The following is a 62290-nucleotide window of genomic DNA, read 5'->3' as shown; positions in this document are numbered from 1 at the left end:
CGGGGCACGGGGAGCCCTCAGACCACCCTGCCCGGGGTACAGCGAGCCCTGCCTGGGGCACGGGGAGCCCTCAGACCACCCTACCCGAGGCACAGACCGCCCTGCCCGGGGCACGGGGAGCCCTCAGACCGCTCTGCCCGGGGCAGAGGGAGCCCTCAGACCGTCCTGCTCAGGGCACAGCGAGTCCTCAGACCGCCCTGCTCGGGGCACAGACCCCACAGACCCCCTTGCCCGGGGCAGGGACTTCTCTGAAGCCTTGAGCCTCCCTGTGCAGCCCCGGCCCCCTTCCCCCACACACAGACCCCACATCAGGGGCACAGACACCACCAGGGGCACAGACCCCAACAGGGGCACAGATCCCCCTGCCCAGGTCTCAGGGTTTCACCCCTTGGAGTCCTCCAGGCCTCGCTCCCAGGGCAGACAGTACCCCAGACCCACCCAGTCCCCCAAATTCTCCCAGTATCCCCAGTGCCCCAGCCCCCATAGCCTCCTCCAGTCCTTCCCAACCTCCCTAACCCTCCCAAAACTTCAGTCTTTGTCCCCCAGGTCCCCCGTCCTCCCTGCCAATGCCCACAAGTGCCCCTAAATCCTCTCCAAATCCCCTCCAACTCCCGGTGCCCCAAAGACCACTTCAACCTCTGCAACCCTTCCCAAAACTTCCAACCTCCCTCTCCAAGCCTGTCCCACCCCCTCCAAGCTCCCCTAAATCCCTTCCAATGCCAACGCCCCTCCAAACCCCCTCCTACTCCCGAAACCCCTCTTCCAACCCACCCCAAACATTCCCAAACTCCCATTTCCCCTCCTACACCAACTCCCTCATTCTCCCCCAACTCCCCAAAATCACTCCCTGACCTCCCCAGTCCCAGGAAATTCACACTAAACCTCTTCCAATCACTCCAACACCCCCTAAACTCCCTTTAAAACCCCTTCAACTTCTTCAACTCTCTTCAAACCCTCCCTAAACCCCAAAACCTCCCCTTCCAACACCCCAAATCCTCTGCAAACCCTCAAACCACCTCTGATCTTCCCAACCCTTCCAAATCCCTTTCAGCCCATGCCAACCTCCTTCCACACTCCTTTCCCAGCCCCTCCAGCCTCTCCCTAGACCCCCAACTCCTCCAAATCCTGCTCCAACACCCTGAAATCCTCTCCATAACCCTCACCCCCTCCAAACTCCCTCCCAAGCCCCCAAAACCCTCCCTAGACCCCCAACCCCAACAAATATGCCTTCAACCCTCCAAACCACCTCTATCCTTCCCAACCCCTCCAAACCCCAGCCACACTCCAAGTCCCCCAAACCCTCCCCAGAGCCCCCAAATCCCTTCTAACTCCCCCAAACCATCTCCAACCTTCCAAACCACTCAAAATCCTTTAAAGCCCCCTTCCAACCTTCCTCCACACTCCCTTCCAAGTCCCTCAACCCCTCCCTAGACTCCCCAGCTCCTCCAAATCCCCCTCAAGCCCCCCAAAATCCCCTCTAACTCCCCCCAACCACCTCCAACCTTCCAAACCTTTCAAAATCATTGAAAGCCTCCTTCCAACCTTTCTCCACACTCCCAAGTCCCTCAACCCCTACCTAGACCCCACAGCTCCTCCAAATTCCCCTCCAACACCCTGAAATTCCCTCTAAACCCCTCAACCCCCCTCCACACTCACTCCCAAGCCCCCCAACCTCTTCCAAACCCACCTCCAACCCCACAAAATCCCCTCCAAACCCCTCAAACCCCCTCCATACTCCCTCCCAAGCCCCCCAACCCTTCCAAATCCTCCTCCAACACCCTGAAATCCCCTCTAAACCCATCAAACCCCCTCTACACTCCCTCCAAAGCCCCCCAACCCCTCCAAATCCATCTCCAACCCCACAAAATCCCCTCTAAACCCCTCAAACCCCCTCCAAACTCCCTCCCAAATCCCCCAACCCCTCCCTAAACCCCCAACCTCCCCTTCAACACCCCCATTTTGCCCCCAGACCCCTCTCCATGCAGACACCACATCACCAGCCCATCCCAGAGCCGCCGTGCGGGGCTGGGGGCACATGGGGCCTTTATTGGGGTCCGATGGCCTGTATTGGGGACAGATGGCCTTTATTGGGCTCAGATGGCCGATTGCTCCTGGCGGGGGGGCTCGCCGGGGGCCGGTGGCCGCTCGGGCTCGGTGGCCATGGCGGCCTGGCGCAGCACGGCCATGTGCTCCTCGGCGGCCGCCAGCGAGCGCTCGACCCAGTGGCGAGCGGCCGGCTGGCGACAGGCGCTGCGGGTCACCAGCACCAGGTGACTGACTGACAGCAGCAGCGCCGCGGCCCTGCGGGGACACGGGGCTGTCACCGCCCTGTCACCTCCCTGTCACCGCCCTGCCCCATGGTGGCTTCCTCAGCAGCAGCAGCGTGGCCCCCAGTTTGCCTGTGGTGACCAGGGACAGGACCCAGGGAATGGCCTGAGGTTGTGTCACAGGGGATTTGGGATGGAGCTCAGGGAAAGGTTCTCTCCCCCAGAGGGTGCTGGCACTGCCCAGGCTCCCCAGGGAATGGTGCCAGAGCTCCAGGAGCGTTTGGACAGCGCTGCCAGGGATGCCCAGGGTGGGATTGTTGGGGGGTCTGGGCAGGGCTTGGGGTGGGACTGGATGAGCCTTGGGGTCCCTCCCAAACAGGGGTATTCTGGGATCTGCTCACTCCCTGTCCTGCTGGGTCACCTGGGCTTGTCCCCGGAGCGGGGCTGTCCCCAGAGGTGTGGTATGGGATGGGAGGTGTCCCCACCCACAGGTATCCCCCACCCCGGAGTGTCCCTGTTCTTCCCACCGCTGTCACCTTGCGTCCAGCAGTTTGGGGTCCAGCGGGGGGTACATGGATCTCACCACATCGTCCACCCTGCGGTGGGGACAGCGTTAACCCCAGGGGACACTGTGGTGACACCTCCAGCACACCCATCCCAGGCCTCAAGAGCTCTCTTAAGAGTTCTCGGACCCCCCTAGAGCCCCAGGTACCCCCTGAGCCCCAGGACTCCTCCCAGAGTCCTAAAATTATCCCAGGGCCCTGGAACACCTCCCAGAGCCCCCAAACCCCTAAAATCCCCACCTTTCCCTCCAGAGTCCCCAGTGTCCCACTCAGTGCCTCAGGACCCCTCACCAGAGCCTCAGGACATCCCCAGAGCCCCCATGACCCCTCCAGACCCACCCTGTCCCAAATCTCTGGGGACCCTCCAGAGCCCTGGAATTCCCCCCCCCCCCTCCCCCAGTCCTGGGGACACCCCAGAGCCACAGGGCCCCACCCAAGAGCCCTGGGACCCCCCAGGCATCCCCTGTCACCTGGGGCTGATGCGCTTGGCCACCACGATGATGTCACCCAGGCTGGCTGGGGACTTCACACGTGCACCCGAGCCCATGGTCATGGCCACCAACTTCTCTGTCAGCGTGTGACAGATCTGGGGGACAGCAGCAGGCACTCAGTGCCACCATCAGCACCAGTGCCACCATCAACACCAGTGCCACAAGTGCCACCTACCATCAGCACCAATGCCACCAGTTCCAACAATGTCACCATTGCCACCCTTACCACAAGTGCTGCCCATCATTGACATCAATGTCACTAGTGCCTCTGGTACCACCACTGCCACCATTGCCACCACTGTGACCCTTACCACCAGTGCCACTGGTGCCACCACTGCCTACCAGTACCACCAGAGCTGCCATTGCCACCAGTGTCACCACTGCCACCAGTGCCACGCCCTCACTCACCTTCAAGATGGCGATGCAGTGGGACACCAGACCCCTGTGGAGAGGGAGGAGGGTATGAATCCACCTGTGTCCCCCTGGCTCTGTCCTTGTCCCCTGTGTGTCCACCCTCTCCTGCCAGCCCATGTCCCCCAGACCTGTGAGAATATTCCCACCCCAAGACCATCTTTCTTGATGACCATCCCCATGGCTTGGTGACCTCCAAATCTGTCCCCTGCATCCCATGATGGGGGGCTGGCACTGCACAGGGGTCCCCAGCATTGGGAGGACACAGGGGACACTCACGAGGCGTCCTCGACCCAGTCCTCGTTCTCCAGGATGGCCTCTATGTGGGGGTTGGTGATGACCACGTCGTCCAGCTCCAGCTCCGAGGGCTCTGACGGCGTCTCTGTGGTCCCCATCAGGTCCACGATGGGTCTGTCAGAGACATGGGGGACATCCCACCAAGGGCCATCTCCTCGGGTGGCCCCACAGCCCCTATAGCCCTGGTGCTGGTGGACGTGTCCCCATCTTTGTCCCCTGGTGCTGTGGATGTGTCCCCAACTGGGACAAGATGGGGGTATTTTCCCTATGATGATGCTGGACATTGCCTACATCATCCCCCTGATCACAATGGATGTGTCCCCATCTTTGTTCCCTGGATGATGTTGGACATGTCCCCAGCTTCATCCCTTTGATGATGGCCAATGTGTCCCCATCTCTGTCCCCCTGCTGATGGTGGGTGTGTCCCCATCTTTGTCCCCCTGATGACCAGGGACATGTCCCCCACATTGTCTCCTTGATGATGCCGAACATGTCCCCAGCACTGTCCCGAGCCCATGGGGGTTGGGGTCCCTCCCTGATGGGCACAGGGACGCTGCCACCCCCGTAGGTCACTCACTTGGTGTCATAGTGGTGGCGCAGGTCCTTGGGGTGACAGTAGCGCTGCCTGCACACCACCACCAGTGCCACGAAGGATGCCAGGAAGATGGTGGCCAGCACCCCGATGGCCACGATGACAACGGTCTCCATGGCTTGTCCCTGCCACAGGGGCTCAGGCGTCTGGGGCCATCACAGCACGCTGGGGGCTGCAGTGACAGGGACACCAGGGACTGGAACCCCACAGATGTTCTCCTCTCCACCCCGCACCCCAAAATGCCCAGCCAGGGCCTGGTGTCACCCCCAGATTGCCACCCCTCTGTCCCCAAGCTCTTTCTAGAGGCAGTGTCACCTAGGGGATGTGGTGACTCTGGGTGTGGGGTGCAGCATGATTTGGGGGGCTGCCCTCATCCTGTCACCATGGCCATGGGGACAGGGGGACTGGGTCTGGGGTGAGGAGAGCAAGGCCTGGGCCATAGGGGGGTGTGGGGACCCCCAGAGTGTGTCCTTCTGGAGACACCCACCCACAGCCCTGTCCCTGTGGGGACATGAAGACCCCCCCCAGAGCCTGATCCTGATGGGGACCCCCAGAGCCCTTCCCTATGGGGCCACAGGGACCCCAGAGGCTGATCCCTATAGGGAGCCCAGAGCTCCTGTCCCTATGGGGCCACAGGGACCCCCAGAGCCCCCAGTTCTGATTCCTGTGGGGTCATGTGGACCTCCAGAGCCCCCTTTCCATTGGGATCTCCCAAATCTGACCCCAGCTGGGCCGCAGGGACCCCAGAGCCAGCCCTGCTGCAGTAGCAGGGCCTGTGTGTCCCTGTCCCCATGTTCAGCAGGACACCAGCCATACCAGGCCCAGGGGACCTTGTGTTCCCACCCGGACAGACCTGGAGTCCCTGTGGGGCTCCCACCGTGCAGGGACCCCCGCCCCGTGCCCATCCCGCGGGCCGGGGGCTCCATCCCTGCCCTCCCTACCTGCTCCAGCCGGGAGGCACCGCCGGGCGGGACACGGGGACACGCGGGGACGGTGCCACTTCCGTGCCGGGTGTGCAAACACGGCCACACCGACCTTCGCCCCCTGACTCACACCGGGCCCCCCACGGAGGGGGGGGGGTGCGGGATGGGCCCCCAAAACCCTCCGGCCCCACTGCTTCCCCCCCTCACCCTTTTTTTCTTTCACCCCTAAATCCCATTGAATTTTAAGCCAGGTTTAGGGATTTGGCTTACATTTCCAACCCGGCTGCAGTTGTCGCTGCAACCCCACAGGGTCGGGGACAGTGAGGGGGGGACAGGTTGCTCCCCCCGCCCCCCCTCCGCCACTTTCTCACTGCGATTAAAGCCTTAAGAGGGATTTTGGCTGCCAAAGCTGCTTTTGCTGTAACCCCCTGGTGCCTGGTCCGGGGGGGGGGGGGGCACAGTCCCGGGGGTGTCCCCAAGACCCCCCAAAGTGTCCCCAGCGCCGCCCGCAGCCCCAGCCCCTGTCCCGGCTGGATTGGGGTCAGACCCTGACCGTGCAGCACGAGGGAAGGTGGGACCGGGAAAGGGGGAGTCTGGGGGGGCACTGGGAGAGGAGTCTGGGGGGTTCTGGGATGGGGGGACTCTGCTGGGGGGTTTGGGGGGTTCTGGGACTGGGGGGACGCTGCTGGGGGGGTCCTGGGAGTGGGGGGGGCTGCTGCTGGGGGGTGTCCGGAGAGTCCCCGTGAGTGTCTGGGGGGTGTGCGGGGGTCGCTGCTGGAGGGGGACCCGGGGTGTTTGTCTGGGGGGAGGGATCTGGGAGGGGGGGAGGGGGTCGCTGCTGGCGGTTCCCGGTCCCGCACAGTCCCGGTTACCGGGGGGTCACGGGGCTGAGGGGTTCCTCCTGGCCCTGGGGGTCCCTCCGGGGGCCCAGAAGTGGGGATGGGGGTCTCTGGAGGGTCCTGACACGACTCTATGGAAGGGATCGCTCCCAGGGGTCCCCTACAGCGCCTGGGGTCCCGCGGGTGGTTGGGGGATGGCTGGGGGGGTCCTGAGCGGGAGATCCCCTCCCAGCTCTCTCGGCGGGTCCCTGCGACCCTCCCGGGTCCCCCCAGTCCCTCCCGGACCCCCGCACCTGGAGCGGCTCCGCGGCGGCCGCGAACAAGATGGAGCCGGGCGGGGGGCGCGGAGCGGGGCCGGGAGCGGGGAGGGAGCGGGGTGGGATCGGGATTGGAGCCTGGGAGCAGAGAGGGAGCGGGGATCGGCCGGGCTCTGCCCCCAGCACCGCCCCCCCTCCCGCCCGAGGAGGCCCGAGGGTCCCCTGCGCCTCCTAAAGTTCTCAAGTGTGTCCCACGCATTCAAAAGTGTCCCAAAATGTCCCAAAGCACTCCCACAGCGCCCCTGAAGAATCCCCTCCTGTCACAAAGTACCTCCTTGTGCTCCAGTATGGCTCCGTTCTGTCCCAAAGTGCCTCTGCTGCACCCTCAAAGCATTGTCTTGTCCCCCAAAGTATCCCCTTGCACCCCCAAATTCCCCCCCTGCATTCCACACAGTCCCTTTCCTGTTCCCAGTTGTGTCCCCTTGTGTCCCAGTTGCATCCCTAATTGTCCCCATTGTGTCCCAAATCACCATCCCTGCACTCCTGAGCAGGTTTTCCTTTGTGTCCTGAAAATCCTTGTGCCCCAAAATGACCCCACTGCACCTCAAAGTGTCTCTGTCCCAAAGTGTCTCCACTGCAGTTCAGCCTTGGCCCCTTTACCTCCCCACCACACCCCAAAGTGCCCTTGTTGTGTCCCCAAGTGTCCCCTCTGTACCCCAGCCATCCCTGTGTCCCCAAGTGCTGCCATGTGCTGTCCTTGCTGTGTGTCAAAGCACAGGACATGTGTCCCATGTCTCCACACCTCCTCCTTGTGTCCGTGCCATGCCCTATATTGTCCCCATGATGTCCCATAGCACTTTCAGTCATGTCCCTTGCCATCCTTTTTGTGTCCCATCCAGTCCTGGTTGTGTCCCAGCTCGTCACCATCATGACCCAAAGTGCCCCCACCCCAGGAGGTGACTCTGGGTGATGGGAACTCATGTCCCATGACCGTGTGGCTCTCATCACGTCTCGCTGTCTGTGGTGACATTGGTGGTGACACATTGCTTGGTGACACCAGCCAGGAGTGGTGTCCCAGGTCCCCTCATCCTCATGGGGTATGAAGGCCATGTAGTGTCCCCAAGAGTCACCAGGAACCAAGGAGCATTGAGCCCCTGTTGTGCCACCCACATCCCTGGGATGTCCCCTTGTCCTGCCAGCAACACCTGACCCCTGTGTCTGCATGGGCTCTTTATTTGGGATGGGGCAGGGGCTGCAGCCATGGCACTGCCCGGCCCCTCCCTGCCCACCCGCCGGTGCCACCACCCAGCAGGCCCTGCCCGCCGGACCCTCCCTGCTCCACCCGGGAACGCCGGCTCCAGGGGGGCACTGCAGGGCTCCACTGACCACGGGGACCCTCCCACACACCCCCTGGGGCTCAGCCCCCCCACATCCGGCCCCGGTGGGACGGGGTGGCCAAGGAGGACCCCCCAGGTGCCCCTCCCTTGAGCCGGGTCACCACGCTGCCCTCCATGGAGCCACCACCGAGGTGACACATGGCCAAGTCCTTCCTGGAGACGCTGCTCCATCAAGTCCCCACTGCCAGGCTCATCCCCACACGTGTCCCCAGGCTTTATCCATCAGGGAAGATGTATCCATAGTGGTTGAGGATGTGCTCCACCACCTGGTTCTGGAAGACCATGTGCATGGCCATGTTGCCCTCCTCGCTGGCCGGCCGCAGCAGCGTGGGGCCGAAGACGATGGCGACGCTCTGCACCGACATGCGGTTCTCCTCCTTGTGCTCCACCACCCTGTGGGACAGGGGAGTGTCACCAGCATGGCCCTGACCCTGAGGCTGTCCCCAGAGTCGTGTTCTGCCTTCCTGCACTGGGTTGGGTTTGGGGGAACAAGGGGGTGTCACCTGCAGAGGTGGCGGAAAAGGACCTTCATGGTGTCATGGTGGGCGGGTGGCAGGGACAGCACCAGCTCCCGGATGCAGTGGCCCCGCAGGGACAGGTCCTGGATCTCTGCCAGGGAGGGAGGGCACAGTGGGGTGCTGGCTCCAGCAGTCACAGCATCCCTGTCCCCACCTCCATTCCCATCCTTGTCCCCATCCTTGTCTCCATCCTAATCCCCATCTCCATCATCCTCCCCACCCCAGTTCCTGTCTCCGTTCCCATCTCTTTTCCATCTCATTCCTGTCCCCAACCCCATCCTTATACCATTCCCCATCCCATCTCCATTCGATCCCAGTTCCCATCCCATCCCATCCCATCCCACCCCCTGTCCCTGTCCCCTCACTGATGGCAGCGATGAACTTGTCGAAGTGGCTGAAGGGGACGAGTGGCTCTGGCAGCTCCCGCAGGAAGAGCTTCAGTGCCCCGGTGACAACGTGGATGTCCTCCCAGCGGCCGTCATCCAGGTCCAGCTGCTCGTCTGGGGGTGAGGCAGCATCTCAGCTGTGTCCAGAGCCCCAGGGATGGGTGGGTGGTCCCTGGCTGCCCCCTCCCCTGTCCCTCTGCTCCTGAAGGGGGATGATACCCCATTGTCCCCCACTGTCACTGCGGGTGACCGTACCGTGCTCCACCTTGTAGCGCAGTTTCTGGATGGTGGCCAGGTTGCCACTGACCCGGTACAGCCCATCAATGTCCAGACCTGGGCAGATGGAGATGGGGGAAAGCTCCCAGTTAAACAATCCATGCTGGGATGGGACATTAGGCACTCTTGAGGGAACTCTGGGTCCCCATGTGTCCCTGCTGTCCCCTGGAGGATGCCCACAGCCAGGTGGCACATAGTGACAGTGACCAGTACAGCTGCATTGGTGCTCACAGCAGCCAAGGCTTCCAAGAAAAACCCAAACATCCCACATAGGCTGTCCCTGGATCTGTCCCCATGTCCCCATGCCGTTGTCCCAGGCTGTCCCTGTCCCCTGTACCTCTCCTCTCCACGGTCCAGATGCACTGCAGGACAAAGCGTGGCACCGTCCCTCGCTCCCGCTCGCACAGCGCCAGCAGTGAACAGCCAAAAACCTGGTCTAGGAACACAGCAGGGACATGAGCACGGCCAGGAGACACCAGGAGGCTAGTGGGAGACAGGGCTGGGGACAGAGGGTCTTGTTCCCATAGGAGTGTCCCACCAGGGTGGCTGGAGATGATGGGACATGTCGAAGCCCATCACCAAGATGCTGGGTCAGGCTTGGGCTCGGTCACTCAACCCGGTGTCCCAGCTCCCCCCTTGGCTGTCCCAGCTCCATCCCTGGCTGTCCCAACTCCATCCCTGGCTGTCCCCTCCCACCCTCCAGCCTGCAGACACCCCGAGGGACTCAGTCCCATTCCAGCACCCATCCTTGACAGGCCCTATCCCGACACCCCATCACACTCTGGATTTGCCTTCATCCCAGCACGTATCCTCGATCCAGCCGCGTGCCAGCACCCCCAGATCCCGCCCGCCACACCCACCCTTGATGTAGCCCCTCTCCCGCAGGGACTGCAGCGTCGGCCGCCTCTGCAGGAACTTGCGGAGTTTGTTCCGGACTCTGTTGGTGTCACTCTCGGCAGTGCTCGTCGCCTGTCCGGCCGCTGCCGGGGACATGGGACACGTCAGCCCCGTCCCCAGGGTCCCCCCACCCCGGGGCCCGCAGGGTGCGTGGCACTGCCGGGCCCCCCGTGCCCATCCCGGGTGCCGGTGCTCACCTGCCCTCCGCTCCTCGCCGCCCCCCAGCTTCTCCCGGGAGCCGAATTCAGCCCGAATTTCGGCCTCTTCCTCTCCGGAGATGTCGGAGCCCTACGGAAGCGGCACCGTGAGACGCCGGGCCCGGCCCCAGGGCGGCCGCGGGGGATCGGGGGCCCCGCTCACCCTCCGGCCGATGCTGTCGGCGATGGCCTTGTGCCAGGCGGTGATGATCTGCTCCGAGTCATGCTGGATGAGGAATTCCGAGCCCTCCCGCGTCCTCAGCTGCCGAGCGACAGGCAGAGGTCAGGGAAAGGGCACGGGGCTGCCGCAACCAGCCGGATTTGGGAACCAGGATGTGGCTGAGCCCGGCGCCAGCTGCGATGACACCAAACGGTGCCGTCTGCGGGGAGCTGGAGTGGCTGGAGCGGCTGCTCCCCGTGCAATGCCCCTCTGGGAGCCAGGATGTCCCTTGGTGGCCTCTCTGTGCCCATCAGAACGGGGACAGTGACCGGCAGTGCCAGTCCCTGTACACCCACCCTGCCACGTCCCCAGTGTCCCCACTTCCATCCCCTGCTAGGATGAACTGGGCAGGTGTGGCATTGCCCTGTGGGCAACGTGTGGACCCTGGGGTGTGACCAGTGTCCCTCCTGCTGTCACCTGCTCACCTCCAGGACATTCTTCTTGCTGGACTTGTCCCTGCCAGCCCAGGTGAGGGTGGCCCCACGCAGCTTCACCGTGTGCTCAGGGGTGGTCAGGGTGCTGGGGTGCCTCTGTGGGGACAAGGGGATGAGGGTGGCACCTGCCCAGAGGGGACAGGGACACTGGAATGCTGCTGGGGGGTGTGGGCTGCCCTCCTCAGATGTCCTTTGTGGGACCCCTCTGTCCCCTCCTATGGTCTCTGCAGGACTAGGACATGGGTTGGGCAAGGGTCATGGTCACCAGCTTGGGGACAGGCAGGTCCTAGAGCTGCCATCACCTCGAGGGACATTCCTAGCTCTCCCCAGGGACCCCGGGGGGGCTCCAGCTTTGGGGTCCCTCTCAGTGACACTGCAGGAATGGAGAGGGTGGCTGCCCCCAAGGAGGAGGATTTTGCATGGGGAGAGCATCACACCCACTGCTTCTCCCCATGCCCTGGGTTTTGGGGTGCTTTGGCCACGGTCCCCCTGCCCCAGGAGCCTCTGCACCCCCAGACAGAGCCCTGAACCCCCAAGGTGAGGCCAGCACTGTCTCCCCAGCTGTGGGTCCCCTGTCTTCCCTGCTCGGTTGCTGTCACCACAGGGTGTTGTTGCAAGACCCACGGCAACTTCTGCATCCGGTGGCAGCTGCCGGGCACTGCCGGGGGGGGGGGGAGCTGGACCCGGGGAGGGGGCAGGGGCCGGCTCTGCTTCCTCCTGCTGGCTCCCACCAGCTCCGGGTGCTGGACACTGTCAGCCCTGCAGGGAGTGTGGGTGTGCTGGGGGGTGAGCTGGGGTCCCTGTGCTGGGGTCCCTGTGCAGGGCACCTGCCCTGGCCTGTGGGTCCTGGTCCCATCCTTCAAGTGCTGATTTCCCCCCACAGTGCTGGGGGTCTTATTTTTTAGATGCTGGCCCTGTCCCCTGGATATTGGCCTCAGCCTATGGGTGCTGGTCCCATCCTGCAGCTTTGACCCCATCCTGTGGATCCTTGCCCTGTCCTAAGGATGCTGGTCCTATACTGCTGGCTCCATTCTGTGGGTGCTGGCCATGGTCCCCCTGCCCCAAGAGCCTCTGCACCCCCTAGACAGAGCCTGAACTCCCACCCCAGAGGTGAGGCCAGTGCCATGTTCCCTGTGGGTGCTGCCCCTATCCTACACACATTGGCCAAGTCCTGTGAGTCCTTGTCCAGTCCCACGGGTGCTGGCCCTGTCCCATGGGTGCTGGCTTTGTTCCACGGGTGCTGGCTTTGTTCCATGGGTGCTGGCCCTGTCCCATGGGTGCTGGCCCTGTCCCATGGGTGCTGGCCTGCTGCTGGCCCTGTCCCATGGGTGCTGGCCTGTCCCATGGGTGCTGGCCCCGTGCCATGGGTGCTGGCCCTGTCCCATGAGTGCTAGCCCTGTCCCATGAGTGCTGGTCCTGTCCCATGGGTGCTGGCCCTCTCCTATGGACACTGGTCCCACCCCACGGGAGCTGCCCTGCCCCAAGGCCACTGGGGCTCTTACCAAGGCACTGGCAGCTGAGTGCTTGGAGTCCTTGAAGAAGGTGAGGATTCCCCCTTCCAGCACTGTCCAGGAGCAGCTCCAGTTCTTCCTGGGGAGGGGAGCAGGGGTCACACAGGGGTAGCACAGCCCCTTTCCCTGCTGGACTCGTGTCTCCAGTGGCAGGGGACACCAGGATGTTCTTACCGGAGCCGCTTCCCTCTGTCCACTGTCTTGGTCCGGTTGAGCACCCCGGCTTTTTCGAGGCTTTTAAACTGGAAAGTGAAGGTGGGGGTGTCAAATTTGGCCCTTGTCATCCCTGGTGCTGGGGTGAGGGCAGGCTGGGTGTCCCTCCCTGGGTGCTCACCTTCTCCTCCCTGCTGCCTGGTGCTGGTGACACGGCGCCGTGCCAGGCGGAGAGCCCGCTGTCCTGGCTGGAGCTGCTGCTGGCCCGCTTGTGGCAGCCGCCTGAGGGCACCTGGGCAGGGCAGGGAGGGGTCAGGTGAAGCCTGAGGTGCCCCTGCCACGAGGGGGCTGGGCTGTGCACCCATGGCATCCCCAGAGCCCCTGCAGCCCCAGCTCTGTGGGCTTGTGAAGATGGTTATCCCTGGCAGTCACCCCTGTCTGCATCTGTCCCTCATCCTGTCCCCATCCCCATTGCCGTCCCTGCCATTGTCCATAACCCATCCCTGTCTCCATCACAGTTCCTATCCCCGTGTTCATCCCTCTTCCATTTCCTGTCCCTTTCCCTGTCCCCATCCCCATCCCTGTCCCAGTCCCTATTCCCATCCCTATCCAGTACCGTGTCAGGGGCGAAGTGCTCAGGGTAGAACACGAGTCCCTCGGGGTGGCCGTGCCCATACCAGCCTGGGGATGACCCCAGCTCCTCGGGGCGCCTCGGGGACAGGCACAGAGAGGCCCCCTGGTCATAGGAGCCCACGGGTGAATAGTCTTCCTCAGGATAACACTCCAGCTCATCTGGAGACAGGTCGGGATAATCCGTTTCTGGAGTGGGTGGCTGGAGAGAAGAGAAAGTTCAAGAACTTGTGCTCAACCAAGAGATCTCCATCTCTGCGTGTCACCCAGGTGGGTGCTGCCCCATCTCCATCATCTCCATTCCCATCTCTGTCTCCATTCCCATCTCCATCTCAATCTCTGTCTCCATCTCCATTCCCATTTCTGTTTCTATCTCCAACTCAATCCCAGTATCCATTCTGTTCTCCATCTTCATCTGCACCTTCATCTTCATTCCCATCTGTCTCCCATCTCCAACTTCATCCCTGTCTTCATCTCCATCCCATCCTTGTTTCCATCTCCATTCCCCTCCCTTTCTACATCCCTGTATCTGTTCCCATCTCCATCTTCATTCCCCATCTCCATCTTTGTTTCCAGATTTATCTCCATTTCATCTCCCATCCTTTCTCAATCTTCAGCTCTGCCTCCATTTTCATCCCATTGCTGTTTCCATCTGCATTCTCATCCTTTCCTACACCCCTGTATCCATACCCATGTCCACCTTCACCTGTCTCCATTCCCATTTGTCTCCATCTGTTTTCATCTCCATCTCCATTCCTATCCATGTCTCAAATCCCATCCCTGTCTCCAAACCCATCCCATTTCCATCTCCAATCCCATCCCTGTCTCCACTCCCATCCCTGTCTCTAATCCTATCCCTTTTCCGTCTCCATTCCCATCCGTTTTCCATCTCCAATCCCATCCCATCCCATTCCCATCCCATTTCCATCTCCTATCCCATCCCTTTTCCATGTCTCCATTCCCGTCCCTGTCTCCAATCCCATCCCATTTCCATCTCCAATCCCATCCCTTTTCCATCTCCAATCCCATCCCCATCCCCACTCCCATCCCTGTTTCCGCCCCCACCCCAAGCCCTCCCCGCGCCTTGCCGGGTGCTCACCCTCTGCTCCATGGGACTGTACCGCGTCCCCCCAGGGAGCCTCTCCCAGGGGCTGCCCGTGTCTCCTGCACTGGGGGGGTCCCACGACGTCTCACCTGTCACCGAATTATAGAAAAAAGTCTGTCCGCTTCCTTGGTCCACGTGCTGTTCCCACTCGGGAAGCTCCGGGCTGTGTGCGAGCGAGGAGGCGGGAGAGGCGGCGGGACTCACTCCATCGGCCGCCTGCCCGAAGGGACAATCCCACGTGGTCTCGCCCGTCACGGGGTTGTAATAAAACAAATGTCCACTGTCCGTGTCCGTGTGGGTTTCCCAGTCCGACACGGAGCCGCTGGGCTCCTCTGGGCCTGAGCTGGCGGCGGCCTCTGCCCGCAGCTCCTGGATGTTGAGGTAGATGGGATCAGGTGTCTCCTCTGACTCCTTGCGTGCCTGGAGGAACACGGATGTGTCACTACTGAGCTGGGATGGCATTCCTGGGATGGCATTCCTGGGGTATCCCCACTGTGGTGTCCGGCTGGTCGATGGGTGAGGCACTGAGGGGCTGGATCCTGCCCTGGCTGCTGGGTCACCAAAAGTGACCTGGGCCCCTAAAAGTGTGGACCAGGAGGTGCCAGTGATGGGAAGCCAGGAGGTGGAAAGGGGCATCCACAGCACCCAGAGTGGGGCAGGGAGCACCCACTGGTACAGGGATGAGCACATGGAGGGACATCAAGGTCCCCAGTGCCAGCACCTGTGTCACCTGCTGCTGGCAGCACCCTCACAACCAGCACCATGCCACTGGCACCTGCATGACCCACTGCGTGCAGCACTGCAGCAGCACTGCAGCACTGGTATCTGTGTCACTGCATCATCAGTACTTGCATCATCAGCATCCACATCATCAGCACCTCCATCACTAGCACCCATGTCACCCACATCATCAACACCTGTGTCCCTGGTACCCACTCATGCAGCACCCACATCACTGGTACCTGCATCACCTGCTCTCCACAGCACCCACATCACTGGTACCTGCATCACCTGCTCTCCACAGCACCCACATCACTGGTACCTGCATCACCTGCTCTCCACAGCACCCACATCACTGGTACCTGCATCACCTGCTGTCCGCAGCAGCCAAAGCACTGACACCCAAACCATGAACACCCACAATCTCTGCACTGACATCTGCGGTCCCAACACCTCCAACCTGCTCATCCCCTGCACCCCCAGCCTCTGTGCCCACCTCCCCAGCACCCCAACACTCACACCCATCTCACCCACACTTGCACCCCAGCACTCATCACCTGCACCCTGGGACATTTCCAGCACCCACAGCCCCGGCCTCCTGCCCAGAGCCGGATGCTGAACCAGACAGTCCCATCACCACATCCCAAAATAGCACCCCCAGCACCAGCCATGTCTGACCCCACCCATGGGGACACCGGGGTAGGGGGATGTGTCCCCTGGGACCAGGAGGGTGCTGCCAGCGGGGAACCCCCTCCTGTCACCCTTTGATCTCCCCAGCTTTACAGTCTAAGTCTCTGACTAATGGCTGTGGGGACAAAGGTCCCAACTGCAGCCAGCCCTGCCCATCACCCCGAGGGAGGTGACTGTCAGTGCACTGTCCTTGGGGACACCCTGGATCAAAGTGAGACAGCAGCTTGATGACACCCCTTGTCCTCCCCCTATCACCCCACGACCCCCCCACCTTGGTGAGCAGGGCCAGAAACTACCAGGGGGTCTGCCCCCCTTTCCCTGGGGACAAGGGACATGGGGGTGGCAATGGGGCATCCCTGGCACCGAGCCCCCCCAACACCTCTCTGTCCCCTATGGATGCATCCCTGGGGGTTTCTCACCCCTGGGGGGGACTGGGTGCCCCCTCCCCACTTTGGGATGGGCATTGTGGCACCCTCCAGCACCCATAAACCCCCAGGGAAAGCCGAGGGGGCGCCTGGCAAGGGGTGACCCCAAAACACCCCCCTGTCCCCTGCTGGGAGCACCCTTGGGTGCTGCCTACCTTCCCCATGTGCAGCAGCTGCCGTGCCCTGCTCCAGGCCTGCCGCGACCCCCCTGGCGCCCGGTCACCCATGGCAGTGACACCAGGGTGGGGACAGCCGTGGGGACACCAGGGTGGGGACAGCTGTGGGACAGCACAAGGCTCCGGTGCTGCTGCTGGCGCCCTGAGCCAGGCCCTGCACCCACCGCGCTTCCTGCCGGGGCTCGAGGAGCGGAAGAGACGCCCAGGGCGGAACTGGCTCCCCTTGGGGTTGTTGTCACCCGTCACCCACAACCTGCCACTCATCACCCACTCTGGCAAAGCCAAGGCCACCGGAGCAGGAGCTGCTCCCGGGTGATGCTGAGCAGGAATTGCACTGGGATGATTTTGGGTGGCCCATCTGGTGCCACACTGCTCAAATGGAAGCTGATCTGGAGCTGCTGCGTTCCCTCAACACTGGGTCATCCCATCCTGTCCCATCCTATTCCATCGGGTGCAGATGGTGGCAGGACCAAGGCCACCGTGGTCCTGCCATGCCCGATGCCAGACAGTTTTGGCACTGGTTGGATTTGGGCAGGGAAGGGGAATGTTCCCATGCTGGCACTGGGGTGGGGGACTATGCTGGGTCACCCCCAGAGGGGGCTCAGTGGCTTTGGGTGTGCAAAGGGCACAGTTAGGGGCACAAGGTATAAAATGGGGTGAAAATGAGGTGAAATGGGGTGGACAATGGGGTGTAAACCACAGCCCCCCACCACCCCATTTCCTCCAGCAACTCCCCCAGGTGCACAATCCCTCCAGCCCCCCTTGAAGTGGGGGACACCCAGGCTCGGGGTGCTCCAGGTGCCCGGGGTCACTCCGAAGTGAGGTGCTGGAGACAAGTGAGGAGTGGACAAGGTCGTGGGCCCCACCGCTCTGCCGGCACTGCCTCACCCTGTGTACCCCGGTCCGCCTTGGTGGCCGGCGGGGACCCCCACCCTTGGGTGCCCCCTTCGGGGAGGTGCAGCCCAGGGGGTGCTGGGCAGAACCCTTTGCTACTTACTGGTGTGGGGTGAGCGGGGGTTTGGGATGTCGGGCGCTGGCCTGTGCCGGGGAGCACCCAGCACACACCTCGGTCAATGGGTGCTGCGCCCAGGTGAGGCTCCCGCCCCGGCAGGGAGGAGCTGCCGCGCTTCCCTGTTAACCCTTTCTGCCTCCTCTCACCCCGGAACGCTCCGGGAACCTGAGGGATCACTGCAAAACCCCCCAGAGACCACGGGGTTCTGCAGAGTAGGGGGCTGAGAGAGCCCGGGGGTGCCCATGAGGGTGGGAGAACTGAGGCACGGGCCAAGGGCTGAGGGTGGAGGGTGTGCGGGGGTGACCCTGTGTGGGGAGTCCCTCACACCTCCGAAATGGTTAATTCTGGCAAGCCCCTATGGTAGGGTCACCTGCAGGTTTGTCCCATGGGGTCAGCTCGGTGGGGAGACATGGGGGGTCCCAGCAGTGGCTGTGGGGCTGGGGTGTCACCCCACTCTGTGCTGCGAGTCACAGGGTCATGGTGGGGGGACAAGGCCACTGAATCAGCCGAGGGGGCGACTCTCAACACCCCTACCCGCTAACCCCCCTCCCAGCGCAGCTTCTGGGGACAGCAGCGGGGGTGTCACCGTACCTGAGCCGTGGGGCCGGCCCCCGGCCACCTCCTGGCCACGTCCCTGTCCTTGCCGGAGGCGCAGAGGGTCTCGGAGCGGCTCTTCCCGAGCGGCCGAGCGTGTCCTGGGGGGTCCCCGCGTGCCCCCATGGCAGCAGTGGCACTGCGAGGTGCCGGTGTCACCCGCGCCAGGTCATCCAGGGAGTGCGAAGGTCTCACAGGCTCGGCCGGGTGCGGGGTCAGCCCCGGGAGGACCCGAAAAGAGCTGAGTGATGGTGGTGACTCCCTCCTGGGCACCGAGTCCTTCCTGGGCACCGAGTCCTTCCTGGGCACCGAATCCCTCTGGAGCATCGAGTCCCTCCTGGGCACCGGGCACCCTCCTGCCGGCTCCCCCGGCTCGGCGGCGCCGATGAACCGATACTCGTAGGCTGGCGGGGGCTGAGGGACGAGCACGGCCGGCTCTGTCGCAGCATGTCCCGATGGCGGGGGGTCAAGCGGGGCCGGGGCAGCGATGGGTGGCAGCTCCTTCACGTACTGGGCCGGGATGTAGAAGGGCCGGGCGTCCCCGCTCCTGCGGACGTGCCACCAGTGCGGGTTGGTGCGTTTGAGCAGCACATAGCGCTCGTTGGGTTTGATGGAGACCAAGGTGCCGTCCTTGGCGCGGTACTCGAAGCCGTACTCCACCAGCACCAGCGCCTCCTCCGCCGGCTCCGCCGCCTCCATGGCCTCCCCGCGCCTCCGCCTGCGGGACACGGGGCAGGGGAAGGTGACGGCAGCGTCCAACCCCTCCTGGGCCGAGCACCCCCCAACTCAGCTCCCTCGGGGTCCCCGCTGAGCTGCCGCCCTACTCAGCGGGTTCGCAACCTGCCCGAACCTGCTGGAACACCCTGGGGTCACCGCCACCATCCCTGCCACCATGCCCGAGACCCCAAAGCCACCGTGCCCCAAAGCCACCGAGCTCCCGGTCCCCGAGCCCCGCTCTCACCTGCGGCCGGCGCTGGGGCGGGGGCGCGCCCTCGGTGCCGCTCGTGCCCGCGCCGGGCCGGTCCCGACTCGCCCGGTTTCCGCCGCCTCCTCGATGAGAGACGGGGCCGGGCTCCGCGGCGGGTGGGTGCCCGGCCCCCGCTGCTGCTCGGGGTGCTGGGCGCGTCCTGTCCCCTCGGCGGGCGGGACGGGACGGTGGCGGAGGGGACCCGCTGCCGCCCGACGAGGAAACGGCTCCTCGGGAGGTTCCTGCTGCAGGAAGGGCCCAGCCCCGCTGCTGCCGGGATCTGCGCTGCTGCCGGATCTGGCACGGCCTCCCTGGGCAGTGGGATGGGGACCCCATTAGGGGGGCCCCATGGGAGCTGCCCTGCCCTGGTTTTTGTCCCCGTGCACCCCTGGGAGTTCTGCTGTGTTGGTGGGCACATCCCAAGTCCTCCAAGCACATGAGTGGTGGGGAAAACAACAATGGCAGAAGCTGAAACCAGTGGGGAGCAGCTGGGAAGGAAAATGGGGCAGGGAAATGGGGAAGGGACCCCCAACCACTTGTCCAAGCGAAACCCAGGAGGATGGGCAAGAAGGACGGGGGATGGGCAGGGAGGATGGAGGACCGGCAGCATCCCCATTCCCGATCCTCTTCCACAGACACCCTGTCAGGTTCAAACTGTGATGACGTCCCACTGCAGAGAAGCAAACTCAGAAATCGTTTCACTTGTTGTTAAATAGACTTTAATTATCTTTGCGTGGGGAGGGGTTAAAGGAAAATAAAATTTCTCCCGAGGATGAGCAGCAGCAGGCTGGGAGGAGCAGCCCTGCTCTCCCCAGCTCTTCCTGGAGGCCACGGCCCTGGCTGGGCTGTCTGAGCGGGAGATGCTCGGGGCACCCACGGTCCCCCTGGGGCATGCAGGTCCCTAAAGGCACAAGTGTCACTTTGTCCCCTCCCTGCGTGGGTCCACCACCCAGAGCAGCCCAGATGTGCAAAACCCCCATGTAAAAAAATACCGGTTTTCAGTATCCTAAAAAACTAGAGCTTTGATCAATGTCAGTTCTCCACACCCTTGACTGAAATTCTGGGTTGACACCCTGAAGAGCAGCTGGGTTCCACTGGAAGGGGACATTGGCACCAGGAGGGTGGCAGGGAACAGCACCCGGTTAGTCTGAAGGGGGATGGATTCTTCCAGCCCTTCTTTAGCCCTGGGTGGGCAGAAGGTCCCTCCGCAGGGCAGGAGCACCCACCCCACACTGTCCCTGTCCCCAGGGCAGGGCCAGGCGCAGGACGGGCTCTCAGGCAGGGGGGCTCTGCTCTGTCCCTCCCGCCATCCCCGCTCCCAGGGCAGTGTCGAGGTAAGTGCCGGGCTCCAGGCCGGGCTCTGTGCTGGCCTCCAGCTGCCGCTGGTAGCGCTGCCGCCGCTCGCAGCGCGGGCACGCCGGGGCCCGGGCGTGGCAGTCCCGGTGGAAGACGGTTTTGCATTCACTGCACCTGGGAAAAGAAGGAAAAAACGAAACCCACTGTGTTGGGAACGTCAGAACAAAGAGTAAACTTCCCCCACTGAACCAGGGGACACTTCCCTGTCCTGGTGTGTTCTGAGCACTCGCTGAGCAGAGCCCCAGCTGCGGCTCAGGAGGAGCCGCTTGAGTGGAACATCCGCCCCAGCAGCTCCTCTCCATCCCAGCAGCTGCTCCTCCTCCCCAGCAGCTCCCCATCCACCCCAGCAGCCCCTCATCCTCCCCAGCAGCTCCCCATCCTCCCCAGCAGCCCCTCATCCTCCCCAGCAGGCCCTCATCCTCCCCAGCAGCCCCTCATCCTCCCCAGAAGCCCCTCATCCTCCCCAGCAGCTCCCCATCCTCCCCAGCAGCTCCCCATCCACCCCAGCAGCCCCTCATCCTCCCCAGCAGGCCCTCATCCTCCCCAGCAGCTCCCCATCCACCCCAGCAGCTCCTCATCCTCCCCAGCAGCTGCGAGCTGGGCCGGAAGGAGCGTGGTGGGCGCTGCCAATGTGTCAGAGAGACGGGAGTGAGGTTTGAGCTGAGGTTTGTGCCCTGCTCTGAGTGCAGCTCGAGGGTGTGACAACACCCCCTACACAACAAACCCTGTGACACCAAACCCCAGACATCCACCCTTGTTTCACTGATCCCTTGACACCAATCTCGTGACACCAACCCCTGACACAGATCCCTCATCACCAACTCCTGTGACAGCATCGCTGTTGGGGACCCTCTGCTTGCCATGGCTGGGGTGGGAGACCCCGCCCTGACAGCAAGACCTGCATGTGGGGACAGCAGAGCTGCAGGGACAGGACAGGCAGCCAGGAGGGAGCTGCCCTTGAGCAGGTGGCTCCATGGAGGTGTCAGAGCTCCCTGATCTGGCTCAGCAGCAGCAGGAATGTGACACCCTGTGAAGGACCCCAGTTTGGGCAGGGGTTTCACTGCTCATTCACCAGCAGAAACATCCCTGCTATGAGAGCTGAGGTCAATTTTTGGGTTGTGATCTCCAGCTCATCAGCGGCAGTAAAATGTGGCTCAGCCACATGCCAGCGGGGCAGCCAGATTTACCTTCACTGTGCAAATACCTGATGTACAATCCATGTGTGAACAGCATGAAACAAAAGATGCGTGGGACAGAGGCAGAGAAACACCCGGCAGTGCCAGGAAAGGGACCAGAGCATCTCAGCTGGGGCGAAATCCTGCTCTGGAAAGGAGCTGCAAACCCTGAGCAGGAAAAGGCTGGTGCATGGGCAGGCAGGATTTGGGATGGAAAATACCCATTGCCCTGGTGGAACACACTTCCACGTGGCCTCTCTGGATCAGCAGCAGTGGCAGCTGCTCCCCAGGCACTGCGTGATTTGGGAAGCCGCCTTTTACCCAGTGTGGTTCTGAGCTAGAATCGGCATCTCCTGCCTCCAGCTCCCCCCGAGCTGCCGGAGCAGGAGAGGGTCCCTCGCTGGCAGGGTCATTGTTTGAGGCGCTGCAGGCACATCCTGCAGCAGTGCCGGTGTGACCCGGCGGGCCGGGGCGGGCACAGGGGCAGGAAGCCGCGTTCATGTCGGCTGAGCCGCTTTCCTGCTGCACAACCTCCTCCGTCGGGGTGAGAAAGAAAGACGTCAACAAACTTCAGAGCTCGGCTCCACGGGACACGAGACCTCCGGCCGGCCGGCAGCCAGCTCAGCCCTGCATGCCAGCACTTTCCAGAGCCCGGCTGCTCTTTTTCCAGGGAAAATCTGTCCCCTGTGGATGTTGTTGTCCTCGATAATGAGCTCAGTGCTGTCCCTGTGGCGGGGAGGGGAGCGAGCAGTGCTGCTCCTCCTCCACGGAAATACTCGCAGCCCTGAGCACACGGAGCACCCACGGATCCCGGTATCCGTGGTGGTTTCTGCAGGTTCTGGGTGTTGCTGCTCACTTTTAGGGATTGCCAGGCAAAGTGAGACCACGCAGCCCATGAGCCTGTGAAATCTCTCTGCCAGGATTGCGCTCAATGCCAAATAGGCCAAGACAGCACAAGAGGAAATTGGCCTCAAGTTGCCTCAGGGGAGGTTTAGGTTGGATATTATGGAAAATTTCTTCACTGAAATAGTTGTCCAACTCCGGCAGAGGCTGCCCAGGCAAACAGTGGAGTCACTATCCCTGCGGGGATTTCAAAGCCCTGTGGATGTGACACCTGAGGACATGGGTCAGTGGTGACCCTGGCAGTGCTGGGGGAACTGTACTCAATGATCTTACAGAGCTTTTCCAGCCTGAATGATTCCACAATTCTACAGCATAACCATGGAGATGGGGATCTCTCCAGCTACAGTGGAGCAGGCTCCTGGGCTGGAAGGGTTTGACTTTAGCAAACTCTGAGGTTGATGGGGGTAAGAGCTACCCTCTAGCACCATCCCCATCCTGATTCCAACTCCTGTCCAGCTGCTGCACCCTGACCCACAGCTGACCCCTCTGCAGGACAGGTCCCTCTGCCTGTGAGGAATGGGAGCTCTGTGGGCAGGGGAAAACCCCAGTGAGAGCCAGTATCACCCCTCTCCTGCTGGGAACATCCTCAGCCTGTCCCAGCACATCCCACAGTGCTGCTCCCATCCACCTCTGCTCCCAGAGCAGCTGTGGCTGCCCCACCCCTGGAAGGGTCCAAGGCCAGCTTGGACAGGACTTGGAAGGTGTCCCTGCCCATGGCAGGGGGTGGCACTGGATGGGCTTTAAGGTCCCTCCAACCCAAACCATTTTGGCATTCTATGAAATCTGTGTCCACGTGTCCTTCCTTCCTTCCATGGCTGTAGAGGGATGTAGGAGAATCCCACTGCTGCTTCCCCTTCCCTCCTGCAGCCCCTGCAAGGGGTCAGACTGACCCTGAGTGCGAGAGGCAATGGCCAGGTGAGCAAGACGGACATGCAGAACCTTCCTCCTCCTCTTACTCCCTCCAGCCCCTTGGCTGCCCTGGCACCCAGCAAGGCCTTTGCAGGCTGACAGCAAGGTGCTGGTGGCTCTGCCACCTCTCTTGGTGACATCTTGGCTCTGTGAGGACAGTTTGCTCCCACCCCAAACAGCCCAGATTTAGTTTGGAGCACCCTGGAGCTGATGGGTTCCATGAGGACATGGGCATGAAGATGTGGGCATGTGAGGATGAGTCCCATAAGGATGGGGGAACCACAAGGACGCGGGCACCACGAGGACATGGGCACCACGAGGATGTGGCTCTCACAAGAGCGTGGGACATGAAGACAGGGCTCCCATGAGGACATGGGCACTAGGAGGATGTGGCTCCCACAAGAATGTAGGAGATCAAGACAGAGCTTCCATGAGGACATGGGCACCACATGGGAACCACAAGGTTTCAGGCATCACGAGGATGCAGAACCACCTCAGAGCCATTTCCAGTTCCCCCCATGCCTTGCAAGTGGGGTCTGTGACCAGAACTCAGGGGCTGGCTGGGGCTCCTGGCCTGATGCAGGCTGTGTCCCTGGTTGCCCTGGCTGCAGCAGGACGGGCAGGGGTGCTGAGAAGCTCACTCACCTGGTGGTAGTGTCGAACTCGAAGGGGAAGATGATGTCGCTGCTGTTGCAGATCTGGCAGATGAAGCCTCGCTGGGTGCACAGGTCACAGCTGTACACGTGGTGAGATGCAAACTGCAGCAGCGACTGCAGGAAGCTCTCGAAGGCACCCTCAGCGATCTGGAGGACACAGGGGTCAGTGTTTGCTGTGGCACACCCATCCTCTGGGCTCCACCTGAAGGCAGGGATGTCCTCCAAAACAACCCCCAGCCCACAAGCCTGGGGTGCAGTGAGACCCCAGACTGCTGAGAGCAGCACCCACAGCCTGCCAGGATGGGGCTCTTGGCTTGGGGATCACTGAAAACCCAACTGCTGGGAACCTCCTGCTGAAGGAGCAGCATGTGGCATCCCTACAGACACTGGGGTGTTTTCACCGGGAAAACCCCAACAACTGGGCCAGGGGGCTAGGAGCAATCTGGTCTAGTGGGAGGTGGAACTGGATGGCAGGGGTGGGTCTGGGTGGTCTTTAAGGTGCCTTCCAACCCAAACCATTCTGTGATTCTATGACCATACATGGCTCTCACCTGCCTCAGATCAGCCACGCTGTATTTGTGGGGACACTCCAGGAGGTAATGCCTGTGATCAAGCCTGTAAAGAAGCACAGAGAAGAAGGGGGTAGATGGTCTCCACCACACCTCCCAGAGCTTTGGAGCAAGGAGCAACCTGGATGAAGCAGCCTTTTAAAGTGAATCACTGCAGAGCTCATTTTCACATCCCAAATCCCACCACTGGAAATCATGTGAGAGCATTTCAAAGGGGGGGAAAAAAGAAAATAAATATCTCATCTATTCTGCCAGGTGTTTCCTGTCCAGCCAGAAGCTCCTCAGCCAGGAAGGTGTTTCCTGAGTCCCAGCTCATTGTGCTGACCCAGCCAACAGACGGATAACTCCTTAGAGCAGATGACATGGAGGGAAAACCAGCCTGAGCCTTGGCAGCACCACTCCCTGCTCCCATGGTGAGTGAGGAGGGGGACCAGGAGCCCATAGGAGAGAGGAATGCCACCCCAGGAGGGAGCTCACCGCTTGCTGAGCTCCTTCAGGGCGCCGCTGCGGCACATGATGAGATAATCCCCCAGGAGCTTCAGCTGCTCCCGGCTGCGCAGGATCCGCCCCATCCTCTCCACGTGCTCGTAGAGGCTCTCGTTGACCAGCCTCAGGTCGATCAGAGGCTGGTTTCGGATCTGTGTCAGGAACTTCAGGGCCTGCTTGCACACCTGGAGCACAGAGAGAGGGCACAGGTGGACACAGAGCATGGAGCAGCCCCAGAGCTCGGAGGGAGGTTTGGGTTGGGCACTGCCTGTGCACGGAATGCCCAGATGGACCCTCAGGAAGCAGATGCTGGACTCACCCCCCGTTTTGTCAGGTCCCAGTTGTGGATGAGGCGGGAGGGGATGATGCTCTCCTCGTCCCTGTGGCAGCTGTCACAGTAGTAGAGCCCCGAGAAGGCGCAGAGCTTGGGCCTGGCGAAGGAGAAGCCGATCTGGCGGGAGCAGCCTGCGGGAGCAGGGGGTGACAGGGGACTGCTGCCCACAGCCTCTGCCACCACTGCCGGATGGGGAGGAACTTCTGGCAGCGTGGAATTGAGCAATGACGTTTTGGGAAAGGGCAGAGACCAACTAAAGCACCTCTAGGATGTTCAGTGCAAGGCCTCCAGTCCCCTCCTCATGGATTTAAGCCTGTGATGGTTCAACAGTTCCTGCTTCACTTTTTCTCTATAAAAAGGAGGCTGAACTATCTGTGAACCCACTTTTATCCATCAAGTGGTTCAATTGTTTGGGTTTTTTTTTAGGAAAAGTGAAATCTGGCAACATCACAGTGGTTTAGGGAAGAACCTAAATCCCACTTGCTGTCCCATCACCTCCACCAGTAGCCTTTGCACTATTTTGCCTTCACTCAGCCTTTTTCTTTTCTGCTGATGTCACAAGGTACCAAAACCTCATCTGCAAGGGATGAGATCAGGATGGATTAACCCAAAAAAACCTTTACTATAGCAGTGTGGAACCCATCTTGGCTTCCCTACCCTCATCCATTGCACTCTGGAATAGCTGGAGCTCATCCCCCCAAAATATTCATGGAGATCACGTGTTGTTTTCTGAATTAATAAGAAAAAACAGCCTTATTGCTGATTACTCTGAGATGGAAGGAAACACATCAGGTGTCAGGCTGGGAGGGGGGGTGAAACCAGGGCAGGCAGATCCCTAAAGAAAACCTACACAGAAAAACTGGGAATTTGTCTTTTTGGCTTGTGGCTTCCAGCTGTGGGGAGGTGGAAGATGAAGGACAGAGCTTGGAAGGGAAGGCAGAGACCAAATCGACCAGAAAAAAAATTATATTAAAAAAGGAGACAGATTAAAAGAAAAATCCCAACCTGCTGGAGGATACAAGAAATATAATTGAAGCAGGAGAGAAATCTGAAATTTAATTAACTTAGCAAGGTAAAGAGCAAATTACAGCTCCTGTGGAGGTCAGTAAAGGTGCCACCAGAATCTCCCTGTGTGCTGAGAGGCGTCAGGGGAAAGGTAAATGATTGTTTTGCAAAATCAGCCCGTCACACCCATGGCAATCCCCGCTCCCGTGCTGCCTTACTGGAAAAACTGCTCCAGATTGTGCTTTCCCCACAGGCTGGGGCCTCAAAATGCCCAGGAAGAGAGTCCTGAGCTTCCTGATCTACCTAAGGTTGCTTCAACCCCAGTTTCCCACTGTCTGTGCCAAAAGCATCTTAAATGGCAGCCCAGTAACATCCCAGATGGACTGGGCTGGGGTGGGATGGGGGTTCACCGGGGGGGGGCTCACCCTGTGCCCACAGGACACCAAAGGTGCCCCTGCCTGGGACATGAAGCCCCACCAAGGAAATCTTGTGCTTCTGGGATTCCTGGGAAAACAGAGAAGCTGCAGCTGCCCCGTCCATGGGGTGCTCCAAGCTTGGACAGAGCTTGGAGCACCCTGTGATAGTGGAAGGTCCCTGTCCATGGCAGGGGGTGGGACTGGGGGGGCTTTAGGGTCCTTCCAACCCAAACCATTCCATGGTTTGTACCTGCACAGATGAAGCTCTGCGCATCCAGGCCCTTCTCCATGGGGATGGCCACCAGGTATTGCAGCAAGAAGCCATTTTCCTTCACAATGTTCTTCAGGACCACCTGGGAGTGCCCATCCAAGCTGCCCCCTAGGGTGAGTGCCTCCTCAGCACCCTCCAGGTAGGACATGAGCACCTCTCGGACCAGCTCCCGCCACGAGGCCGCCTCCTCCGTGCTCTCAGCCTGCAGCTTCAGCACAGCCTTGGAGGTGATCACCTTGAAGAAGGAGGGTCCCCCCAGGCTGGTGTCTGGAAGGATGTCCTGGATGGTCTCTATGCCATAACTGTTGCTTAAAATTTTGTCATTGTTTCTGATTTTAAAGCACTTCAGAGTTTCTAGAGACAGGGAAAAAATAAACGGGACCCAGGTTTTGTCCACGTCCATGTACAGAACAGCCTCTTTGATGGCATCCAGCTCTGCTTCTGGAGCTGCACTCCAGTCCAAGCTGTTCCCAGGCACATCACTGTGATGAAGAGCACTGGAATCGCCCTGGACGGGCTGGGCTTCGCCTCCATCCTCGGAACACTCCAGAGTCTCCCAGTCCTCCTCCTCCAGCTGCGGCCGGCACTTGCGCAGCGCCTCGCGGATCCTGTCCAGCCAGTCCTCGGCCTCGTCCTGGGAAGGGGCTCTGAGGAAGAGCTTTTTGCCCAGGAACACCAGCTCAAAACGGCCGTCCTGGCTCAGTGCCAGGGACTCACAGCGCAGCAGGGAGAAGGTCTCCACGCAGATCCTCTCCTCATGGTCCAGGAAGAGCCGCAGCTCCAGCGGGGACAGCTCGCAGGAAAACTCCTTCCAAATGCCCATGGCTCCGCGCCGCTCCAGGCTGCCCAGCTTCAGCAGCCCGCGGAAAGGGTTGGAAAGACCTGGGGCAAGAGAGGGCTCAGTTTGAATGAGAGAGGGGAAGCTAGTGGGGAGAGGAAAGCCAAGAGGGGCTCAAAGCAAGCACCCAGAGGCGTGGCAGGGGTGAGAGCCAGCGCTGGTACATGGTGGGCTGGGGCAGGAGCTGACGGGACCTTGGTGTCCACCTGCATTTGGGTTTTGAGGCCAGCAACAAGTGAGATAAAGGACAAGTGTCCCACAGGATGGACAGACTTTCTCCCATCCATCAGAGCTTCCCTGGGCTCAGTAATGGCTTGGGAAGCTGCTCCACTGCCTCCTGTAGCTCCCAGTGCTGCCATCAGCTCCCACCAGCCAACGGCTCTCCCCAGCCAGCCCATCCCCACCTGGAGCAGCCCCCGAGGGCAGCAGGAGGTGGCACGTACCCATCTGCCTGCGGTGCACCACGCTGAAGCCCTTCTGCTCCCGCTCTGGGGACATTTTGGGCTTCCCAGTGTCCGAGGATGGCAGTGAGAGCCTCTCCAAGTCCAGAGCACTGATGAGGCCTGGGGCTGGCCCCTCGCTGTCCCCCTCTGGCCCAAAGCCATTGGTGTCAGCCGTGCTCCTGCTGCTCTCTCCCGGGGGAGGTCTGTAGAAATCATCTTCTGAGATCCAGCTCTTCTGTTAAAAATGGAAATATTATGAATTATTAAGCTCATCCAATACCCTGTGCCCCTCAAACACACACATCCACAGCAACCCCTCCTCAGGGGCTGCTCCTGCACAGCCCAAATCCCAGGCACTGATGTGTGGATTTAATAGAAGGTGTCCCTGCTCACGGCAGGAGGTTGGGAATGAGATGAGTTTTAAGGTCCCTTCCTCCTCAAACCATTCCATGACTGTCTGATTTTCTGCTAGACATTCCCAGGTGGACGGCTCCCCTGCTCCCTCCAGTCAGAGAGTGATCCATGGAACTGTGTCAACAACTGGAAAATACTGAGACTGTATTCTGGTGGGATAATGAAGTCCAAAATTAATCAGTTCTCTCTCCCTAAAATCACTGTGGAAGGAGAGCACATTCTCTGCAGTGACCACAGGTCCGTAGGGTTTTACTGATGGGGGTGAAATTCCAGCCCTGCCATGGAAGGGCATGAGCTGGAGCAGCAGCACCAGGAAGAACAGAGATGGGGAGAGGCACAGAGATGTCCAGGGGGAAACAGAGACCTATTGCTCACAAGAGGATGCTACAGGGGCCTGAGCTGTGCAGGGGAAAAACAAGGCAGGGAAAGCAGAAGAAGCCTCTGTCTGCATGTGCCAGGAGAGGATGAGATCCATGAGCTGAAAAAAATGTGGCTGTAGCTTCTCCAGGAGCTTTTCTGGCTACAAGAATCCCAGAATCATTAAGAGAGAAAAGCCCTTTGAGTCCCACCTATGCCCAATGACCACCAGACCAGGGCACTGGGTGCCATGTCCAGGCATTCCTTGGACACCTCTAGGGATGGGGACTCCACCACTTCCCTGGGCAGCCCCTTCCAATGCCTGACCACCCTTTCAGTGAAGAAATTCCTCCTGAAAGGAGCAAGACTCTGGGACAAGGTCCCTGAGCAAACACCAGGAGGAAAAAACAATCCAGCTCAGTGCCTTGGCACAAGGGAGCAGCATTCCTAGACCCTTCCTGGGCTGCATCCCAACAGGAATGTCCTTTCAACTCCCCTCTGCAGCCTCCCAAGAGCCTTTTATTTTGAATAACAACCGAAGTGACAGCAGAAGAGCTGTCACCACCCTTTGGGGAGGATCACGGGTGGCAGCTCCTGGATTACTCCTGGGGCAGGAATGGAGGTTGCTCCATGAGTCATGGAGAGCAGGGGGAATTTCCTGTTGACACAGTATGTTATACATAGATTAGGTTAAACTGGCTCTGGGCCACGAGGAAGCAGCGGAAACGGGATAAGCGGGAGGGAACCGAGAAGAGCAGAGAGCAAAAGGAGAAATGGTCTGGGGGGTGTGAGGTACATCCTACCCTCAGCAGCATGGAAAGGATGGGAACCAGCATGGAAACAATGGGAACCAGGACGGAACAGTCAGTAAGGAATTAGGACAGGGCTGTTCAAAGGGTTTCCTACAAGCAGAGGCCAGTGGATGTAGATCAGCTCCCGGTGGCAGCAGGGGAAATCCGCCGCTGCTCAAGACCAACACCCGGGAATGCCATCCCACTCTGGGAACAGATGTGCTGCAGCAGGATTTTCCCACTGGGAAACCAGTTTATTTCCTGTCCAGTCAACCCTCTTCCCTCCGCTTACGTGGCCCAGAAATGAAGAAAAGTCCCCATGAGAACCTCGACTCTGGGGCTGTTTTATCACTTGCACACAGCCCACAGCCAGATTTGTGCAAGTGCTCACCCCTCTCCAGATATCCCTAGCAAAACCAAAACTTCCTGCAGCAGCTGCTCCTGGAGAGGGATGACTGACAGGCCAGGCAGGGCTTCAAAAGCTTTGGTGCCTCTTTCATTAGGGAACACAGACTTTGATCCAGTTTCTCCTGAGGCAGCTGCATGGCCACAGCTCCACGGGGTGGGAATCATCACTGATAACCAAGTGGGAGCAGCATGGAAGATAGGAGTTTGGAGAAATCTATCCATGGAAGTGTCCAAGGCCAGGTTGGATGGGGCTTGGAGCAACCTGGTCTAGCAGAAGGTGTTCCTGTCCATGGCAGGGGGTGAAACTGATGAGCTTTAAGTCCTTTCCAACCCAAACCATTTTGGGATTCCCTGATCCTAGAAAAGCAGTGCCTATTGGAGCTGTACCCAGTTTTTTTCCCTTTACCACAGGATACAAACCCAAGGAGATGGGAAGGGAGGGAGCTGTAGCACATACCGGACACCCTGGCAGGGGAGAGAGCAGCTGCTGGGCCGTGGGGCTGCGCACAGCCTGGCTCCCCTCGCTGCCGCTGCTGTTGGCTCTGCCCAGACCCTCCCGGGGGGCTGGAGCTGCGGAGGTGCTGCTGCCATCTCTGTCCCCGTGCCTGGGGGCTGCTGTCCCAGCAGAGATGTCCCTGCTGGGGGGAGGCTCCTGCTGTGCTCTGTTGGGCGGTGCTGGGGGGCCTGGGGGTGGCTGGGGGGAGCAGCCCAGCACGCTGGGGAGCAGCCGTCCCTCCGGGGCGTCGGGGCTGGGCCTGGCCTTGCTGAACTCGGACAGCACCCTTGAAATGGAAAAGTGATCGGTTTGAAGGCAGCCCAATAACAAAACCTATAAGCCCCCGGACCATTATTGCAAGTTGTAACCATGTAAAAAGGGTTCAGTGTCACTGCTGGCCTCTGTGGGATGGCAGCACAGTGTGGCTGGAGAATCCCAGTGATGACAACAGAAAAATGTGAGATTTGTGCCCCACAGAGCAGTGCCAGCCCCATGGCATGGAGCAGGACTCTGCCTGTGAAGGGAGCACTTCCCAATTACATCCATGAATGGGGTTAAATTTGGTGAATGGAGGGACAGCACTGGGTGCTCCCCACAGCCCCAGCCCCATGTATAGCTCCTGGACACAAATCCAGCCTTGGATCATATGCCAAATTCCAACTGTTTTCATTAATGAGCAATTAACAGTGGAGCCTGGCCAGAGGATTGGCTGTTCCCGTGGTCCCACTCTGCTGCCAGCCCCAGAATTAAACCAGCCCAAGATTAAAACTCAAAGGAGCATCTCCATCACAAGTTTAATCCAATCAAGGCAGGCTCTTCCAGGATCATTGGAAGATGCAAAATCCTGGAAGTAGGGAATGATGCTGTTATAGGTGGAGAAGCAGAGTCTGCAGCTCCAACTCTTCCTGAAGACTGGGAAGAGGCATCACCCCAAGGCTCGGCTCCCTCAGAGTCACACTCTAAAGGTGACAGGCAAAATATTTACAGATTACTCAGAGCTTATATAACCCTGGAAATCTTTGTTCTGGATGCTTGGCAGGGATAAATCACAAGGATGACAAACCAACAACCTCCCTCTCTGAATGATTTGCTGAAGCTGCAAATTACAACCCTTCCCTGTGACCAAACTCATTTCTTTCCCCCTGTGGAAAGCCCTGGAGCATCCCCCAGCGTACTCCAGGAAGATGTGACATTCCTGAAACCAGGGAGCAGCATTTTTCTGGCGTTTCTGCCCTCGTAAAGAGGACACACACACTTCAGTGGCTATGAGTTCATCTGCACTGGCAGCACTGTCTCAACAAGCCGTGCCGAGCAGTTCGTGCAAAGAACAAAAGCTCCTTCCAGAAGGGAAAAAGAGCTTGTTAAAGACAAACAGGGAGAAAGGCTTCCTGCCTAGAGAGAGAAAATAACATGAGCCCAGAGAGGGTCAAAAACCCCTTTGGAGAGGAGATGTGGGGAGAGACTCACTCCTGCAGGGACCTGTCCAGGTCCTCGGCGGTGGCTGTGCCCAGGTCGGAGTCGCAGGACAGCGGCTCCTCGGCGCGCTCGGGGCTGCGGGCGCACGGCGCCGGGGGGAGGCTGTCGGAGCCCAGGCTGGACGAGAGCTGCGATGAGCTCGTGGTGTTCAGGCTCAGCGAGGACGATGTGAGCTTGATCTTGCTGCTGGCTTTGCTGATGGGCAGGACAGGGGCTTGGATCTCAATCTCATCCGACCCTGAGGACTGGGAGATGGAGCCCAGTGATGCCTTCCTGCGGGGTTCAGAGGATGTGAGGGGCTCCAGCAGCTCGGACACGGGACACAGACCCGACAGGGACAGCGGGGTGATGGTCCACTCGTTCAGAACTGCTGACTTGTAGGAGAGCTCGAAGGTTAAGGAGGATAAACCCTGCAAGTAGCAGAGGAGAAACTCGCACTCCTCAGCATCCAGGAGCAAGGCTGGGGCCTGGTAGTACTCGTGCAGGCGGGCCCGGTCCCGCAGCAGCAGCTTCAGGTAACACTCCATGAGGCCATCATTCAGTGCCAGCCGCAGCCAGGCCCGGCAGCGCCCCACGTCCGTGTTGATAAACATCAGCTGCTCCAGCTCCGAGACAATATTCCTGGGAAAAAAGGAAAAAGAACAAAACAGGAGTGAGTGGCTCTGTTTTGGTCCACTGTGGGGTGCAGGAGGGCCAGAGCCTTCATCAGACACTGTCCAACCTGCTCTGCTACAGGGAGTTCAGGAGCTGGGATAAAACAAGCTGTGGAAAATCTCTCTCCTTCATGGAAAGTGTGGTTTTCCATGGAGGGAGATGGCTCCTGAATGGCCCAAACTAAATATGCTGGTAAGGACCCCAGGCAGCCCTGCAGCGCCTCTGGCTGACCATTCACTCTGACTGGAGGCATCTCCCACCCATTGCTTGCACTAAATGATGCAGAGAATTCCTGCTGTCCTTGTCTATTTGTGGGGTTTGTGCTGGCTAGATCCTCCTTGGTGACAACCATGTGTCTAAATTCTCACTTCAAATTTGAAAGCAGTCAAAACACAGTGAAAAGTACTGTGGCAGCCCCAAAAAACCAACGTGGCTGGGGTTGAGCTCAAGTAATCCCAAAATCCTGAATTCAGCTGCTCTTCCCTAAAATTCAACAGTGACACCATGCTCCCTGATCCTCCCTGCTCCCAGCTCACTCACACACCTCAAAAACCAGAGCAAAGGTTTTGTAAGACTTCTTTCCTAATCTGTCTCTCAAGACAGAAGAAAAAAACCTTCAAAGGGCACAAAAATATCCCCCCTAGCATGTGAAAGAGTTATTTTCATCCACTCTTTCATAATTCAGGAGTTGGTGATGGAATGGATGAGGCTTTCAGAACAATTTGTGTGTGGGCTGTTATTTACTGTGTGTGAACTTGACTTAGGGAGTGCCTAGAAAAACCCAGTAAACAGTGATCACTCAGGAGAGACCTCCTTAAAGACTGGCTGGGACATGAGGAAACGGGGCCAACCAGTCCCAGCAGATCCAGGCCAGGAGAGAGCCCAGATCTGTGTGTTGTGCATGAGCAGCCACTGCTGGAGACCACTGTGGCCACTGGGGCTCCACTGGGCCCAGAAATCCAGCCTGGCACCCAGGAATAAATAAGAAAGGGATGTGCCTTCAGTTTCAATTCTCAAGTTTTTGGGGACATCAGCTCACCCCCAGCACACACTGAGCAGGGATGTTGGGGCTGAGCCCCTCTTGGCACTGCAGGGGCTTCACTGCTACTTCCATCTCCCAGGGTCCTGGGCAGGGACCCCAAAGCCCTGTGAGAGCATGTTTCCCTGCAGCTGAGGGGACTGAGCACACAGATGGGGAGAGACATGTTCATAGAGCCATCCTCCTCCTTCCCTGAATCTGACAGCACCAAAAGAAGGGATAAACCTGAGCCCGTGAATCCCTGCCAGCAGCAAGAGCTGCTCACCGATGTGTGATGCTCTTCAGCAGGCCCCAAAAGACTGGCTGGGGAAGGGGGCCTCGACCTCCTGATTTCTTCCCTTTCCCCCCACTCTCTGCCTTGATGTGCTTTGCCTTCAGGCCGTGCACAAACACAGCTTCCAGGGCACTGCAGAGCGTGTTGGCGTTGCCGTCATCGCTGGTGACCACGGCGTCCGAGCTGACGTACTGCTTCTGCAGAGCCTTGATGGCATTCACCAGCTGCTTCTTGATCAACTGCAAGACAGGAGGTGTGGGTTTGGATTATAAAAGTGAAAATATTAGGAAGGATTTAATGTATAAGAGCTCAAAAAACAGTAAGGCTTATCCACAGTGAAGCACCACACGACTCCTGCCTTGTCCTCACTCTTTGGAGCGGCTGAACCGGTCCAGCTGGGGACTCACACTCCTGTCATCTGGCTTATTTTGTTATAAAAATAATAATTTATGCAATTTTAGCTGGTGTTTCAGAACTGGCGCTGCTTTTAGAGTGTGTGGTGCTTTGTCTGCAGACAGGAACTGGATTAAGGGGATGGGGAAGAAGGAATTGGTTCTTTCCAGGCACTCTCTTGGGGGAAACACGAGGATTAAGTGTGGGTGAGAAAGGAGAAACTCAGAGGAGGGAATGGATCCCCTGAGCTCGTGCAGGTCAGCCCAAGCAGCATGTGACATGTGACACAGGGCTGCCAGCAGAAATCAAAGCCATCGACCTCACTGGCTGTGCTGGCTAAACACTCAGGGGACGGGCCCCAAAACATCAGGGCTTGGAAGGACATCGGGGTTCAGCTGCTGTCCTCAGAGAGACTCAGTGGGTTCAGGGATGTGGGCATTTTGCCTTCCAGCAGCTTTACTTCCTCTTTCACCAGTCAAAAGCAGCCAGTTTGGTGAATTTAGCAATTTCACGCCAGTGGAAAAGATTTTTCCTAAAGCAACTGAGCCTGGATATGTCAACCAATCGTTATTTTACCTTTATTTTAAATCAAGGTTGTGTTTCCCAGCAGGCACTTGGAAAACACCACAAATTCCTCCTCAAATTCCAACCAAACAATCTATGTTTCAGCACCACACAGCATTCCCAGAAAATGCTGAATGTTCCCTGAGCAGGGCTCTGCACATTTTAACTCCAGCCTGGGTTGGCTTGCACAAACCCATATTAAATTTCCAGCCTGGGATATTTTTTTCAGCATCTAAATAAGATTCCCAGCAGGTGTAGCTCAAGGACAACAGCCAGGGGAGTGTGTCCCTTATTTGGGGTGCTGTTTTCTAGCTTTTTCAGCTGCCCCCCAGGTCTGTTGCTCCATGGAAGGATCACTGAGGGCTGAGAAGAATAAAGAGTGCAGATGATTTTATCAGTCATGCATGGATTCATCCATGGGAGGAATAAAACACTTGGGTTTAACTGTTGATGTTGGATTTTGCTTGTTGAATGTGTTTAGACTCCCAAAGTTGGGTGAAGAGACTCCAAACTGGGGGGGACAATGCTTCTTCATCCAGGTACCAGAGCTGAGCACCTTCCCTGCCCCACATGAGGTCTTACAAAGGCCAAGGTGTGATTTAAGCCCTTATTTCCTTTAATCCCCCAACCCAGACAAACCATCAAGGATCCCTTTCCAATCCCACTATAAACCATCCTAATCCCAGCTGGCAGCACCTACAAATCCTGCCTGTTCCTAGCAGTGCCTGGAGCTGCACTGGGAGCTGTCTGGGGAGCACTGAGGGCTCTGGCTCACCTGGATGGCTTCCTTGGGGTCCTCGGAGTGGCTGGAATGCATCTCTGCTGCTGCTGCTCCCCACGCTGCCTTCACATGTCACCTGTGGGACAAGGAGGGCATGGCTGAGCACCCAGGGGTTCCACCCCACTCACCTGCCAGGGCAAGGGCTCCTGGTGCTACCCACAAGGGATGGATCCTGCCCTGAGGCATTCTGCAGGTGCTCATGGCCAGGACACTGTGGGATCTGAGCTGGGAGTGACTGACATGGAAAGTTACTGTGATTCCAGGGACAATGCCTGGGGACACTTCCCAGGGACCAGGAGAGTTTCGGGCAAAACAGAGCATGGCCAGGAGACCAGGAGGGAGGAATGAACCCCAGTGAGGGCCTCAGGCAGCCCCCAGGCAGGCCTGGCCAGCAGTGCCACAGGCACACCAGGGACTGTTCCCCTTGTCCCTGTGTCCCCTGGAATGCCTAAGCCTGGAAAAGGCACCCAAAATCCAAGTGGGAGTGGCATTAGGTGGCCTGGACAAGGGGTGTCATCCCCCAGCAGAGCCTGGGGAGAGGTGACAGCAGTTCAGCTCTCTGTCACATGCCAGAGGAGTGATACTGCTCCAGCTGGGACAGACCCTATCAGCACAGAGCTGTCTGGGGAGATGGGAAAGAATCATGGAACGCCAGGATGGTTTGGTTGGGAAGAGACCTTAAAGACCACCCAGTTTCACCCCTGCCATGGGCAGGGACACATTCCACTATCCCAAGTTGCCCCAAGCACCATCCAACCTGGCCTTGGACACTCCCAGGGATACAGGGGCAGCCACAGCTGCTCTGGGCATCCTGTGACAGGGCCTCTCCATCCTCACAGGAAGAATTTCTTGCCAATATCCAGTCTGAATCTCCATTCCTAGTTTAAACCCATTCTTCCATGTCCTGTCACTGTCTGCCCATGTAAAGTCCATCTCCACATTTTTTAAAAGCCCCTCTAAGTACTGGAAGGCTTCAGGTTCTCCATGAGGCAGATGAACCTCAGCATCTCCCCATGCTGGGGGGTGCCAGGGCTGCTCTGCTGCTTTGGTGGGAGACAGAGAAAAAGCCAGTGTCCTCCTGATACGGAAAGCCCTGCAAAGACCTGAACAGTCTAGGCAGCCTGGCCAGGTCAGCTGCCACTGCAGGGACAAGAAGGGACCTTTGACTTCTGACTCTTGGCTTCCTGCCCTGCTCCTCCTTCAGGGCTGTCTGTGAAACCCAGCTGTGCCTGGAGCCTCTGAGCAGAACATATGGTGTTCAGAAGGATACCCATGGCACAGCTGGATCCCTCTGCAAACACAGCTGGATCCCTCACCAGACACAGCTGGATCCCTCTGCCCACACAGCTGGATCCCTCTCCAGGCACAGCAGGGCCTGGCATGAAGAGGGGTCTGAGGGCTGCTCCAACCCCTGTGACTGCTCACAGCTTCCTAAGGATATGAGAGGCTGGAGAAGGAATTTATTTATAGAATCCCAGAGTGGTTTGGGCTGGAAGGGACCTTAAGGACCAGCAAGTGCCACCCCCTGCCATGGCAGGGACACCTTCCACTATCCCAGGCTGCTCCAAGCCCCATCCAGCCTGGCTCTGGACACTTCCAGGGATCCAGAGGCAGCCTCAGCTTCCCTGTGCCAGGGCCTCACCATCCTCACAGGGAAGAATTTCTTCCTGATATCGCATCTAATCCTCTCCTCTGTCAGTGTGAAACCCTTCCCCTTGTCCTATCAAACTATTCCCTTAAGCTGGAATCACTTGCCATCCAAATGGAGAAGGAGAGCCCAGCTGTTGGCCACAGGGCTGGATCTGCCTCTGGCAGACAACAGGCTTGCAATGGCATTGATGTGTCAGATTTTATTTCCAAACCAACACAAAATCCCCAGAGCTTTTTTTGAGCAGAGCTGACAGCATCAACCTGCCCCTCTCCTGCCAGGCCTGGGCAGAACCATGGTTTGCTGAGCAGCTCCTCCATGGCCACAGCCAGTCCTGAAGGCAGCACTGTCCAAATCAGGAGCAGTTTAAACCCAGAGTGGCCCAAATCTGCAGTGGCCCGAACCCAGAGTAGCTCAAGTCTGGAGCAGCCCAAATCCAGACATCCCAGACCTGGAACATCCCAGACTCAGAGCATTCCATGCAGGTACCACAGCAGCTGGCCCTGCTGAGAGCAGTAGGACAAGAACTCCTTGGGGCCAAACCCAGGACAGATCCTCAATGTTTCCAGGGTTCACAGATGATTTCAGAGAAAATGAAACTGTTTTTACTGTGGCTTGTCATAAGATTTCCTCTCCTTGTGTTGCAACACAGAAATGGGGGAGCACAGTAAAGTTAACCACTGGCTCAGGGGCTGCTGGGGGGTTGGGGAACTGAGGGGCTCCAAGGACTGCAGGGAGCCACCCCCATCTCTGCCTCTCACCTGGGAGGCTCCAGCTCCTCAGGGCTGGGCAGCCTCTGCCCCTTTCCCCACCACCTCCTGCTAAACCCTGAGGACAAGAGGCACATCTGCCCCTGGAGAGAAATGAAGGTGGGAGAATTTAAGGTGAGAGGAGACCCAGGTGTGGGAGAAGACTCAATGGTGAGAGACTTGAGGGAGATCTGAGGGTGAGACCTGAGGGTGGGAGACTCGAGGAGGGGCACAGGGTGGCACTTCTCATGCCCAGGGAGGCAGCACAGGTGTTCCAGCCAGGACCACCCTGGAGTCCTGAGCTGGTCACAGGGAAAAGGGTGACAGCAGAGGGTTTTCAAAGACTTCATCTAAGTTTTACAAAGTGAGAATTCTTCCCCCAAAACACTCTCCTTTGCCAGCATCACTTCTCCAGAAGGAGACGAGAGCCTGCAGGAGGAGAGAGCTGAGGAGGACAACCCACCACCTTCACCACGGGACTTTTCCACTCCCACACCGACCAGTCCAACCAGTTTATTCCAGCACCACGAATCCACATGGCACCACTTCTGTGGGACAGAATTTTCCTGAATAACGAGCGCAAGGAAGCAGCTTTGAGGAGGATTTCACCAAATAAAATCTTAGGTGAAACACAGAGAAATTGGAACAGGGCACTGGGTCTAGAAAGACCTAGAGGGCTCTGGAGCACTTCCAGGCAGATTCTGGAAAGCCACGGCTGCTCCTTGTGATCTTGGGAGATAAGAGATGGGATGGATGTGCAAAGACAGAGACAAGCACAGCTATAGCAGAGAAAACCCACCAGGTTTCCCAGCAGTCACCACCCTGGGTGAAGCGGGGAAAGGCAAAGAGGTGAGGAACAACCCCAGGCACGGAGCCTGACCTACCCAGGAGAAGAGTCACGGTGCAAGGGCAGAGCTGCTGATTTCCCAAACTGCTGCAAACCAGCCAGATTCTTTGGGAACACCTGGAATCAAGGTTCATACCAGCAGAGCAGGGCCTCTGTCCCAGAGCTTGGCTCCTCCGTCTCCCAAGAAGCGACGCTCTGTGAGTTATAAATAAACAGCAGGTCACTGCCTGTGCTCTGGGATGGAAAACAACAGCCCACGACGGCAGCGTGAGGGTGACTCAAGGCCTGGACACAGAGCCAGTCATTTTCCAAGCACGAGTGCTGTGCCAGTCACCCTCTGCCCTGGGGACATGGGGGCTCTGATGCCACAGTGGGTCCAAGGGCTTCTGTGGGGACAGCCCTCTCCTCTGACACAGCTCCTGCTGGGCCCAGAAGAAAGCCCAGAAGCAGGAAAGCCAGTGGCATGGCATGGGGATTGGCTAGTTGGAGGACAAAACCCCTGGGAACAGCTTGGCAAGGGCTAGGACAGGACAGAGCCCCAGCAGGACCCTCAGGGTCCAACTTTGGCTCCTTCCCTGTGCCCAGCCTGATGTAGCAGTGCTGTGGTTCCCACAGCAGGAATATAGGCATGGAGTGAGGAACAGGACCACCACACCACCCTCGTCCCTATTTGTCACAGCTGACAAACCTGGTGGTGGCTGGAGAAGTGTCACCTCCGATGCACCCGTCCAGCTTCTGCCCTGCAGGGCCCAGGAGCAGCTGGAGGAGGAAGAGCAGCCACTGAGCTCCCAGGCTGGGTGGTGACACTGTGCTTCCCAAACACTCCAAACTGGGAATTTCCTTCAGCCTAATACCTTCTCCTGCACCAGGCTACAATTTGCTGGAGCTGCAGGGAGAGCTGGGGCTGGTTTTCCACAGCACTGGAGCCACAATGCACAGGCCAAGCAGGTTGTGAAAGCCTCAGCGTGTTGAGGCAAGATGTTCCCAGGTTTCTATTCCCAGTTTTTGTGTTGCTTTGGATTGCCAGCACTGGAGTTTCCCCGTGGATGTTCCTGGTGCCATCCGGCTGGGTGGGTGGCTCGCATTCCTCGGCAGGGGACGGCAGTCACTGCAAGGAAGGAAGTGAGGAAGGGGCTTTTTAATCTCTGTGTTATACACAAGAATTACCCAGACCCTGTTTGCAACTGCTCATTTGATGTGAGAAAATGCGACTTATTGAGAATGTAACACCTGATAAATCAGGGAAAGCTGTAAGGATCCCACAGGTGCTGAGATCTCTGGCTGGTGGGGGGAACAGGCTGAGAGATCTGGGGTGTCAGCACTCCTCGGGGTGAAGTGAGGACCAGACACCAACCCTCAGTGGGGCCCCTTGGAAAGGCACATCTGACCCGCTGTGCCCCCATGGGGGACACAGAGAGGAGGAATGAGAGGCCGAGGCTGCTGGCTGGGCAGCGCAGCCCAGGCGTGCGGGGCCTGCCACGGGCGGGCCGGGGGCTGCGAGGGGGGCTGGGGAGGGATCGGGGCCTGACCAGGCATGGGGAGCTGGGGGAGCAGCGCTCGCCTGCAGCCCTGCACCCCCTGCCAGACCCCGATCACCGCGGGGTCAGATCACCGCGGCTGATCCCCCAGCGCCCCGCACCCCTCCATAGACCCTGTCACTCTGCACCCCCAGCGCCCCGCACCTCACGGCCCTCACCCCGCACACCCCTTGGCAGCCCCGCTGGCAGGGCCCTCATCCTGCACAGCCCTGGCAGCCCCGCACCTCACGGCCCTCATCCCGCACACCCCTGGCAGCCCCGCAGCGCACGGGCCGCGCTCACGCCGCACCTCCGGTCAGGCCCCACCGCCCCGGTAGCCCCGGCCCCCCCCGCAGCTCACCGGCTCCGCGGCTCCGGCCGGGAAACCCGGAAGTGCCGGGAGCGCGCACACTCCGCCCATCGTGACGTCATCGCGCGGAGGGGCGGGATCTATAGCGCCAGGCCCCGCCCCGCGGGCACCGTGCGGGGCAGCGCGCGGAAAGCCGGACACGGCTGGACGCATGGACACAGCTGGACACACAGCTGGACACACAGCTGGACACACACGTGGACACAGCGAGACACACATGGACAGACATTTGGACACACCTGGACCCTGTCACTTGTGCAGGGTGCCCCTATGATATCATGGCCCTGGGAAGGCTGTGGCTCCAGAGGCTGAGCTGCGGTGACTGCCTGGGACACCTGGGGCTTCCTGGATTCCCCCTGTCCCAGTCCCCAGGGGACTTTTGGGGTGTCCTAAGCATGGCAGCCACCAGCAGCATCCTCCTCTGGAGAGGGTGGTCATGGAGTCAGCAGCCCAGATCTTGGGGTGCTGGATGCAGAGCAGGGCCCAGGCAGGAGCATCTTGTCTCTGGGTAACAGCATTTCCTTAGGCTTCTTCCGTCTGGAATGACAACAAGGAAACAAAATCTGAGGAAATAATGGCAAGGAAATAACTGTGAAGGAAATTCAAGAAAATAGTCAAGGAAGCAGTAGTAAGGAAAAAGCCAAGAATATTACCTCCAAGGAAGTGTTATCCAAGGAAATAAGGGCAAGTAAATGACAAGGAAACAACAGCTAAAGAACTGGGGTCCAAGGAAGTGTCCTGGCATATAGCCACCAAAGCAGCAGCATCCAAGGAAAGCCTCAGCAGTTCCTACATCAGAACAAGAGCTGAAGAAGAAGTGCAGGCATTTCCTGTACTAAAAGTATCTGCCAGGTTCTTGATTCCCATGAAATGAATTTGAGGCTGAGCTGTGCACTGCAGGGTACTGCAATGTGGAGAGAGAGATTTTCCTAACCCCTTCAACTATCTGGGAAAATGCTGTGTGTGAATTAAGTGGCTGTAAACAGGCAGAGCCTGGAAAGTACAGTGCAAGAAAAGGATTTGGAGAGGTGAGGAAGAGTGGGAAGCACATGGTACCTGACCTCACCTGCTCTACATCCTCGGCCTTGTACTTCTTCCTCTCCATCACAGATGTTCAAAGAACCCCAGAAGATGATGCTTGTGTTCCCAGGGACAACAAGGGAAGCTCTCTGCCACCACTCAGTTCAGCTCCCAAGTGTGCAGAGGGACATCAGGATTGGAAACCATGCAACCATCAGCCTGGGAGCCAGGCAGGTGTGAGGGAGGGCAAAGGAAAGGAGGAGGAGACAAAAACCTCAGGGGTGCAGAGGGGACAATGCTGCTTGTGCAGCTCCAAGCCAGCACCACGGGGACACCAGTGCCATGGCCTCTGCAGGAGGACACAGCCATTCCCCTTCTCACCCACCACCCAGAGCTCTTGTGCTCACAGGAGACATTTGGAACACAAAAGTGTTGACCCTGGAAAGCGTCAGGGGCCTTGGGATGTTTTAGAAGCACTACTGCAAAGCCTCTTACTGTGATATCCATAGATCTATCCAGGAAGGCCTCATTGCAATGGGAAAACTCTACAGGGAGTGCTGGAGCCAGGCACTTGCACTGGGGCTGGCAGAAATAACAGCTGGGCGAGGTAGGACCAGGTGCATGCTCTGCTCAGCCCAGTGGCAGAGCTGAAGGGGGAAGTGGAAAGATAAGGAGTGTCAGGGAGTGGGAGAGGGAGAGGGACTGGAGCCACACTGAAGCAGCCATTGGACAAATGTCCCAGACAGACACGTGCCAAGAAGCCGAGGATCGCCAAGGGTGTGACCAGCAGGCAGAAGGAGGGGACCCAAAACACAGAGGGAATGGAAAGAGGTCCCTGCTGGGGGCAGCAGAGGAATCCCCTCCTGGCCCATCTCACCTTCCCAGCTCCCTCTACACAACAGGTGGAGGCTCTGGGCCTCTGGGGCCGGGACAATCATGGTGTGGACAAGCTCCATCCAGGCTGGAGGGGCTGCCCAGAGGGAGTCAGTCCAGCCACGCTGTTTGAGAGGCTCCCTGGGGATGCTGTCCTGAGGGGCAGAGGAGTCCAGGGAGGCTGCACATTGTGCAGGGAGAGATCCTTGAAGGCACAGGCACGAGCAGCCCGTGCCCATGTGCCCAAAGATGAGCTGGTGGGGAAGCAGAGCGGCTGAGCAGGAAGCTCTGCCTGGGACTCAGGGAAAACACAGAATTTACAGCTTTGGAAGGAGGGCAGCAGCACAGGAGGATGGTGTGGATGTCGTTGGGGCACACAGAGAGAAAGGTAGCAAAGCAAAGGCCCAGCTGGAACTGAATTTGGCCAATTCCATAAGGGAGAACAGAAACTGCTTTTACAAATACATCAGCAACACCAGGAGGAACAAGAACAAACTTTATTTATACTGAATGCTGGGGGAAACATTGCCACAAGGGATGAAGAAAAGCCTGAGATGCTTCCTCTGGGTGTCCAGAGCTTGTGCTTGTCTGCAGCACCCTCTGGCCTTCCCTCAGCAGGGGCAGCAATAAAATAACAGTCAAGGAAAAAGCATCCAAGGAAATAACAATAACAAATGAAGCAGCATCCAAGGAGAGCCTCAGTAGTTCCTATTGTCCTATTGTGGAAAAGGAGGCGAGGAGTTGTTGGCATCCCATTAACTTCTTCAGCCTCTTGAAAACCTTCCAGTCCCTCGAGTTCTTCACACTATGTCTCTTCCTGAAATGTTTTTCTGTCATTTTCGTATGAATCCGTGATGCATTGAACCAATGGCTTTTCAGATTTCCTGAACAGAGAAAAGCTCCAGAAAGTGCTGAGCAAGGGAAGGCCTTTTAAAAGGAAGGATGCCCAGGCAGTCAGGAAGAATGGGCGGCGCTGGCAGGGGCATCCTGCTCTATTCTGCTCCACATTCTGTGCCTCGTGACCCTTCCTCCATCTCTGTTGCAGTATAACACAGAACCTGAAAAAAACAGCAAGGGACAATAGGGTTAAAGAGAGAAGGCAGCTGGTGATGGAGGCTGTGGGCAACAGGGCTGCCTGTGCTCTGGCCTGTCTGGGCAGCAGCCGCTGCAGGAGTTGGGAAGGGGCATTTCCAACGCTGCAAAGCAATGGAGTGAGCGAGGTGACTGGGGACAAAAAGGCTTCTGGACATCCCATCCCCAGAGCTCCCTGCTCCCGCTCCGTCAGCAGGGAGGTCTGGCCAGGGAGGGCTGCAGCAGGTGCCAGCACCTCTCCCTGCTCGGGGGTGTGCCAGCAGAGCCCAAGGAAGATGGGGAGCCCCAGCAGGGATGGCAATGGCCAGCAATCCAGAGAATGAGCCCTGCATGCAAAAGGCAACCGGAGAGGATGGCAGTGAGCTCTTCACCAGCCACTGCGGGGAGGGAGCGGGCAAAAATGGGGCAGAGCCACCAGCAGAGGAGACTGTTCTGGGAACACAGAGGTATTGCTCGTGCTCACAGAAATTCGGGAGCACACCGGGGCCCAGGACATCCATCCCAGCACCGGCGTGGGAAGGGCTGCTTGGGCTGGGAGCCCCCGGCCGTGCCCAGCGCTGCCGCTCAGGAGCCGCTTGCCCGGGGCTGCCCCAAACGCGACGTGTTGCAAACACAGCCGGGAGAGTCCCGGGCAGTGGCACCTGCGCGGCTGCGGGGCTCCAGGAGGAGCTGCTCTGCACAGGAAAGCCTCTTGGTGGCACAGCAGTGGCACGGGCAGGTTACCTTGTCAGACACAAATTCCTGGAGTTGCAGGGGTGGGAATCATCTTCACGGCAGAGGAAGCGCACCTAGGGATGGAAAATGGGAGATTTGCAACATCCGTTTTCTTGTAATATTCTGCCAAACAGGAGAGGGCAAGAGCTCTCATTGCTGTGTGGCTGAAGGCAGGAGAGCAAAGCAAAGCTGGGAAGAGCTGGGACAGAAGGCAGGACAAGCTACCCTCCGGCAGGCTGGACCCTGCTGAGCTGGGTGCTGTGGATGCTGCCACAGGCTCCAGGCTTGGAACAACATCTCCTGTGGTACCCAGCACATGCAGGGCCATCTGCACTGGCACATGGGGCTTGTCACCTGGGCACTCCAGCTACAAGACAGACAGCTCTGTGTCAAACAAGAAATTGGCTTACGTGGAAGAAGACTTTCAGGAACACACCAATGATAACGAAGAGAGATAAAAACGTCACAAACAGGACCATTTTCTGAGTGTGATGTGATTTCTGTTCAGAGAAGAGTGAAGAAGATCACGGGGGGCAAGAGGATTACTCCTTCCATTCTCCCTTGCCCCGAAGTACACACGCAGCAGTGCCTGCAGCTCTCCTACCTTCTTTGTAGGCTCCTGATCCTCCTCCAAAGCTGTGCGCCTGGAGATGTTCTCTTGCAGAGGACACCGGCCCATGCCATCATAGGCTCCCTTGTTCTCTTGCCTGTCACTGAGCACCTTTAGAAGCAGCCCCGTCTTTGAGACCATCTTGGCACACACCAGCTTGAGCTGGGGCAGGCTGCAGTCCATCCTCAGGGCTCGCTCCACATGGGCCATGAACATCTGCAGGCTTTTGTCTGGCACCACCAAGCGCAGGTGACGATCAACCATGGCATCCAAGAGGTCTCCTGGAACTGGTGCAAGGTCTGGACCTTGGGGGCTCCAAGGTTCATTGAGGAGCCTGGAGTCTTCTTCCTGTTGCTTCCAGTGTGTGCCTGTGGTGTCAGGCATGATCAGGAGGTGCCCACCTAGAGAGGATTGTTCCTCCTCAGCCATGGCTCCTCCTCCAGTGCTCACAGCAGGACCTCTCTGAACCAATGGGTCAGAGAGAAAATCCAGGTTCCTGTTTAGACGTGGCTCATCTTTGGTGATGGTGGCTCTGTGCTCTCCCTCTGCTTTCACAGGGCTGAACACCTGGTAGAAAAGCTGATTATGTCCAGCCCAGTAATGGCTGAACTCCTTCTTTGGCCGTTTGTCAGAATTGACATAGTTCTGCCTTGGAGCTGGATCTTCCAAGTCATCTATGAGGTATCTGCCAACCAACTTGTCATGAATGGGGTTTAACCCACCAGCTACATCCCAGGGCTTCAGTGCTTGCCAATTCAAATGTGGTTCCATCTGCTTGTGATCCCAGCTTGCAGGTGTCTTTTTCACCACATCCTTCAGCCTGGCAGGCTGGGGGTGGTGAGGGAAAATGCTTTTGGCTGTCTTGATGCTTTTAGCCTTGTGCAGCTTCGTCTGCACCTTGGCCCTCAGGTCATGAGCGCTTGTTTTGCCTTCATGCCCCAAGAGATGCTGAGGGGGATGTGAATTTGTTCTGGAACGGTCCAGGCTGCTGACATCACCCTCAGTGCTCAGGGTCAGGGCAACCACAAGCGTGACAGTTTCACCATCTCCCAGTGAAGGCTCCTTGGGCTTGAGGCTCAACACTGGGATGATGTTCAGCTCTCTGCCTTGTTCCAAGTCCATTATTTCTCCCCAACTCTGTAGAAGACTTGTCTGAGCTGGAAAACAGCAAGAGAGCATATCAGCAGCTGGACACAAATACAGGCTCAGAGGTCACCCCAAGCAGCAGCAGCTCATCTCAAGGCCAGCAAGCACAAGAGCAGAGTGGGGGATGTGTTGTGGTGAGGAGAAGAGCCCTTCAGTCCATGCCATTATCCCCTTGGGGCAGAGCAGAGAGCTGGTTCTTTCCTGGTGTCTCCTGGGGCTCTGTTTGGATGGGAGGGAAACATCCCAGGGGAATGGGATTGCTGTCAGAGACGTTCCCACAGCTCCAGATGAGCAGGCCTGGCTTGCTCTGCAGGAGCCAGTGAAGAGGCAGAGACCCCAGAGGAAAGATCAGCACTGCAAGGGGGGCACAGACTGGCACGGGAGGAAAGCCCAGGGACTCCTTTGCTCCGGGGCCATTGCCAGGAGCAGCAGCTGATGCTGTTAGAGCATGAAAAACTCCCTCAAGGGCACCACAGCTCTGGGACTGTGCTGTGGGAAACCTGGGGCTGAGGCAGTGAGAGAAGCGAGCTCCCTGGGGCCCTAGGAAACCTGGCTGTACCTGTTTGCAGAAGGGCAGCCTGGCCCTGCTGTGCACAGGATGTGCTGTGCCCTGTGCCCAGCTAGAGCAGGACGGGGCTTTGCTCCCCCTGCACGGGCCAACCAGGGCATGACGGTGCTTGGTGTTCACCCTGCAGAGCACATCAGGGGCTCTGCCCTTGCCCTGCAGTGGGCAGTGGGGTGGCACAGAAACCAGGCTGTTAGGGGAATCTGGGGCCTTTATGGGCAGACCTTGCCTTCCAGCACCAGGGAAGGGCACGGGGCATTCCTGCTTTCCTTGCCTGGGGGCCATGGTGTGGGTAGGAAATTGGTAGGTTTGCTGGGCCCAGTGAGCTGTTCCTTGTCCAGACACTATGTGACACACAAGATATGTACAGTCTCCAGGAACTTTCCATCCCAAGGCGTTGTGTCCAAGGCCTGTAGTCCAAGGCCCGATCAGCACCCCCCAGCACGGGGCAGTGCTGCAGCCTCTCCCCAGGCTCAGGAGAAGGGGCAGATTTGAGCTGCCCCAGCCCCTCCGGACACCCACCGCACTGCAGGGCGCTGGTGCTGCACAGCTTCTGGCACAGGAACTGGATGGTCCTGCAGGGGCTCTCGGGCCGGGGACGCTCCTGGCACAGGCAGCAGGCCGCGTCCTTGGGCACTTGGCTGCAGACAAGAGGGGATTCTTGGAGGAACACCTGGCCACCCAGTGCATGGCTCAGAGCCCAGCTCAGGGAACACACCGATACCACGCAGGGGGCTTGTGCCTCACTGTGTGCCACAGCTCTGGGAAAGGGCCCTGACTCCCAAGGCAAAACATTAAAAGGCGATTTTAACCTGGAAAGTAGAACTGCTCCCAAAACACCACGTGACACAGAAATGCACCTGCCTGGAGTTCAAACTCCCCTTTGAGAAGCCTGCAGCAAGTCACCCCAAAGGTGAGATTCTGCCTGGGAGCTGGTGAGTTTTGGCACGTTCCCAGAAGGAAACAGCAACTCTTGACCTTACTACTGGGCTTGTTCTGAGTTGGTGGCACACGGATTTGTTTCCCAAGCAGAGCCCCTGTCCCAGCACTCGGGGCCTGCTGGCGGCTGGGGCTCAGTCCCACACACTCACAGGGTTTCCAAGCTCACTGTGGTCTGCAGCAGCTGCAGCAGCGTCTGCGATTTCACTTGGGTGGCACTCAGGTCTCTGCAAACATTGGAAAGAGCTCATGAAACTCTCTGGTGACATTGCCACAACTCTGCTCTCAGAGCAAGCCCAGGGCCCTGATGATGGTGGTGCTGTATGCAGAGGAATCCACTTCTGCCAGCTCCCAGAGAAGCCAGGGGAGTTGTGACTCCAGCAGACTCAGGCAGGCCAAGAGGGAGATTTGCTCCTGCACCATTTGTGCAGCTTTCCTGAGCTGCACAAACTCTACCAAACCTCTCTGGCACTCCAGAGAGACACAGCTCTCTCTGGATCTGCTTCAAATGAGCCAATACTTACAGAAAGCTCACTGAGGGCAGCTTGAAGAAGGCAGCATCATCAATGACAGCCAGCGGGTTGTGGCTGAGGATCCTGAGAAACAACAGAGCTCTCTCAGGGCTGATGGCAAGGATGTGAGCTGCCTGTGCCGGGCACGTGGGCACGGCCCGGCCGCATTCAAGGAAGCCTTGCAGGAGAGGAGCAGGGCAGGCGAAAGGGCCTTTGCAGCTGCACACTCCTGGTGCTCCCTGGCTGACATCCACAGCTGCAATCAGGACTTTGCCAAGGGCAAATCTGCTCTTGCCCACTGACCCTGCAGAGACCCTGCCGAGACTCGCCCTGCCGTGCCTTTAGCCCTGGGGCCACTTACAGCTCCTGGAGGAACTGCATCCCATGCCAGGCCTGGAAAGTGTCGCTGCGGATCTGTGTGAGGCCATTCCAGGAGAGATTCCTGGGGAAAGAGGAGGTCACACAAAGGAATCAGGCCTGCCCTACAGAGAGAGGGGGCAAAGAAGGAGCCCTTTGCAGGAAAGGTGCCAATCCAAGGTGGAAGAGGGAGGAAACTGCTGCTTTCTCAGCGTTTGTAGCCTGCCCAGGAGGGCAAGTGAAGGGCACACGGGCTGACTCTGTTTCTGTTCCAGGATGCAGCCAAGGCTGCCAGAACTGGCTGCTCTGATGGCTGTGTGTGGACAACCCCGCTGGGCTCTGTCCCCTTGCGTGGCCACCCAGCCATCGGCATTGACCTCTGCAGTTCAGCTGGGCTCTGGGCAGGGCAGATTTAGGGACTCTGGGGAAAACAGCAGGACCATATTCCTACACAGGAAGGGTGCCCATGCAAAGACTGAGCTAAAACCACCAGAAAGAAACTTGATCACTCACAGAAACTTCAGGAAAGGCAGTGACTCAAATGCCCGTTCCTCAATGGACAGGATCTCATTGCAGGACAAATCCCTGTTCCAGGCAGAACAACAAATGTCACTTCCTTTGGCCCTGTTGCTTTTACCTGCCTCTGCAGCCTGGATGCCAGCAGGGCCAAAGGCCAGGTGCCCGTGGCTGGGCTGAGCAGCAGGGCCCCAGGGAGGGGCAGGCAGGAGCCTCCCCTGCCCTGGGCAGGGCACGGTGCTTACAGGTGCTTCAGCAGGAACAGCCCCTCCAGGGAATGCCTCTTCACTGCCCGCAGCTCATTGTCCCTGAGCACTCTGCAAGGGGACACAGGGACATTGTGACAGCGGCCACAGCCCAGCAGCAACTGGGATTGTCATGGGAAAATCTCCTGCAGCAGCTTGACTGACACATCTCTCTGGGCCACCGCTGCAGGGACCGTCCCCACTCCTGGCCAGAGCAGGCCCTTGCTCCTGGCCGGCTGAAGCTGACCACAGCTTGATCCCTGGGCAGACAGACACGGGCATGGTGCCCTGGCTGCAAGAGACTCGAGGCAATTCTTGCCATGCTGGGAAGCTGTGGTGATTCACACCACTCCTGGCAGAGCAGCCGAGCTTTGAATTCCAATGGAAGCGGGTGGTGTGAGGGCTGCTGCTCCAACCCCAGACCAAAGGATGGCATCTCCACAGACTGCTGACATTTGAAATGCTGCAGGGCACTTACAAGGTCTCAGTCCATGGGTAGTCCTTCCAGGTTTGTTTTCCAAAAGCAGTAATGGAGTTGCCAGTGAAATCTCTGCAAAGAGACAAAGAGCCGGTCCCCCCTCAGGAAAGCCCATTTCCCTTCCCTTCAGCTGCAGAGCTGGAATTGGGCTTTGCCTGGAGAAGGCACAGCATGCCCAGCCTGGCTTCACCCTCATGCTGTGCTCAGGCCCCCAAACCCCCCCTGTCTCTTGCCAGGGATTCCCCGGGGTGTCCCAGGTGGGGTTTGCAGAGCCAGGGAGCCGAGGAGGGGCAGCTGCAGGGCTCTGAGGGGCCGCGGGACTCACAGGAAGGCCAGGGCTTGGCGGCGGCTGGCCGGGGGCACGGTGGCCAGGCCGGCGTGGCCGCAGTTCAGCCGCCCGCGGCCTGGGCAGTGGCAGGGCTCTGGGCAGAGCTCCTTGCCCACTGCTGGGGAGGGGGCCACTGCCAGCAGCAGGGCCAGCAGGAGCAGAGCGCGCAGCAGACGCATCACCAGGTCCATGGCGAGGCAGGACTGGCTGCAGTCGCCTGGGACGCAGACCTGAGCTGCACCTGTGGCAGCTCCTGTGTCACAGTGCTGCTGCCAATGTCACAGTGGTCCTTCTTATGACACTGTAGCAATGCTCTTGTCACCGTCATGGTGCTTGGCATCACAGCTCACAGCAAACCGCAGTTCAGGCCATGCTGTCACCAAATGACTCTGTCTCAGAGCCATCAATCTGCACAATCATGGCTTGGAAGGGGCCTTAAAGCCCGTCCAGTTTCACCCCTGCCATGGCAGGGACACCTTCCACTAGCCCAGGCTGCTCCAAGCCCCGTCCCACCTGGCCTTGGACACTGCCAGGGATCCAGGGGCAGCCCCAGCTGCTCTGGGCACCCTGTGCCAGGGCCTGCCCACCCTCCCAGGGAAGGATTTCTCCTGAACACAAGATCTAAGCCTGCCCTGTGTCCCTGTGAAGCCATTCCCAGCTGTCTTGGGTTTGCGTGGCCAGGCTTTGGCATGGCTTTAGAGCTACAGGTGCTGTTGAAACTTCTTTTGTTTCTCATTATCCTGCTCTGATTTACTTGACAATTAATGTAATTAATATCCCCAAGTTCTGTCCGTTGTGTCCCTTACCGTGACCATGAGCGGGGCGGGATGTCTCCCTCCCTTTCTGTAAACTCCTGAGCCTTTCGCTGTCCTTTTTCTCCTCTCCACTTGTGCGGAGCGGTGAGAGCGCCTTTGGTGGGCAGGCGGCACCCAGGCAGGGCCAAAGGCCGCAAACGGCGCTGGGAGGGCGCGGGGAGCTTGCCCAAAGCCGGGCAATGTCGGGATGGCCGCCGGCAGAGGCTGAGGGAGCCGCAGCCACAATGGCGGGAAGCGCCGGGAGCCTGAGGGGCGGCAGCTCCGCCTGAGCGCGCCGGCCCCGGCAGCGAGCGCCGTGCAAAGGGAGCCGCGGGCAGCTCGGGCAAGGCCGGCACGGCCCCGCAAGCAGCGGCCAGAGAGGCGGCCCGGCCCGGCCCGGCCGGGAAGCGCGGCCGCTCCGCCGCACGGGCACCTCCGCCTCCGGGCAGCGGCACCGGCAGCGGCCGCCCCGGCCTGAGGGGAAACGCGCGGCCCAACAGCTCGGGCCGGGGCGGCTCCGGCAGCGCTTGCGGCACGGCGGCCTCCAGTCCTGGGCACGGAGTCACGGAGCCTCAGAGGCACTGACGATGGAAAACACCTCCGGCTTCAGCCCGTACATCCTGTGCCCCCTCCTGTGCCCCATCCTGTGCCCCTTGGCAGCCAGGCCACGCACTCAGTGCCACCTCCAGCCGTTCCTTGGACCCTTGCAGGCATGGGCAGTCCACCACCTCCTTGGGCAGCCCCTCCCAAGGCCTCAACACCCTTTCAATGAAGAAATTCCTCCCTGATCTCTGTGATTCGTGTCTTACACACCCTGACACTATTTTAATCCTATTCTGATACATATAAGGCAAAGTTGCCTTTCATGCATGTACATTAAACCTCCTTGAGAAGATGATTCTGCTCAATGACAGTACCCCTTCAGCAGGAGGAGGTACAACAATGCAACCATCATGCCTGGGAGCCAGGCAGGTGTGAGGGAGGGCAAAGGAAAGGAGGAGGAGACAAAAACCTCAGGGGTGCAGAGGGGACAATGCTGCTTGTGCAGCTCCAAGCCAGCACCACGGGGACACCAGTGCCATGGCCTCTGCAGGAGGACACAGCCATTCCCCTTCCCACCCACCACCCAGAGCTCTTGTGCTCACAGGAGACATTTGGAACACAAAAGTGTTGACCCTGGAAAGCTTCAGGGGCCTTGGGATGTTTTAGAAGCACTACTGCAAAGCCTCTTACTGTGATATCCATAGAGCTATCCAGGAAGGCCTCACTGGAATGGGAAACCTCATTGCAGCTGAAGCAGGGGCCTGGAAGGGAAACCCAAGCACTGGGAAGCAGTCACCAGGTGATGCTCGTTGTAACCTGCACCACCAGTCCAGGGCCAGCTGTTGGGCACAGGGTGACAAAAGGGCACAGACAATGCCAAGGGCAGCCACAGCAGCTGTGGGAATGCCCATCTAGATCTGGGGAAGACCCCAAAGAATTTATGCATGAGGGAAGCAGACTGAGGAGAGATGTGGAAGCTGGAAACAAGCAGGAAGGCAACAGTTTCCTCCTCCAAGAGTTTCTCTTTATCCTCATTCGCCTCCCAGATGAAAATCCAGCTGTGACTTCCACTGTTCAGTGAGGCCTGGCCAGAATATGGCACGTGGTGACCCAGAGAGAGCTCGCGCAGTTCTTGGGCGGCTGGCAGTGCCAGAGCCAGGCAGTGGCACCAGGGCTGGCAGAGGTAACAGGGAAATGGAAACCAGTCCCTGCTGAGGGCAGCAGGGGAATCCCCTCCTGGCCCATCTCACCTTCCCAGCTCCCTCTACACAACAGGTGGAGGCTCTGGGCCTCTGGGGCCGGGACAATCACGGTGTGGACAAGCTCCATCCAGGCTGGAGGGGCTGCCCAGAGGGAGTCAGTCCAGCCACGCTGTTTGAGAGGCTCCCTGGGGATGCTGTCCTGAGGGGCAGAGGAGTCCAGGGAGGCTGCACATTGTGCAGGGAGAGATCCTTGAAGGCACAGGCACGAGCAGCCCGTGCCCATGTGCCCAAAGATGAGCTGGTGGGGAAGCAGAGCGGCTGAGCAGGAAGCTCTGCCTGGGACTCAGGGAAAACACAGAATTTACAGCTTTGGAAGGAGGGCAGCAGCACAGGAGGATGGTGTGGATGTCGTTGGGGCACGCAGAGAGAAAGGTAGCAAAGCAAAGGCCCAGCTGGAACTGAATTTGGCCAATTCCATAAGGGAGAACAGAAACTGCTTTTACAAATACATCAGCAACACCAGGAGGAACAAGAACAAACTTTATTTATACTGAATGCTGGGGAAAACATTGCCACAAGGGATGAGGAAAACCCTGAGATACTGATGCCTCCTCTGTGTGTCCTGAGCTTGTGGCCACCCACAGCACTCTCCTCTGCAGAGAGGGATAAATGTGCTGGCTCTTGGGGTGCTCTGCAGTCACTGGACACAGGCACCTAGTCCTGGGGTGACAGCATTCCCTCACTGTTGCTGCTTCTCTGGGGCACTTCCCTCTCAAGCAAAGAAATAGCAGGGGAAAAGCACCAAGGGAAAGCCTCAGCGGTTCCTTTGTTCACATAGGAGATAGAGGAGAATGGTTGGTGTCCCAATTACTGTGAAACCTTCTAAAATTCTTTTCCCCATCTCCTGAATGCAATTTGCATTGCATCTCATCCTGGAATTCTTCTTCTTTATTAGGGGCATCCATCATGTACTGAGGCGCAGGAGGACTCATCCTGACAAGGACACGTGCAGCAGTGCCCAGCAGCTCTCCTACCTTGTCTATGAGTTCCTTGCCCTTCCTCAAGGCAGGAAGCTTGTGTCTGGAGATGTTCTCTTGCAGAGGACACCGGCCCATGCCATCATAGGCTCCCTTGTTCTCTGCCTGTCACTGAGCACCTTTAGAAGCAGCCCCGTCTGTGAGACCATCTTGGCACACACCAGCTTGAGCTGGGGCAGGCTGCAGTCCATCCTCAGGGCTCGCTCCACATGGGCCATGAACATCCGCAGGCTTTTGTCAGGCACCACCAAGCGCAGGTGACGATCAACCACGGCTTCCAAGAGCTCTCCTGGAACTGGTGCAAGGTCTGGACCTTGGGGGCTCCAAGGTTCATTGAGGAGCCTGGAGTCTTCTTCCTGTTGCTTCCAGTGTGTGCCTGTGGTGTCAGGCATGATCAGGAGGTGCCCACCTAGAGAGGATTGTTCCTCCTCAGCCATGGCTCCTCCTCTGCTGCTCACAGCAGGGCCTCTCTGAACCAATGGGTCAGAGAGAAAATCCAGGTTCCTGGGTAGACGCGGCTCATCTTTGGTGACGGTGGCTCTGGGCTCTCCCTCTGCTTTCACAGGGCTGAACACCTGGTAGAAAAGCTGATTATGTCCAACCCAATACTGGCTGTCCTCCTTCTTTGGCTGTTTGTGAGAATTGACATAGTTCTGCCTTGGAGCTTGAATTTTCTCATTATGTCTATGTTGTCTGTGAAGAGACTTGTCATGAGCAGAGTTTAATCCACCAACTACATCCCAGGGGTTCAATTCTTGTCACTTCAAATGTGAATCCTGCTTCTGGCACCATGTACGCAGGCACAATCCTGCACACGTGTGTGCAGCCCCACAGAAATGGGTACAGCCCAGCAAACATGTGGACACTTCCAGGACTCTCTGAATGTACAAAATCAGCATTTATTGGGAAAGCATTCCCAGCTGGGAACAGACACAACAGCTGCACACAGAGGCCTGTGCAAGGGGACCCTGTCACTTGTGCAGGGTGCCCCTATGATATCATGGCCCTGGGAAGGCTGTGGCTCCAGAGGCTGAGCTGCGGTGACTGCCTGGGACACCTGGGGCTTCCTGGATTCCCCCTGTCCCAGTCCCCAGGGGACTTTTGGGGTGTCCTAAGCATGGCAGCCACCAGCAGCATCCTCCTCTGGAGAGGGTGGTCATGGAGTCAGCAGCCCAGATCTTGGGGTGCTGGATGCAGAGCAGGGCCCAGGCAGGAGCATCTTGTCTCTGGGTAACAGCATTTCCTTAGGCTTCTTCCGTCTGGAATAACAAGGAAACAACATCTGAGGAAATAATGGCAGGAAAGGACTCAAGGAAACAGCAGTAAGGAAACAGCAGTAAGGAAATAGCCACCAAGTCAACAATGAGGATCCATGGAAATAGAGAAGAAAATAGCATCCAAGGAAAGTTCTAGCAGTTCTTGTATTGGAATAGGAGCCTGAGAACAAGTGCTGGCAACCTACTTTCTTGTTCTCGACATCTTGAAAATCTTCTCTCCCTCCTTGGAGTTCTTCACATTGTGTCTCTTCCTGGGAGACATCTGTGTTCTCTTTCTGCATTTGTTTCTGCAATTGTTCTTCCTGTTTCTGCAATTCTTCTTCCTCTTTGTCAAGGACGTCCATGATGTATTGAACCAACAGCAAATCAGCTTCGCTGAGCCCAGGCAAACCCTGGAAATTGCCATGGAAGGGAAGGATTTGGAGAAGTGAGGAAGAGCAGGTGGTGCAGGCAGAGGAGCAGAAGTGGCATCTGCTCCCTGCCCTTACCTGCTCTGCACTCTCTGCCTCCCTGTACTTGTTCTTCCTCCATGTCTGTTGCAGTTTTACAAACAACCTGAAAACCAAAGAAAATGAGCAGGGAGGTTTGGCCAGGGAGGGCTGCAGGAGGTGCAGCTACCTCTCCCTGCTTGGGGGGCATTTTAGCTGAGCCCAGGGAAGATGGGGGCTCCAGAAAGGACATCCCTGGCTGGCCCAGCACATGCACCCCATCCCGGGGAGCATCACTGCTGCATGAAGGGCTGGTTGGGCTGGGAGCCCCCAGCCGTGCCCAGCGCTGCCGCTCAGGAGCCGCTTGCCCGGGGCTGCCCCAAACGCGACGTGTTGCAAACACAGCCGGGAGAGTCCCGGGCAGCGGCACCTGCGCGGCTGCGGGGCTCCAGGAGGAGCTGCTCTGCACAGCAAAGACCCTTGGTGGCACAGCAGTGGCACGGGCGGGGAGCAGTTACCTTGTCAGCCACAATTTCCTTCTGAGTAGCTGTCGGCAAACAGCTGCAGCACATCGAGAACACACCTTGGAAAGGAGGCAGACGTTTAACACCAAAGTTTTCTTGTCATGCTCTACAGAACATGGGAGACCGAAGATCCTTCATCCAGCCCAGCCTGTTCTACACACGTTCAAGTCTGTGCCAGCAATAATTTTAAAGAGAACCTGTCCTTCCTTCCCAATTTCCTGTTCCTCTCTGCAGGAACTCCAAGAGCTGTTCTGAACTACCAGAGCTCCCAAGCTCATTGCTGTGTGGCTGAAGACAAGAGGGCAAAGCCAAGCTGGGGAGAGCTGGGACAGAAGGCAGGAGAAGCTTCCCTCCGGCAGGCTGGACCCTGCTGAGCTGGGTGCTGTGGATGCTGCCACAAGCTCCAGGCTTGGAACAACATCTCCTGTGGTACCCAGCACATGCAGGGCCATCTGCACTGGCACATGGGGCTTGTCACCTGGGCACTCCAGCTACAAGACAGACAGCTCTGTGTCAAACAAGAAATTGGCTTACGTGGAAGACACCCTGCAGTATCAGCAAAACGACTGTGATGACAGATAGCAATACAACGAATGTGATCGTGTCATCCATGGTCTCTGGCTTTGGCTGGGAGAAGAGGAAAGAAGATCACAGGGGGCAACAGGATCGCTCCTTCTATTCTCCCTTGCCCCGAAGTAAACACGCAGCAGTGCCTGCAGCTCTCCTACCTTCTCTGTGGGCTCCTGATCCTCCTCCAAAGCTGTGCGCCTGGAGATGTTCTCTTGCAGAGGACACCGGCCCATGCCATCATAGGCTCCCTTGTTCTCTTGCCTGTCACTGAGCACCTTTAGAAGCAGCCCCGTCTGTGAGACCATCTTGGCACACACCAGCTTGAGCTGGGGCAGGCTGCAGTCCATCCTCAGGGCTTGCTCCACATGGGCCATGAACATCTGCAGGCTTTTGTCTGGCACCACCAAGCGCAGGTGACGATCAACCATGGCATCCAAGAGCTCTCCTGAAACTGGTGCAAGATCTGGACCATGGGGGCTCCAAGGTTTATTGAGGAACCTGGAGTCTTCTTCCTGTTGCTTCCAGTGTGTGCCTGTGGTGTCAGGCATGATCAGGAGGTGCCCACCTAGAGAGGATTGTTCCTCCTCAGCCATGGCTCCTCCTCTGCTGCTCACAGCAGGGCCTCTCTGAACCAATGGGTCAGAGAGAAAATCCAGGTTCCTGTTTAGACGTGGCTCATCTTTGGTGACGGTGGCTCTGGGTTCCCCCTCTGCTATCAAAGGGCTCAAAGCCTGGTAGAAAAGCTGATTATGTCCAACCCAATACTGGTTCTCCTCCTTCTTTGATTGTTTGTGAGAACTGACATAGTTCTGCCTTGGAGCAGGATCTTCCAACTCATCTATGAGGTGCTCAATAATGGCATCATTAGGGTTTAACCCACCAGCTACATCCCAGGGATTTAGTATTTGCCAGTTGAGCCTTGAGTTGATTTGCTTCTGCATGCTGTCCTGCTGCTTCTTGATAGTCATAATGTAGTTCTGCCTTAGAGCTTGATCTTCCACCTCACCTCTGAGGGCTCTATCAATAGACTTGTCATGAGTGGGGCTTAATGCACCAGCGAAATCCCAGGAGTTTAATGCTTGCCAGTTCAAATGTGACTCCGCCTGCTTGTGATCCCAGCTTGAGGGTGCATTTTTCAGCACATCCTTCAGCCTGCCAGGCTGGGGGTGGTGAGGGAAAATGCTTTTGGCTGTCTTGATGCTTTTAGCCTTGTGCAGCTTCGTCTGCACCTTGGCCCTCAGGTCATGAGCGCTTGTTTTGCCTTCATGCCCCAAGAGATGCTGAGGGGGATGTGAATTTGTTCTGGAACGGTCCAGGCTGCTGACATCACCCTCAGTGCTCAGGGTCAGGGCAACCACAAGCGTGACAGTTTCACCATCTCCCAGTGAAGGCTCCTTGGGCTTGAGGCTCAACACTGGGATGGTGTTCAGCTCTCTGCCTTGTTCCAAGTCCATTATTTCTCCCCGTGTCTGTAGCAGAATTGTGTGAGCTGGAAAACAGCAAGAGAGCAGATCAGCAGCTGGACACAAACACAGGCTCAGAGGTCACCCCAAGCAGCAGCAGCTCATCTCAAGGCCAGCAAGCACAAGAGCAGAGTGGGGGATGTGTTGTGGTGAGGAGAAGAGCCCTTCAGTCCATGCCATTATCCCCTTGGGGCAGAGCAGAGAGCTGGTTCTTTCCTGGTGTCTCCTGGGGCTCTGTTTGGATGGGAGGGAAACATCCCAGGGGAATGGGATTGCTGTCAGAGACGTTCCCACAGCTCCAGATGAGCAGGCCTGGCTTGCTCTGCAGGAGCCAGTGAAGAGGCAGAGACCCCAGAGGAAAGATCAGCACTGCAAGGGGGGCACAGACTGGCACGGGAGGAAAGCCCAGGGACTCCTTTGCTCCGGGGCCATTGCCAAGAGCAGCAGCTGATGCTGTTAGAGCATGAAAAACTCCCTCAAGGGCACCACAGCTCTGGGACTGTGCTGTGGGAAACCTGGGGCTGAGGCAGTGAGAGAAGCGAGCTCCCTGGGGCCCTTGGAAACCTGGCTGTACCTGTTTGCAGAAGGGCAGCCTGGCCCTGCTGTGCACAGGATGTGCTGTGCCCTGTGCCCAGCTAGAGCAGGACGGGGCTTTGCTCCCCCTGCACGGGCCAACCAGGGCATGACGGTGCTTGGTGTTCACCCTGCAGAGCACATCAGGGGCCCTGCCCTTGCCCTGCAGTGGGCAGTGGGGTGGCACAGAAACCAGGCTGTTAGGGGAATCTGGGGCCTTTATGGGCAGACCTTGCCTTCCAGCACCAGGGAAGGGCAGGGGGCATTCCTGCTTTCCCTGCCTGGGGGCCATGGTGTGGGTAGGAAACTGGTAGGTTTGCTGGGCCCAGTGAGCTGTTCCTTGTCCAGACACTATGTGACACACAAGATATGTACAGTCTCCAGGAACTTTCCATCCCAAGGTGTTGTGTCCAAGGCCTGTAGTCCAAGGCCCGATCAGCACCCCCCAGCACGGGGCAGTGCTGCAGCCTCTCCCCAGGCTCAGGAGAAGGGGCAGATTTGAGCTGCCCCAGCCCCTCCGGACACCCACCGCACTGCAGGGCGCTGGTGCTGCACAGCTTCTGGCACAGGAACTGGATGGTCCTGCAGGGGCTCTCGGGCCGGGGACGCTCCTGGCACAGGCAGCAGGCCGCCTCCTTGGGCACTTGGCTGCAGACAAGAGGGGATTCTTGGAGGAACACCTGGCCACCCAGTGCATGGCTCAGAGCCCAGCTCAGGGAACACACCGATACCACGCAGGGGGCTTGTGCCTCACTGTGTGCCACAGCTCTGGGAAAGGGCCCTGACTCCCAAGGCAAAACATTAAATGGCGATTTTAACCTGGAAAGTAGAACTGCTCCCAAAACACCACGTGACACAGAAATGCACCTGCCTGGAGTTCAAACTCCCCTTTGAGAAGCCTGCAGCAAGTCACCCCAAAGGTGAGATTCTGCCTGGGAGCTGGTGAGTTTTGGCACGTTCCCAGAAGGAAACAGCAACTCTTGACCTTACTACTGGGCTTGTTCTGAGTTGGTGGCACACGGATTTGTTTCCCAAGCAGAGCCCCTGTCCCAGCACTCGGGGCCTGCTGGCGGCTGGGGCTCAGTCCCACACACTCACAGGGTTTCCAAGCTCACTGTGGTCTGCAGCAGCTGCAGCAGCGTCTGCGAGTTCACTTGGGTGGCACTCAGGTCTCTGCAAACATTGGAAAGAGCTCATGAAACTCTCTGGTGACATTGCCACAACTCTGCTCTCAGAGCAAGCCCAGGGCCCTGATGATGGTGGTGCTGTATGCAGAGGAATCCACTTCTGCCAGCTCCCAGAGAAGCCAGGGGAGTTGTGACTCCAGCAGACTCAGGCAGGCCAAGAGGGAGATTTGCTCCTGCACCATTTGTGCAGCTTTCCTGAGCTGCACAAACTCTACCAAACCTCTCTGGCACTCCAGAGAGACACAGCTCTCTCTGGATCTGCTCCAAATGAGCCAATACTTACAGAAAGCTCACTGAGGGCAGCTTGAAGAAGGCAGCATCATCAATGACAGCCAGCGGGTTGTGGCTGAGGATCCTGAGAAACAACAGAGCTCTCTCAGGGCTGATGGCAAGGATGTGAGCTGCCTGTGCCGGGCACGTGGGCACGGCCCGGCCGCATTCAAGGAAGCCTTGCAGGAGAGGAGCAGGGCAGGCGAAAGGGCCTTTGCAGCTGCACACTCCTGGTGCTCCCTGGCTGACATCCACAGCTGCAATCAGGACTTTGCCAAGGGCAAATCTGCTCTTGCCCACTGACCCTGCAGAGACCCTGCCGAGACTCGCCCTGCCGTGCCTTTAGCCCTGGGGCCACTTACAGCTCCTGGAGGAACTGCATCCCATGCCAGGCCTGGAAAGCGTCGCTGCGGATCTGTGTGAGGCCATTCCAGGAGAGATTCCTGGGGAAAGAGGAGGTCACACAAAGGAATCAGGCCTGCCCTACAGAGAGAGGGGGCAAAGAAGGAGCCCTTTGCAGGAAAGGTGCCAATCCAAGGTGGAAGAGGGAGGAAACTGCTGCTTTCTCAGGGTTTGTAGCCTGCCCAGGAGGGCAAGTGAAGGGCACACGGGCTGACTCTGTTTCTGTTCCAGGATGCAGCCAAGGCTGCCAGAACTGGCTGCTCTGATGGCTGTGTGTGGACAACCCCGCTGGGCTCTGTCCCCTGGCGTGGCCGCCCAGCCATCAGCATTGATCTCTGCAGTTCAGCTGGGCTCTGGGCAGGGCAGATTTAGGGACTTTGGGGAAAACAGCAGGACCATATTCCTACACAGGAAGGGTGCCCATGCAAAGACTGAGCTAAAACCACCAGAAAGAAACTTGATCACTCACAGAAACTTCAGGAAAGGCAGTGACTCAAATGCCCGTTCCTCAATGGACAGGATCTCATTGCAGGACAAATCCCTGTTCCAGGCAGAACAACAAATGTCGCTTCCTTTGGCCCTGTTGCTTTTACCTGACTCTGCAGCCTGGATGCCAGCAGGGCCAAAGGCCAGGTGCCCGTGGCTGGGCTGAGCAGCAGGGCCCCAGGGAGGGGCAGGCAGGAGCCTCCCCTGCCCTGGGCAGGGCACGGTGCTTACAGGTGCTTCAGCAGGAACAGCCCCTCCAGGGAATGCCTCTTCACTGCCCGCAGCTCATTGTCCCTGAGCACTCTGCAAGGGGACACAGGGACATTGTGACAGCGGCCACAGCCCAGCAGCAACTGGGATTGTCATGGGAAAATCTCCTGCAGCAGCTTGACTGACACATCTCACTGGGCCACCGCTGCAGGGACCGTCCCCACTCCTGGCCAGAGCAGGCCCTTGCTCCTGGCCAGCTGAAGCTGACCACAGCTTGATCCCTGGGCAGACAGACACGGGCATGGTGCCCTGGCTGCAAGAGACTCGAGGCAATTCTTGCCATGCTGGGAAGCTGTGGTGATTCACACCACTCCTGGCAGAGCAGCCGAGCTTTGAATTCCAATGGAAGCGGGTGGTGTGAGGGCTGCTGCTCCAACCCCAGACCAAAGGATGGCATCTCCACAGACTGCTGACATTTGAAATGCTGCAGGGCACTTACAAGGTCTCAGTCCATGGGTAGTCCTTCCATGTTTGTTTTCCAAAAGCAGTAATGGGGTTGCCAGAGAAATCCCTGCAAAGAGACAAAGAGCCGGTCCCCCCTCAGGAAAGCCCATTTCCCTTCCCTTCAGCTGCAGAGCTGGAATTGGGCTTTGCCTGGAGAAGGCGCAGCGTGCCCAGCCTGGCTTCACCCTCATGCTGTGCTCAGGCCCCCAAACCCTCCCTGTCTCTTGCCAGGGATTCCCCGGGGTGTCCCAGGTGGGGTTTGCAGAGCCAGGGAGCCGAGGAGGGGCAGCTGCAGGGCTCTGAGGGGCCGCGGGACTCACAGGAAGGCCAGGGCTTGG

General features: G+C 58.4%; 4 protein-coding genes across 6 annotated transcripts; all 4 read right to left on the bottom strand.

Moving 5' to 3' along the window:
• Positions 1–1993: 1993 nt before the first annotated feature.
• TMEM98 (transmembrane protein 98) lies at positions 1994–6768 on the bottom strand. 2 transcript variants are annotated; one of them, XM_066566984.1, is made up of 7 exons: positions 6677–6768; positions 4607–4793; positions 4012–4143; positions 3730–3763; positions 3301–3416; positions 2804–2863; positions 1994–2301 (listed from the first exon to the last, which is right to left on the bottom strand). In XM_066566984.1, exons 2-7 carry the CDS (start codon positions 4735–4737, stop codon positions 2094–2096), a joined length of 681 nt encoding a protein of 226 aa, XP_066423081.1. In that variant the 5' UTR covers positions 4738–4793; positions 6677–6768; the 3' UTR covers positions 1994–2093. The 2 variants fall into 2 exon arrangements, with proteins under 2 accessions (XP_066423081.1, XP_066423082.1); XM_066566985.1 differs by lacking the exon at positions 6677–6768 and adding an exon at positions 5815–5912.
• A 1276-nt stretch (positions 6769–8044) lies between these two features.
• On the bottom strand, positions 8045–19284 carry ARHGAP27 (Rho GTPase activating protein 27). The gene is given in 19 exon segments (XM_066566895.1): positions 8045–8430; positions 8541–8646; positions 8921–9055; positions 9197–9274; positions 9555–9653; positions 10078–10197; positions 10312–10402; positions 10475–10573; positions 10957–11061; positions 12468–12555; positions 12651–12718; positions 12811–12921; positions 13246–13461; positions 14359–14784; positions 17979–18699; positions 18943–19056; positions 19058–19122; positions 19125–19221; positions 19223–19284. Coding segments are annotated over 19 exon segments (2979 nt in total). The 3' UTR covers positions 8045–8252.
• A 360-nt stretch (positions 19285–19644) lies between these two features.
• On the bottom strand, positions 19645–41124 carry PLEKHM1 (pleckstrin homology and RUN domain containing M1). 2 transcript variants are annotated; one of them, XM_066566899.1, is made up of 15 exons: positions 41079–41124; positions 40055–40308; positions 39889–39959; positions 39238–39395; positions 35951–36032; positions 34210–34457; positions 32243–32872; positions 30737–31061; positions 28310–28544; positions 27008–27910; positions 25322–25467; positions 24994–25187; positions 24499–24562; positions 23937–24094; positions 19645–20418 (listed from the first exon to the last, which is right to left on the bottom strand). In XM_066566899.1, the coding sequence occupies exons 5-15, from the start codon at positions 35990–35992 to the stop codon at positions 20223–20225; spliced, it is 3141 nt and encodes a 1046-aa protein (XP_066422996.1). In that variant the 5' UTR covers positions 35993–36032; positions 39238–39395; positions 39889–39959; positions 40055–40308; positions 41079–41124; the 3' UTR covers positions 19645–20222. The 2 variants fall into 2 exon arrangements, with proteins under 2 accessions (XP_066422996.1, XP_066422997.1); XM_066566900.1 differs by lacking the exons at positions 19645–20418; positions 23937–24094; positions 24499–24562 and adding an exon at positions 24569–24863 and having other exon boundaries at positions 39889–40308.
• A 2338-nt stretch (positions 41125–43462) lies between these two features.
• Positions 43463–49958, bottom strand: LRRC37B (leucine rich repeat containing 37B). The gene is made up of 10 exons (XM_066566645.1): positions 49951–49958; positions 49677–49748; positions 48920–49000; positions 48571–48642; positions 48199–48273; positions 47630–47748; positions 45391–46553; positions 45197–45286; positions 44796–44860; positions 43463–44038 (listed from the first exon to the last, which is right to left on the bottom strand). The coding sequence occupies exons 1-10, from the start codon at positions 49956–49958 to the stop codon at positions 43786–43788; spliced, it is 1998 nt and encodes a 665-aa protein (XP_066422742.1). The 3' UTR covers positions 43463–43785.
• Positions 49959–62290: the final 12332 nt, after the last annotated feature.

The sequence above is a fragment of the Molothrus aeneus genome, chromosome 28 (assembly GCF_037042795.1).
Source record: "Molothrus aeneus isolate 106 chromosome 28, BPBGC_Maene_1.0, whole genome shotgun sequence".
In the NCBI taxonomy this organism is placed as follows: domain Eukaryota; kingdom Metazoa; phylum Chordata; class Aves; order Passeriformes; family Icteridae; genus Molothrus; species Molothrus aeneus.
This window is presented reverse-complemented; position numbering and strand designations above follow the sequence as displayed.

What these genes read in the sequence shown, in the direction of transcription:
- TMEM98 (XM_066566984.1), bottom strand. Translation starts at nt 4,737, where the DNA reads ATGGAGACCGTTGTCATCGTGGCCATCGGGGTGCTGGCCACCATCTTC. An exon ending in ACTGCATCGCCATCTTGAAG is followed by an intron (nt 3,417 to 3,729) that starts GTGAGTGAGGGC and finishes GCTGTCCCCCAG; the next exon opens with ATCTGTCACACGCTGACAGA. An exon ending in GCCAAGCGCATCAGCCCCAG is followed by an intron (nt 2,864 to 3,300) that starts GTGACAGGGGAT and finishes TCCCCACCGCAG; the next exon opens with GGTGGACGATGTGGTGAGAT.
- PLEKHM1 (XM_066566899.1), bottom strand. Translation starts at nt 35,992, where the DNA reads ATGCATTCCAGCCACTCCGAGGACCCCAAGGAAGCCATCCAG. An exon ending in CTGAAGGAGCTCAGCAAGCG is followed by an intron (nt 24,563 to 24,993) that starts GTGAGCTCCCTC and finishes GCTTCTTTACAG; the next exon opens with GCTTGATCACAGGCATTACC. An exon ending in GAGTTCGACACTACCACCAG is followed by an intron (nt 20,419 to 23,936) that starts GTGAGTGAGCTT and finishes TTCTTTTCCCAG; the next exon opens with GTGCAGTGAATGCAAAACCG.
- LRRC37B (XM_066566645.1), bottom strand. An exon ending in ATCAGGAGCCTACAAAGAAG is followed by an intron (nt 45,287 to 45,390) that starts GTAGGAGAGCTG and finishes TTCTCTGAACAG; the next exon opens with AAATCACATCACACTCAGAA. An exon ending in AGGAATTTGTGTCTGACAAG is followed by an intron (nt 44,039 to 44,795) that starts GTAACCTGCCCG and finishes TGTTTTTTTCAG; the next exon opens with GTTCTGTGTTATACTGCAAC.